Raw genomic sequence first — 72,089 nt, forward strand, 5'->3', positions numbered from 1 at the left:
AAAACAGCATAGTATTGGCACCAAAATAGACTGGTAGACCAATGGTATAGAATAGAGGACACAGAGTCTAACCCACATAAGTTATCTTATATTAGACAAAGGCACCAAAAACATACATTGGAGAAAAGATAGCCTCTTCAACAAATGGTGCTGGGAAAACTGGAAATCCTCATGTAACAAAATGAAATTAAACTTCTCTCACCATGCACAAGACTCAACTCAGAGTGGATCAAGGACCTAGGAATTAAACCAGAGACCTTGTGCCTAATGGAAGAAAAACTAGGCCCAAATATTCATCATGTTGGATTAGGCCCCAACTTTCCTTTTTTTTTTTTTAAAGAGAGAGAGGGAGAAGAGAGAGAGAGAGAGAGAATTTTTTATATATTTATTTTTCAGTTTTCTGTGGACACTATATTTTATTTTATGTGGTGCTGAGATCGAACCCAGCACCCCGCGCATGCCAGGCGAGAGCATTACTGCTTGAGCCACATCCCCAGCCCCCCATCTTTCTTAATAAGACTCCTATAGCCCAAGATTAAAACCAAGAATCAATAAATGGGATGGATTCAAACTAAAGAGCTTCTTCTTAGCAAAATAAACAATCATGAAGTGAAGAAAGCCTACAGAAGGGGAGCAAATCTTTACTACAAGCATATCAGATAGAGCACTAATCTCTAGGATATATAAAGCAATCAAAAACATTAACACCAAAAAAACAAATAACCCAATCAATAAATGGGCCAAGGAACTGAAGAGATACTTCTCAGAAGAGGATATAAAATCATTAAACAAACATGAAAAATGTTCAACATCTCTAGAAATTAGAGAAATGCAAATCAAAATTACTCTAAGATTTTATCTCACTCTAGTCAGAATGGCAGCTATCGAGAATACAAACAACAATATATGTAGGCGAGGGTGTGGGGGGAAAAGGCACAATCATACACTGCTGGTGGGACTGTAAATTGGTGCAGCCAATATGGAAAGCAGTATGGAGATTCCTTGGAAAACTTGTAATGGTACCACCATTTGACCCAGCTATCCCATTCCTCAGTTTATACCCAAAGAACTTAAAAACAGCATACTATAGGGACACAGCAATATCAATGTTTATAGCAGCACAATTCACAATAGCTAAATTGTGGAACCAACTTATATGCCCTTTAGTAGATGAATGATAAATAAAATATGGTATTTATACACAATAAAATTTTACTCAGCATTAAAAGAGAATAAAATCATGGCATTTGCAGGTAAATGAATGGCGTTGGAGAAGATAATGCTAAGTGAAGCAAGCCAACCCCCAAAAAACAAAGGCCGAATGTTTTCTTTGATATGAGGATGCTAAGTCATAATGGTGATGGGGGAGGAGCATAGGAGGAATGGAGAAACTTTAGATAGGACAAAGGGGAGGGAGGGGAAGGAAGGAGGCAAGGAGTTAGGAATGATGGTGGAATAAGTTAGACATCATTACCCTAAGTACCTGTATGAAGACAAAAATGGTGTTAAAATACTTTGTGTACAATTAGTGATCTGAAAAATTGTGATCTATATGTGTAATATGAAATAAATTGCATTCTGCCATCATGTATAACAAATTAGAATAAATAAATACTTTTTAAAAAGGAAGAAAGAAAGAAAGGGCAGGACAGCTCTTCCATCTTAAGTATCAAGCTTCCACACTGGAAAAAGAGAGAGCCTGAGTTTGCTTTATTTATATGGGGAAACATCAAAGGTTTTCCATAGAATGTTCTTTGCCAATTAAGGTAGGAGTGGGCTGTCCAGTTTCCAACAGGTTACGCCCAACTTCAGAGCTATGAGAGCGGTCTTCCTAGCACAGTCAAGGCAGAGGTCACATGCATTGCGCAATCCATTGAGTGGGAAGGGCCACAAAATAGTTTGCAATGCCAAACCTAAACTTTCCTGGCTCAAGACTGAGTATAGATGTTCATATAAGTTCAAATAATTTACGGGCAGTGTCCCACACTAGATGTTTTGCTTTTGAACTCCAAAATGTCTATTTTTTTCATAATATTTTTCTCTTTATTGAGATATTGTCATCAAATCTTCCTTTATGTTCTTAATCATGGGTTTCTTTAGTTATTTATATTAGAGATGCTTTAAAGTTTTAGCTAAATATAAAGGCAATTTCTGTTATCCAAATTTTCTTTTTTTAATTTATTCTTTATAGATATACATCATGACAGTAGACTGTATTTGACATGTTATACATACATGGAATATAACTTATTCTAATTAGGATCCCATTCTTGTGGTTGAACAAGATGTAGAGTTACACTAATCATGTGTTCATATATGAAGATAGGAAAGTTATAAGTGATTCATTCTATTGTTCTTCCTATTCCCATTCCCATTCCCTTCCTTCATTCCCCTTTGTCTAATCCAATGAACTGCTATTCTCCCTGCCATGCCCTTATTGTGTGTTAGCATCCATATATCAGAAAGAACATTCAGCCTTTTTTTCTGGAGACTGGCTTATTCATGTCTAGTCTCTAGTTTCAACCAATTATTGGCAAATGCCATAATTTCATTCTTTTTTATAGCTGAGTAATACTCCAATGTGTGTATATGTACCACATTTTCTTTATCCATTCATCTGTTGAAGGGCACCTAGGGTTTTTTCATAGCATAGCTATTGTAAAATTGAGCTGCTATAAACATTGATGTGGCTACTTCACTGTAGTATGCTGGGTATATACTGAGGGATGGGATAACTGAGTCAATTGGTAATTCCTGCCAAGTTTTCTGAGGAATCTCCATACTGCTTTCCGGAGTGGTGGCACTAATTTGCAGTCCCACCAGCAATGTATGAGTATACCTTTTCCCCCATGTCCTCAACACTTATTGCTTGCATTCTTGATAATTGCCATTTTGACTGGAGTAAGATGGAATTTCAGTGTAGTTTTTTAATTTGCATTTCTGTAATTGCTAGGGATGTTGAACATTTCTTAATAAATTTGTTGACCATTTGTATTTCTGCTTCTATGAAGTACCTGTTTAGTTCCTTTGCCCATTTATTGATTGGGATTTTTTTGGGGGTGGGGTGGGGGTTAAGATTGAGTTCTTTATATATTCTGGAGATTAATGCCATATCTGAGGTGCAGGTGGCAAAAAATTTTCTCCTATTCTGTAGGCTCTCTGTTCACATTCTTAATTGTTTCCTTTGCTGTGAAGAAGCTTTTTAGTTTGATACTATCACATTTATTGATTCTTGATTTTATTTCTTGCACTTTAGGAGTCTTGTTGAGGAAACTGGTTCCTTAGCCAACATGATGGAGAGTTGGGGCTACATTTTCTTCTTGTAGGCACTGTTACCTGAATTTTCTTTGTGTATGGTCACACATTCCTACTTCTTTGTATCTCATAATTTGCTGTTGTTTAAAATTGAATATTGTAGACTATGTATTATGGCAATGTGTCTATTGATCCCCCTGCCACATACACACACACACACACACACACACACACACACACCAGGGCATTGTGTTTGCCTGCTTGAGGAGTGACTTGTCTGGGCTATTGTAATGAAGTCTAATTCCCTTGCAAAGTGCAGCCTCTGATGTAGTTCCTCAGAATGGTGAAGCCCTGGGCATTTTCACAGTGAGCCAAGAATAGCAATGTTCCCAGCAAAACTCTCTTTTTCCCTAATCTCTTTATAAAACTGTCCCTTTTGGTTAGTCACTACTAATTTCAAGCTGATAGTTATTGTTTTACACAATGATCTGGAATATAAAATACACTACAATGATCCAATTAAGTTCAGTCTGCTTTTCAAAAATAGTCTTTGAGACCAGGTTTTCAGATTCTGATTCCAGTGATACCAGTCCATTGCAGATGGGGAACAGGTTCTTATTCCCCAGTGTTGAAGAATAAACACAAGAGATGCTGAGGCAAGCATAGAGAGAAAGTTTTATTAACAAAGTGATAGGGACAGAGTTTTCAAAGAGAAGTAGAACCTCAGAGCCAAGAGTCCATGAAAGGGGGTGCGACTTGCTTTTTTACAGAACCTCAGAACAGGAAGGAACAGAAGCTTGGAGGTTAATGGTTAGCAACCCAGAGTGCCTAGGAGCACAATCTAGAGGTTGACCATTATCAACCCATTGTTCTTTGTTAACCAGTCTTTATCCTCTCTCAACCATCATCCTTAATTACCTACACTGATTACTTGACTTTTGCCCCTCCTTCAGTTTTCTGAGGATTGTGACATATCCTGTCTACTTAGGCCTGGCTAGGCTGCAGGCAAATTGCTCTTTGGCAAAGAAAGTATGTGGGGGTCAGAACAGTGGGTCCATTATATAGAATTATTCTCTTAACTTTGTGTTCCACAATTTTCATCTATCTGACCCCTAATACCAGGACTATTCTTTCTAGAATGTTTTTGTCTAGCTTATTCTGGTAAACTTCTGGTATAACTTGTTTCCCTCATGGAACTACCAGCCTTCTTCATTGTCAATACCCCAAATCTCTATTGTTTCACTTTCCATATTATCTTTCATAGTCAATTCCCATGGAGACAGCTTCATAGCACGCTCGCTCACGCTTATGCACTCTCTCTCTCTCTCTCTCTCTCTCTCAACTTGCTTCTCCCTCTGGGAAAAAACTCTATGCTACAGCTCTGGAGCTAGAGATAGGAACAGTGGCCTAATTTTGTCACAGTTACACCCTGTTTGCACACAGACTGCTGGTCGAGGATGGAACTCTTTGGTATTCTTTGTATGCCACAAATGGGATTTAAACTTCTATCCTACAAGTATAGTGTGGCTAGGACTATCAGGGTCCCAGGAATTTTGACCTACTATTTCTAGAATGGAGCCTTTGCCTGATGAGTGGGTGCTATTTAGGAAAGGGGCCCTCTGACCTTTCACCTGCATTTGCCTGGAATACATCTTCTGTTCCTGGGTTTTTCTTTGTTCAAACATCAGTTTTTATTACCCATTCAATCTCATTACTTGCTATTGGTCTCTTCAGGTTTTATATATCTTCTTGGTTTAATTTTACTAGGTGGTAAATTTAAGATTTAAGATTTCCATTTCTTCAAAACTTTCTATTATATTGGCATATTAGTTTTCACAGTAGTCTCTAAAGATCCTCTGAATTTTATAGATGCTTGTGTGGTAATAGAATTTCAGCATCTCTTTGAGTTTCTGATGATCCAATGTTGAATCACAATTCTCCCTGTCACCAATCTGATTGAGAACTCTTGCTTCAAGCCATGGGGCAAACTGGAAAATGCAGTCTTTCTCTACTTCATCATCTTTGATTCCCCACTCTGATGTCTCTTATTTCCCTTCTTCAGCTTACTTTCAGTTACAGTTGGTCTTATATTTCCGGTTTCTTCAGGTAGAAGCTGAGGTCATTCATTAGAGATTTTTTTCTTTAAAAAAAAAAAAGTTCCTTTCATTCAGCAGTTACATAGTAACAACATACAAATTTGGATTGTTTTTATTTTAATTCAGTCCTAATTAGCTTCTAATTCCCCCTTTGATTTCTACTTTAACACATGGTATATTTAGATTATTTATTTTCCAAATGTTTGGATATTTTCCAGATACATATAGATATTAACTTATAATTTAATTATAATATGGTCAAATAATGTGTTTTGAATAACTTGAATCCTTTTAAATTTATGATATATTATATAGTGTCTTTTGGTAAATTTTGCATGTGCACTTGAACAGAATGTATATTTTTCTTTTGGAGAGTAAATGTACTTTATAAACATTAGGCACATTAGTGATGTTAAAAATTTTATGTACTTGCTGATTTTCTATTGGCATACAAAATACTGAGAAGGGAGTATGAGATCTTAAACTATAAATTTGTAACAATGTATAAAACTCTATATTTTTAAGCTCTCCTATTAGGTACATAAACATTTATGATTGTGGATATTGAATCAACAAAGTATTACTTAAGTCTTAATTGAGACAGTGAGCAAAATTTGAACATGGACTGTAGATTATGTTAGTATTGCATCTATTGCAGGTGTACTAACCTGAGAATAAACACAAGGAAACAAAGACAACTAAGAAATACACTATGAAGGAAAGATCAGTGGGGCTAACTCCTGACAGGGTCTACCAAGGTCACTGTAAAATTAATATTTATGGCCATAGGTTTCTCAATGTAGTTAAGAAGTTTCATTAATACCACAGGCACACTAAGATGAAGTCTGCCAGGTCATGACCCCAGCACCCTCATTAACATACAATTGAATTGCAGAGGAAGCTCCCCTTCCTCCAATATTATAGTCTCCAAGACAGAGAGATGACCAACTAGGGCCAAAAACTCCTGCAATCTATGTGAAGAGGGAGTAAACATCTGATTAGCGCAGACCACAGAAGGTAGACCACAAGGTAAACATAAGGCAACAATAAATTTGGAAGCAGTACTGTTTCCTTTGCCCTTCTCTGTCCACAGGCGACCCACTCTAGAAAGCGTTCTTTGCTTGAATCTTTTTTTATAACTAAATTCTCTTGACTTTTCGTGTCTGACTTTAGCTTTTATTAAGTTGGGATATAAGAACTGAAGTTTGGAGCTTCAGCTCTCCACTCTCCTGTGTCAGCTTAATGAGCTCAATTATTTTGAGACTCTTTTCAGAATTTCAGGTTGTGTATCTAGTCAATAGCACTTGGCAATTTCTCTAGGCTTCAGTCTGAAAATACATTTTTGTTAACTAAAGAAATATAAAGGCATTAATTATCTGGACTAAGATTTATTGGACTTTTACGAACTCAGGCCTGAAGAAATGAAAGTGTGGGTGTTCATGGAGTTTTTAGATTTAAAGCTACAATCCCTTTTCTTTCCCATATGCTTCCTTTATACCTGTCCTTATTTCTTCTGTCGTACATCACTACGGTACTGAGTTCCAACCACGTTACCTAAGTTGTCCATCAATATCACTTCGGGTGGTTTTCTGCCTTTAAGCCAATTTTAACCACTCAACTCCATGAATAACCAAAGGCTCAAGTCTCCAGAAAAGCCCAGCAGGAATCATCAGATCACTAGAGGGCGCCAAATCACTTAACTTCATCCAAATTAGTGTCAAAGCAGAGGCTTCCCGCGCCACCACCCCCCCCCACGCCCCAGGGTGCGCTCTGCGCATGTGCAATGCCCTTTCCTTTCTGTCTCGGCGGCTTTGTCTTACACCGCAGGGGGTTGAGGACTCCGGTGCTACAAGGTCCCCGCAGCGCAGCTGAGGGCGGGGCCTGGGCTCAGAGTGGCCTGGGATCGGAGGCAGATCCCTTGCAGGTGTGTCGAAGGCCTCTGTGGGCGGGTCGGGAGCCGGGAAGCTGGACTTTGCGATAGCCGGGTCAAAACCTGGAGGCTGCGGCCTGCGCCGAGAGCCTAGAGGGCCAGCGGGAGGGACTTGGCAGGGAAGCCTGCCTTTTGCACAGCCGACCTTCTCCAGAAGTTGTTGTCGCGACCTGTGAGGGGCAACCCAGGAGGGCCCACTCTGCGGGGAAAGCAGGCCGGGCCGCCCGGAGGGAGCGGCTCTGTGTGACGTGGAGCTTGACCCGCTGCGTCCAAGCGCGTCTGCGACCTGGCTGTAGCCAGTCTAGGCTCAGATCCAGTGTGTGCGGCTGGATGGGCGAGCTGATCTCAGGGTGATTCAATCATCTATAAAATGATGATGAAATCACCCTTGAGGGTCGTTTGCTGTCCTGAATAAGTCAGTAGATGCTAATAATAAGGAATTAATAAAGGTGAGCTGCTTTTATGAGCTGCTTTTATTACAAGGCATGCTGTTGTTTTCATTATTGGCTCCTTTAATCATTGGCAGTAACCACCTCCGTTTTAATAAATTATAGTATTACAGGTTCAGAGATATAAATTGGTTTACTCGGAATTAGGTAGGATTTAAACTCTCACTGTTTTTACTCTGTAGTTAATGCTCTTTCCTACATTAAAATCCAGTCTTAGTTTGTATTTAAGCAAGCAGTTGTACTTAAGCACCACCAGAGTATAGTTGTGAAGTGTATTGAACATCATCTCTCCATGTAGTGTTCTATTTCCAAAAATTCTTGGGATTCCTTTAGAACCCTTGGCTCAAAAAGTCAATTAAGACCCTTCCTACATCCTCCAACCTGATTGTTCTCAGCAAGCGCATAAATTGAAACCAGAGTTTGAGCTTTCAATTTTAAATTTCTCTAAGAAGTTGGAAATTCTATCAAGGCTAAAGGCTAGTTTCTAGAGGTGAAATGGTAGAGACAGACTTTAAAAAAAAAACAAAAAAAAAAACCCAACTGTGATTCTTCCATGCTTTTTATTATGTAGGTGATGTGATAATGCTTCTGATGGCTGGTGGTATCTGGGCTTATAATTATCGTCTTGTAAGCGCAGGGTGGCTGGAAGTTGTTTCTGCTGCTTATGAAAAGGACCACAGGATTGTGGCGTCTTTGCTACATCTATGAAGTGTCTGGGAATTTGGGAGCCAAAGTGCTATTTTAGAAGCTAGATTTATGTGTTAGCAGATTAGGGGCCATGTCAGTTTATCAAGGCTGAACTAAATTTTACCCTAGACCCAGCCTAAATTTGAGAGGTCAGTGAAATCCAGGGCACTATCTAGATTTGTGGTCCTGGGTAAAGAGTTTAAAAATCACATGAGAGGTTGTTCAAGATTACCTGATTTTTCCTTATATTAAAGGCAGCAGCATTGAAACTAAACCTAAGGTAGAACTGAAGTCTCCAGATTCACTGTATCAAAAGAAACTAATTTAAGGAGAAGAACTATCTCATTTTTGAAAACTCTGAAATAACTTTATAACTGTGGGATTTATAATATTAACAGGAAAAATTGTTATGACATGTAACCTAAACACCTTTTATATATCAATAAATATATCAATTCATCATCTGTAATGCTAGACATAGGGATCCATATTTGGATATATTATACTTCTTATTTAATCTGTTATTTATTATTTATGTTTTCAATTCTTTTGTGTTATTCAGTGAACATACACAGAATTTTCAAAGCAACCAATAAGAAAGAAATGTTTAGATTCACTCAAAAATGTCCCGGGTTCATCAAGATTATGTCAGAGTCATCAATGGACAGGTGGGTACTACTTCATCATGGTCCTTCCTATTCCTTCTCATGGGTCAAAGGGACATTTTTCCAGGGGTTTATATTTTACTAAAATATTGTATGGCAATTTCCCACAGGAGATTCCTGGATCTGTAACATATGGTCTCTTATGACTTTTCTCTTACAACTTTCCCTGCTCGGGCTTTATAGTTTCTACCCTTTCCCAAGAGCAGCAGAAAATGAACAAGTTCAAGGTGAGTCATTTATTTAGCCTTTGTTTCACTTTGTGTATGTGTGTTAAATGTGTGTATGTGTTTTTAAGAGAGCTCACGTATTTAACTAGAAAGGGAGCTATGTTACAGATCATCTTCAAGGAAAACACTGCTCTCAAAGTATGGTCTTAAGACCCCTGGGAACCCTAAGACCCTCTCAAGTGGTCTTTAAATTCAAAACTCTAGTGCTAAGATGCTAATTGCACTGCTGGTATGAAAGCAATGGTGATAGGTTCCTGCCTGTCTACTATTGGCACGAATTAAGATAAGAACACCTAATTTATAATCATTGTATTTCTCCAAGTAAAAACCTGCCATTTACTTAAGGATAACTTTAATAAAATAGTAAAAATTATTAATTTTATTAAATATTGACCCTCAAGTGCATATATTTTTAATATTCCATGTGATGAAATGGAAAGTTAAAATAATGTGCTTCTGCATCCTGAACAGTTAGTTGTCTGGTCTGGATAACAAGCCCTTGTGCAATTATTTGATTTGTGCACATGCTTTTCATGGAAGACCTTTATTACATGAAAGAACAAATGGCAAAAAAGCTATAGTTATTTACACTTGGGTATTTAACAAACATATTCTCAAAAGTGAATGAAGTTGGGCTGGGGTCGTAGCTCAGTGGTAGAGCGCTTACCTAGCATGTGCGAGGCACTGGGTTTGATCCTCAGCACCACATAAAAAAATAAATAAATAAAATAAAGGCATCGTTTCCAACTACAACTAAAATAAATAAATAAATAAATAAATAAGTAGATGAAGTGAGCCTGTCACTTCAAGGTATCTTTTTGCCAATATTAAAATTTGGGCTTTAAAGTAAAAATTAGATTTTTGTAGAACTTGTATCTTTATAATGAATTGGACAACTTTCTAATATTTAAAAGACTTCTGATAATATTGGTGCTGATACTAACATAATTTTTCAAATGTATAATAAAAATTTTCAAAAGTAGAATACATAAGTATGTATGTGTGTATATGTATGTATGTATATATATATATATATATATATATATATATATATATATATAGGGGTGGTGTTATTAGGGTGCTCTACCCCTGAGCTACATCTCCAGCTCACTAAGTTGCCCAGGCTGGTCTCTGGCCTCAAAATTGCAATCCTCTTACCTCAGCTGCCCAAGTAGCTGAGTTGCAGGCTTGCGCCACCGTGCCTAGAAACAATTGAGTAATATTTATGAAGCATATGCTCAGAGATAGAGTCAAGTAATTTGAGAGGACAGAGCAATACAAAGAAATAAAGGACACATAGTTTTTTAGATTTTAAGTTAATTAGACCATTCTAAAAAGTGGTATTTGTGGTAAATCCTCAATTAAATGAGATAGGGAACTATGTAGAAATCTAGTGGCAAAACATGTTAAATAGAGGAACAGCAAATACAGTCACTCTGAGGCATGTTCTAGAAACCATATCAGGATATTATAGCTACAGAGAAGTGACTTTGGAAGAGAATGGCAAGAAGTAACATCAAAGAAGTAGAAGAAGCTAGAAGATGTAGGACCTTGCGGACTGTAGAACTTTGAATGTTGTTTTTATTTGTTCATTTAAAATGTACAATATATATGTACAACTTAAGGAATATTAACATCAGCCCTGTTGGGCTTAAGAAATGAATATTACTGGTTACAACTGATGGTCTTGATCTCACCATTACCAGGAAAAATGAATACTGAATTCTGTTATCAGTTCATTGGTTTTTAAAAATTTACTTTAAATAAAACAACATAATTATCAATTACATCCAGCCCTCTGCTAAGCATTAGTATATTCTTCTCACATAATTCTCAGGTCACTTTTTGAAATGTTAATATTACCGTATCACAAACTTTTGGTATGGACTTTACCTGTTACCAATTGAAAATCACAATCTTTGGGCATCTTGCTAGAAACAAAGGAGAAAGTAAGTAGAAGGAAGCTAAGATTCAACCTATTCAACAGAACCAACTAAAAACTAGAGTAGGACCTACAGTTCTACTACAGCAAATCCTGAATATATTTTTATCTTTTATTTGAAATCCTCCTTATCCAAAATTCATTGGGGAGTACATGTGTTTTCCTATGATCTACAATTAATTGCTCAGTGGTCAGTCTGGGACAATAAAAACAGTTAATGAGCCTGTTTCCTGTGGGGGTTTTTCATTTGTTTGAGATAGGGTCTCACTATGTTGCCCAACCTTGTCTCAAATTCTTGAGCTCAGGTGATTCTCCTGCTTCAGCCTCCTTAAGTAGCTGGAACTATAGATCAGGGGTACCATGCCCAGCTCTGCTTTTTTTTTTTTTTTTTTTTTTTTAAGTGCAGTTGTCATTACCAACTCCTTGAAAATTTTATTTGTTGCGGGTTCTGGAACTGTTTGTCTATAGGCATTTGGGCCAGAGTAGATTTCTCTTTTTTTGTATTCCTTCTTGCATCTCTCAACTTTTATTGGTGCAACTCTCTGCTTTTGAAAAATCCTTTATATTTACTATTTTTACTTTGGAGGAGGGTTTGCTAGTGGAAAGTTCTGTTTTGTTTATTTGCACTGTGTATAGAATTCTTCGTTGGTAGTTCTTATCTTTGAAAACACTGAAAAGCATAAACAGTCTTGTGCTACTGATGCTGTTAAAAATATACCTGTCCCTTTGTCAGATCTTTAAAGCAAATTTGTCTGTTTTGGGCTAACTGCTTTCGAGATGTATTTTACCATTGTGTGTTTATGTGTGGATTTTTCTTTATCCTAATGAAATTTATTTGTACTTCTGTGGGTTTGAGGATTTGTGTTTTGAGTATTATACTTATTGACTTTAAGCTCTACTTTTTGTGTTATTGTATTTTTTGGTTAACCTGGAAATTATACTATGCCTGGTTAACCTATGTAATATCTTCAAATAACATACTGTTTATTCATAAACAGTGAAGTAAACTTTCAGTAGTATAATTCTGTTCCTATTCTTCCCATTCTTTGTGGCCTTTTTCTTTAGTTCATTTGTAATATATTTTTAACAAGTATTTACTTGTTATTTTTGCTTGAAACATTTACTAATATTTTAAAGAAATCCCCCAGAAATGAAAGTAGTTGTTTTCTGAAATATTCTAATCTTCTGAATTTTTGCCTTTGTTCATCTTTGGATTCTCAGTTTTCTGATTAATTTTGGAAACCTTGATTTCCTAGGTAAAGGGCTTGTTCTAATTGTTAGGGTGAGATCAGTCTATCTTTTGATATTCTACATTGTACTCAGAACCAATTTTTTAAATCCTTAGTATAAAGATACTAGCTCTAATCTGCTTTTCTGCTCTCTTTTCCATGGCTTTGAACTTTACAAATGTCTTGAAATTTCTAAGCAGAGGAATAGTGCTCATCTCAGTGGATTTTCCATTTTTCCAAGATCCTGATCCCTCAAATCCTGGTGACTATTATCCTTTCATGCTTTTATACAGCTATTTAGTATGTTTTGTCTTTATTTTTAGTTGTGGTTAAAGACACATAAAATTTACCATTTAACTTTTTCAAGTGTTTAGTTCAGTGGCATTATATACCTTCACATTGTTACTTAACAGTTACCAGTTACCACCATTTATCTCCATAACTTTTTTCATCTCACAACCCATTACATAACAGTTCTGTTCCCTCTTCTCCCAATCCCTGGCAACTAACTACTAAAGTTATTTTCTGTCTGTATGAATTTGACTACTGTAGGTATCTTGTATAAGTGAATCATACAGTATTTGTCTTTCTCTGACTGATTAATTTCACTTAGTGTAATGTCTTCAAGTTTCATCCATGTTGCAGCCTGTGTCAAAATTTCCTTCTTTTTAAAAGTGGAATAATATTAGATTGGTTATATAAACTACATTATGTTTTTCCATTCATACATTCATGGGCACTTGGTTTACTTTTTCCTCTTGGTTATTATAAATAATGCTGATTTGAACATAGATGAACAAATACTATTTGAGTCCCTGCTTTTATTTCTATAAGATATATACCCAGAAAGGGAATTTCTGGATAATTTTGTAGTTTTTTGAGGAGCTGTCATACTGTTTTCCATAGTGGCTACATCATTTTACATTCTAACCAAAAACACACAGGGTTCCAGTTTCTCTAATCTTTACCAACATTGTTATTTTGTTGTTTTTAAAGAATAGCTATCTTAGTGGGTATAAAATGATTTATACTTTTTGTTATGTTGTTATTTTTTAACTCACAGCAAAATATACTCTTTGAGGTTGTACATTTTATTGACTTTTGACACATTCATAAAAGCATGTAATCATCACCACACTCAAGCTACTGACAGTTCCACAACCTCAAAATTCCCTTATTCCCTCTTTATAGCCTTTTTATCCAAATTCCTAGCAATCACTGATCTATTCTGCATTCTTATAATTTTGCCTTTCCCTGACTATCGTATAAATTCAATTTATATTGAATTGATTTTTTAAAAGACTGACTTCTTTCATTCAGCATAATGCATTTGAGATTTGATCATATTGTAATATATCAATAGTTTGTTCTTTTTTGTTATTAAATGGGATTCAGTTGTATGGATATACATCATTTATAAATTTACTAGTTGAAAACTTGTTTCCATCTTTTTTGGGGGGCAATTGTGAACAGAGCTTTTTCAGATATTTGTGTGGTGAATTTTGTGTGAACATAGATTTTATTTTTCTTGGGTAAATATTAGGAGTGGGCTTTCTAGGTTATAGGTATTATCTTTAACTTTTTAAAAAATATTTATTTTCTAGCTTTAGGTGGACACAATATCTTTATTTTTTATTTTTATGTGGTGTTGAAGATCGAACCCAGCACCCCGTGCATGCCAGGCGAGCACACTACCACTTGAGCCGCATCCCCAGCCCAATTTAACTTTGTAAGAATTCCGTTTCCCAGAATAGATATACTATTTTGTATTCCTGCTGCAATGTATTAGAGATCCATTTGCTTCACATTACTTGTTAGCACTTAATATTGTCAGTTTTTTTAAGTCATGCTGATGGTTGAGTAGTAGTATCCCATTATGATTTTAATTTTCATTTCCCTAATGTTTAATGATATTGAATATATTTTGGTGGGTTTACATGTTGTTTCTATACGTTATTTTTATGAAGTATCTATTCAAATCTTTAGTTCATTTTTAAATTGGGTTTTTTCTTGTTGAGTTTTGAGAGCTTTTTATATGTTCTGGACATAAGTGACTTGTAAATTTTCAAACATTTTATCATTATCTATGGGTTTTCTCTTCATTTATTTAACAGTGTCATTGAAGAGCTAATTTTGATAAGCTCCATATTTTTTTCTTTTTTTAGTTTCTTTTGGTATTATGTCTAAAATATCTGCTTTAACCAAAAGTCACACAGCCTTTTTCTTTCTAAAAATTTTATAGTTTTACATGATTTTTAGGTGATATTTATATAAATTATTGGCTTGGTTTCATTTTTAGATACTTTCCTTTATACATGTATTTCTGTATGTTCCAGTACCATTTATTGAAAAGTAATATGTATGTATCTATGTGTGTTTGTAATCTATGCATAATCTTAATATATTGGCTCATATATATAGATAGCTCTGAAAATAATTACAGATACATGCATATAAGTGTGTCAGTATACATACATGTATTTCCTAACTGTGCTAAGAAGACCTAGGAGCAATGACACACAGTTGCAATGAGCATTCCTAGTGTCCACATCCATATTTTTATATCATTTTTCAATAAAAGAACTAGAACTTCTTGGATAATTGGTTGATTCTAGGACTGAAGCAAAGGAAATACAAAATAAGCCAAGGGAATTTTGTGCCATCAGAAAGTAAGGAAATGCTGTAACATAAAAGTAAACAAATGATTGGGGCATGTCAAATAGACACAAGAACCAATCTATAAGAGCTCCTCAGTGGCAAAGCTGAAGCAATTTGAGCAACAAAACAAGTATGCAGTATTATATTCTAACTAAAAACATTTTAAAAAACCAGGTCATGTTGATATAAGTAAATGAATAAATAGGTAAATAATGAGAAGAGACAAATATTCATGAAGAATCCCAAGTGGTATGTATAGATACTGTCCCTCTAGGAAATGGAGTTTATTACCATATGTTCTTCTTGCATATGGACTGGACTTTGATTTGCTTTCAAAAAATAGAATGTGAAAAATAAAAGTAGCTACTTTACAATGGAGAAAAATGGTAAACACTACCCTAACAAAGTAAGCCAAGTTAACGTCACTAGTAATATTATGAACCCCCTGTTATATTTTGATAAGGGCTCTCTATTATTCTTCCCCTAAACCTAAAATCTTAGTCTAATCATGAGACAACCTTTAGGCAAATCCAACTTGAGGGGCGTTCCATAAAACATTTGAGTAGTATTCTTCAAAACTGTCAAGGTCATAAAAATTAAGGAAAGGTCTAGGGACATAGCTCACCACGTGCAAGGCTGTGGGTTCAATTCCCAGAACTTCAAAAATAAATAATAATGTTTTTAAAAAATCAAGGAAGACTCAAGGAGACTTTTAAAACATCAAAATACTCTTTTATTGCATTGATCTTTGTGTTTATCCTTTTTTATTAGAGCAGTATCTTCCTTAATATAGCAGCGAGTCTTAAAATCAGATAGTGTGAATCCGCATAATTTGTTCTTTTGCAAAAGCTATTTTAATTCCATTACTTTTCCTTATAAATTTTAGAATCAGCTATTGACATCTACCAAAAAAAAAGCCTTCTCAGGTTTTGATTGGAATTACATTAAATATACAGATTATATTAAGAAGAGTTGGCATGGTTCAGAGTCAATTTATCACCCCATTTATTTAGGTCTTTGACCTCTTTCTTAGTTGTTTTGTAGTTTTTGGATATAGACCATGCTAAAAGTTTAGATTAACACTCAAGTATTGCATTTTTGTTGCTATTGTAAATAATATTGATTTCGCTTTTTTTATTTCTACTTGGTTTTTATTAGCACATAGAAATATAGATTTTTAAAAACAAATTTGGTCTGTGACTTTAATAAGCTTAATGATTAGTTCCAGAATTTGTTTTAAAGATTCTTGGATATAGTCCACATAAGTAAATGTCATCTGAAAACAGAAACAGTTTTATTTTTCCTCTTTGTAATCTGTATGCTTTTCTTTAGCCAGTGCTATCATTTCTAATATGATATTAAGTAAGAGTACTGAAATTAAACATTTTTTTCCTGTCATTAGGGGTAAAGAATTTAGTCATTCAGTAAGTGTTGTGCTAGCTACAAATTTTATATAAATGTCTTTTTTAGATTAAGGAAGTTCCCTTCTGCATTAGTTGGCTTCTGTCACTATAATAAATACCTTATAAAGAGAAAAGGGTTATTTGGGATCACACTTTTAGAGATTTCAGTCCATGATCAGTTGAACCTGTTGCATTTACACCTGTGTTGAAGCAGCACATCATGCCATGAGCACATGATTGAGCAAAACTGCTCTCATGGCCAGAAAGCTAAAGAAAGAGAAAGGGACCAGGGTCCCACAGTCACCTTCAAAGGGATAGTCCCAGTGACCCCAAAGACCTCCTACTAGACCCTGCTTCCTTAAGGTTCTACCCAATAGTAAGGCTCTGTTTCCAATGGAGTTACCCTAGGGAGCAAGTCTTTACTACATGTTCTTTGGAGGAAACTGAAAAGCAAATTATAATATCTTTTTCACCTAATTTGTTCAGAGGTTTAATCATGAATGATAATTATTTAAAAAATTTGTGAAAAGCTTTTTCTGTATCTGTTGAAATGATGATGATGATGATATTCTTCTTTTTTAATTTTTTCATGTTTATGACTTACATTGATATTTTTATTTTGAGCCAGAATTGCAACAGGATAAATCATCTGATCTTCAGTTTTGTAGATCTCTTTCTTTTGCCTGCTCAAATCTGATGTTGATCCTCTCAAGTGAAATTTTAATTTCAGTTATTCTATCTTTGAACTCTGTAACTTCTTTCCCTTTTTAAACATTTTTTATTGATATTCTTTACTTGTTTATACATAGTCTTGGTTTCCTTTAGTTCTTTGTCCACAATTTCCTATACTTCCTTGAGCATGCTTCAAAGAGTTGATTTAAAGTGTCTGTGTAGGCCAGGCGCAGGGGTGCACACCTGTAATCCCAGTGGCTTGGGAGGAGGCTGAGGCAGGAAGATTGCAAGTTCAAAGCCAGCTTCAGCAAAAGCGAGGTGCTAAGCAACTCAGTGAGACCCTTTCTCTAAATAAAGTACAAAATAGGGCTTGGGATGTGGCTCAGTAGTTGAGTGCCCCTGAGTTCAATCCCCAGTCATCCCCTGCAAAACAAAAACCAAAAAAACTCAACAACTTTGAGTTTATTTTCGAATAACAGTAAACAAAGTACTCACTTATTATTTTCAAATAGTTGCTGATATTTTAACCTAGAGAACAATTTCTTCTTTCCTACCCACCATAAAATTAACTTTTATTGTCACTTATCATGAAAAAGGAAGTTACTCAACAATCATGCATTAATAATATAAGAAGAAAGCAGAAAGTGTGAATTAACTTTTTCAATTGTTGTGAATTTCCCAAAACAAAAGCAAAATAGAAGTAAACTGTTAATACAAATCTTCAGTATTAAGTAATTTGGGACAGTAAAGAAACTTATAAACCAGAAATTAAAAACTCATGATAGAAATGGAAAAGCAAATAAATACAAAATGTAGGTTCATTAACTTTGGAAAAATATAGCAGAACAGAAACTCAAGGTTTCTGTTAAGTTACAACATGCTCAAGGAAGAAGAAGTGAATGAAGGTACAATAAATGACATGAAATAAATGAATGAACAAGAGATCAAAGTTAGGGCAGAAACAAAATGAATGAGAATCAGGAAGATTTGAGTAATAAAAGTAAAAGAAAGACAAAGTAGAGTCCCTAAGGTACAAAAACCAAATAACGAAAGAGAATAAAATTTTAAACTATAATTCAAGGGTGGGGGCTGGGGTTATGACTCAGCAGTAGAGCGTTTGCCTAGCATGTGTGAGGCCCTGGGTTCGATCCTCAGCACCACATTTTTAAAAAAATAAATAAGTAAGTAAAATAAAGATATTGTGTCCAACTACAACTAAAAAATAGTTAAAAAAACTATAATTCAAGGAACTTTCCAGAAAGAGAAGAACTGAATCTACTTATTGAAAAGACCCTCTGTGTGCCACAAAGCATTGATTCAGAATGGTAACCCCCATACTTATTTAAAAGTAATTAAAAAGTTCTCTGGTCTCAAGGGGGAAAAGTACAAATCACTTGCCAAGGAAGGAAAATAAAATTGACATAATTCTTAGTACCAACTTATATAAACATAAAATAATAGAAAGTGTTTTTAAGAAATTAAAAAAAAAAGTATGAATCAGGAATTTATGCCCAACCAAGTTATTGTTCAAGTGAAAATACATTTCAGATCCTATGGAATATAAATAAAGCATTTATCAGAAGAAATTTTATAGCCTTAAATTGTTTCTTTTAATACAAATGAAAGAAATTAGCATCCTAACTCTGGCCACCAAATCATAATAATCTGGGAGCTATCCTCTGTCTTCTTCCCAGTAGCTATTAATTACCAGTTAATTACAGTTACATTATATTATTTTGCCATACTACTGCTACTGCTGCTGCTACTTTATGTAAATGCCTATTGCTTATATCTGTCTCTTTGTGATGTGCCATTTGCTACTTCTGCTTTATAGTTTTCTTCTAAACTACTTATCTGCTATAACTCCAGCTCTTACATCTGTATCTTCAGTGGCTCCTATTGTCTGTATTTACATCTACAAAGTGAAGGAGTGAGCATCCCTAAGATGTATAAGATAGTCTACATACTGTGATATAGATATTGTTCTCCTATATAAATTTTTTTTAAATTAATTTTTATTGTTGGTTGTTCAAAACATTACATAGTTCTTGATATATCATATTTCACACTTTGATTCAAGTGGGATATGAACTCCCATTTTTACCCCGTATACAGATTGCAGAATCACATCAGTTGCACAACCATTGATTTACATATTGCCATTCTGGTGTCTGTTGTATTCTGCTGCCTTTCCTATCCTCTACTATCCCCCCTCCCCCCTCCCCTCCCCTCTTCTCTCTCTACCCCCTCTACTGTAACTCATTTCTCCCCCTTATATTTTTCCCCCTTTCCCCTCACTTCCTCTTGTATGTAATTTTGTATACCCCTGAGGGTCCCTTCCATTTACATGCAATTTCCCTTCTCTCTCCCTTTCCCTCCCACCTCTCATCCCTGTTTAATGTTAATCTTCTTCTCATGCTCTTCATCCCTACTCTGTTCTTAGTTACTCTCCTTATATCAAATTTGGCATTTGTTTTTAAGGGATTGGCTAGCTTCACTTAGCATAATCTGCTCTAATGCCATCCATTTCCCTCCAAATTCTATGATTTTGTCATTTTTTAATGTAGAGTAATACTCCATTGTGTATAAATGCCACATTTTTTTTTTATCCATTCGTCTATTGAAGGGCATCTAGGTTGGTTCCACAGTCTTGCTATTGTGAATTGTGCTGCTATGAACATGGATGTAGCAGTGTCCCTATACTGTGCTCTTTTTAGGTCTTTAGGGAATAGACTGAGTAGGGGAATAGCTGAATCAAATGGTGGTTCCATTCCGAGCTTTCCAAGAAATCTCCATACTGCTTTCCAAATTGGCCGCATCAATTTGCAGTCCCACCAGCAATGTACAAGAGTACCCTTTTCCCCACATAATGGCTGCCAATCTTACTGGAGTGAGATGGTATCTTAGGGTGGTTTTGATTTGCATTTCTCTGACTGCTAGAGATGGTGAGCATTTTTTCATGTACTTGTTGATTGATTGTATGTCCTCCTCTGAGAAATGTCTGTTCAGGTCCTTGGCCCATTTGTTGATTGGGTTATTTGTTATCTTATTGTCTAATTTTTTTAGTTCTTTGTATATTCTGGATATTAGGGCTCTGTCTGAAGTGTGAGGAGTAAAGATTTGTTCCCAGGACATAGGCTCCCTATTTACCTCTCTTATTGTTTCTTTTGCTGAGAAAAAACTTTTTAGTTTGAGTAAGTCCCATTTGTTGATTCTAGTTATTAACACTTGGGCTATAGGTGTCCTATTGAGGAATTTGGAGCCCGACCCCACAGTATGTAGATCATAGCCAACTTTTTCTTCTATCAGACGCCATGTCTCTGATTTGATATCAAGTTCCTTGATCCACTTTGAGTTAACTTTTGTGCATGGCAAGAGAAAGGGATTCAGTTTCATTTTGATGCATATGGATTTCCAGTTTTCCCAACACCATTTGTTGAAGATGCTATCCTTCCTCCATTGCATGCTTTTAGCCCCTTTATCAAATATAAGATAGTTGTAATTTTGTGGATTGGTTTCTGTGTCCTCTATTCTGTACCATTGGTCCACCCGCCTGTTTTGGTACCAATACCATGCTGTTTTTGTTACTATTGCTCTGTAGTATAGTTTCAAGTCTGGTATCGCTATACCGCCTGATTCACACTTCCTGCTTAGCATTGTTTTTGCTATTCTGGGTCTTTTATTTTTTCCATATGAATTTCATGATTGCTTTCTCTATTTCTACAAGAAATGCAATTGGGATTTTGATTGGCATTGCATTAAACCTATAGAGAACTTTTGGTAATATCGCCATTTTGATGATGTTAGTTCTACCTCTCCATGAACAGGGTATATTTTTCCATCTTCTAAGATCTTCTTCTATTTCTCTCTTTAGGGTTCTGTAGTTTTCATTGTATAAGTCTTTCACCTCTTTTGTTAGGTTGATTCCCAAGTATTTTATTTTTTTTGAGGATATTGTGAATGGGGTGGTTGTCCTCATTTCCATTTCAGAGGATTTGTCGCTGATATACAGGAATGCCTTTGATTTATGCGTGTTGATTTTATATCCTGCCACTTTGCTGAATTCATTTATTAGCTCTAATAGTTTCTTTGTAGACCCTTTTGGGTCTGCTAGGTATAGAATCATGTCATCTGCAAACAGTGATAATTTGAGTTCTTCTTTTCCTATTTTTATGCCTTTAATTTCTTTCGTCTGTCTAATTGCTCTGGCCAGTGATTCGAGAACTATGTTGAACAGAAGTGGTGAGAGAGGGCATCCCTGTCTTGTTCCAGATTTTAGAGGGAATGCCTTCAGTTTTTCTCCATTCAGAATGATGCTAGCCTGAGGCTTAGCATAGATTGCTTTTACAATATTGAGGTATGTTCCTGTTATCCCTAGTTTTTCTAGAGTTTTGAACATAAAGGGATGCTGTACTTTGTCGAATGCTTTTTCCGCATCTATCGAGATGATCATATGGTTCTTATTTTTAAGCCTATTGATGTGGTGAATAACATTTATTGATTTCCGTATATTGAACCAACCTTGCGTCCCAGGGATAAATCCTACCTGATCATGGTGCACAATTTTTTTGATATGTTTTTGTATCCAGTTCGCCAGAAGTTTATTGAGGATTTTTGCATCTAGGTTCATTAGAGATATTGGTCTGTAGTTTTCTTTCTTTGAAGTGTCTTTGTCTGGTTTAGGAATCAGGGTGATGTTGGCCTCATAGAATGAATTTGGAAGTTCTCCTTCTTTTTCTATTTCCTGAAATAGCTTGAAAAGTATTGGTATTAGTTCCTCTTTAAAGATTTTGTAAAACTCTGCTGTATACCCATCCGGTCCTGGGCTTTTCTTAGTTGGTAGTCTTTTGATGGTTTCTTCTATTTCCTCAATTGATATTGGTCTGTTTAGGTTGTCAATATCCTCCTGACTCAATCTGGGCAGATCATATGACTTAAGAAATTTATCGATGCCTTCACTATCTTCTATTTTTTTGGAGTATAAGGATTCAAAATAATTTCTGATAATCTTCTGTATTTCTGAAGTGTCTGTTGTGATATTGCCTTTTTCATCCCGTATGCTAGTAATTTGAGTTCTCTCTCTTCTTCTCTTCGTTAGCGTGGCTAAGGGTCTGTCGATTTTATTTATTTTTTCAAAGAACCAACTTTTAGTTTTGTCAATTTTTTCAATTGTTTCTTTTGTTTTGATTTCATTAATTTCAGCTCTGATTTTAATTATTTCTTGCCTTCTACTTCTTTTGCTGTTGTTTTGCTCTTCTTTTTCTAGGATTTTGAGTTGAAGTATTAGATCATTTATTTGTTGGTTTTTTCTTTTTTTAAGGAATGAACTCCAAGCAATAAATTTTCCTCTTAGAACTGCTTTCAATGTGTCCCATAGATTCCAATATGTTGTGTCTGTGTTTTCATTTATCTCTAAGAATTTTTTAATTTCCTCCTTGATGTCTTCTATAACCCATTGATCATTCAGTAACCTATTGTTCATTCTCCAAGTGATGCATGATTTTTCCTTACTTCTTTTATCATTGATTTTCAATTTCATTCCATTATGATCAGATAAGATGCATGGTATTATCTCTACTCCTTTATATTGTCTAAGAGTTGCCTGTGACATAATATATGATCTATTTTTGAGAAGGATCCATGTGCTGCTGAGAAAAAAGTGTAACTGCTTGGTCTTGGGTGGTATATTCTATATATGTCAATTAAGTCTAGGTTATTAATTATGTTATTGAGTTCTATAGTTTCCTTATTCAACTTTTGTTTGGAAGATCTGTCCAGTGGTGAGAGAGGTGTTTTGAAGTCTCCCATGATTATTGTATGGTGGTCTATTAGACTCTTGAACTTGAGAAGAGTTTGTTTGATGAACAAAGCTGCACCATTGTTTGGAGCATATATATTTATGATTGTTATGTCTTGTTGGTGTATGGTTCCCTTGAGCAGTATGTAGTGTCCCTGTTTATCCCTTTTGATTAACTTTGGCTTGAAATCTATTTTATTTGATATGAGTATGGACACTCCTGCTTGTTTCCGAAGTCCATATGAGTGATATGATTTCTCCCAACCTTTCACCTTCAGTCTATGTATGTCTTTTCCTATCAAATATGTCTCCTGAAGGCAACATATTGTTGGGTCTTGTTTTGTGATCCATTCTACTAGCCTGTGTCTCTTAATTGGTGAGTTTAAGCCATTAACATTTAGGGTTATTATTGAGATATGGGTTGTTCTTCCAGCCATATTTGTTTATTTATGTTACTAAACATGGTTTGTTTTCCTCTTTGATTATCCCCCCCCCCTTTACTATACTACCTCCCGCTGTTGGTTTTCATTGATATTTTCCATTTCCTCTTCCTGTAATATTTTGCCGAGGATGTTTTGAAGAGATGGTTTTCTAGCTGCAAATTCTTTTAACTTTTGTTTATCATGGAAGGTTTTAATTTCATCTTCCATCCTGAAGCTTAATTTCGCTGGATACACAATTCTTGGTTGGAACCCATTTTCTTTCAGTGTTTGAAATATGTTATTCCAGGATCTTCTAGCTTTCAGAGTCTGTGTTGAAAGATCAGCTGTTATCCTGATTGGTTTACCCCTAAATGTAATCTGCTTCCTTTCTCTTGTAGCTTTGAAAATTCTCTCCTTATTCTGTATGTTGGGCATCTTCATTATAATGTGTCTAGGTGTGGATCTCTTATGATTTTGCACATTCGGCGTCCTGTAGGCTTCTAGGATTTGGGATTCTGTCTCATTCTTCAAGTCTGGGAAGTTTTCTCGTATTATTTCATTGAATAGGTTGCTCATTCCTTTGGTTTGGACTTCTATACCTTCCTGTATCCCAATGACTCTTAAGTTTGGTCTCTTTATGTTATCCCATATTTCTTGAATGTTCTGCTCATGGTTTCTTAACAGCTTTGCTGAGCTGTCTATGTTCTTCTCCAGTTGAAATACTTTGTCTTCATTGTCTGATGTTCTATCTTCTAAGTGTTCTACTCTGCTGGTAGTATTCTCAATTGAGTTTTTAAGTTGGTTTATTGCTTTCTGCATTTCCAGGATTTCTGTTTGTTTGTTTTTTATAACCTCTATCTCCCTGTATAATTGATCTTTTGCTTCTTGGATTTGTTTATGTAATTCATTGTCAAAGTGGTCGAAGTGGTCTTTCATTGTCTGATTTTGCTGTCTAATGTCTTCCTTGAGACTCCAGATCATCTGAAGCATGTATATCCTGAATTCTTTATCTGACATTCCATCTGCTGCAGATATTACCTCTTCTAAAGTTGAGTTGACCTGCATTTCTTGTGGTCCTTTCTTTCCTTGTCTTTTCATACTGATCGCGTTTCTTTCTGCTTGGTGAAACTGTTGTGTTATTGATTTTTCCCCCTATATATTTATATTGCTCTTGTATAGTTGCAAAGTCTCCCTCGCAGGCTTTGAAGGTGGTTCTGCCCCTCCTCCAATTGGGGCAATGTGCCTACCACGCCGGCAGGCCGCTGGGCCTATACTTTCAGTGGGCCTGTTCTTTCGGTGGTCACAGGTCCGCCTACCTTGCAGGCGTGAGCAGTGGCTCTGCCCCTCCGCTGGCCGCTAGGCCTGATCTGCTGGTGAGTCGCAGGTCTGCCTACCTAGCAGGCGCTGGTGGCGGCTCTGCCCCTCCCCCAACCGTGGCGGGGTGATGTGTCTGGCCTGCCGCTGGGCCTGTTTTGTCAGTGGTCACGGTTCCGCCTACCTTGCAGGCGCGTGGGGCAGCTGTGCCCCTCTGCAGGTTGCTGGGCCTGACCTGCCGGTGGGTCGCAGGTCTGCCTACCTTGCAGGCTCGGGGGGTGGCTCTGCCGCTTTGCGGATTGCTGTGCCTGTTCTGCTGGTGGGTCGCGGGTCCGCCTACCTTGCAGGCACCCGGCGGCTCTGCCCCTCCCCCAACCGGGGCAACGTGTCTGGTGGGCCACTGGGCCTGTTTTGTCGGTGGTCACGGTTCCGCCTACCTTGCACGCGCGTGGAGCAGCTGTGTCCCTCCGAGAGTTGCTGGGCCTGACCTGCCGGTGGGTGGCAGGTTCACCTACCTTGCAGGCGCGGGGGTGGCTCTGCCGCTCTGCGGATTGCTGTGCCTGTTCTCCTCCTATATAAATTTTATTCCTTAAATTCCTTAAATTTAAGACTTGTTAACCTATTTTAATAGGTGTAATATATTAATAAGCAATCTATTAAATATATGAAAAATATATTCTATGGGTCAAAAGACATAATTTCTTTATGTTCTGTCACTTGAATTTATAACATAATTAATCTTCATCCTATAACCTATTCTCCTATTATACTGTGTTTTTTTGTAGTTTAACTTTCATCATTTCTCATGCCCCATGCTTTTTCCAATCATGTATTGTTTATTCTTAAAATGTACATAAGTCAGGTTGACCATCTAAAATAATCCAACATGACAATACAAAATGCAAATAACTTTCCCTATTTGTAACCATCTTGTATCTTGTATCATATTTGACAGTGCACCCACTACACATATTGCCTTTAAGTATTTACATCTTTGCCTCATGTCAAAATATCAGTTTTTTGATATCAGAAAGAATTACTTTTATTCATCTTTGGTACCTCCAGGAGAGTTACAGGCAGAGTAGGAGCTCAGTAAATGTGTATTGAACATATATCTGTGTATAAAATACTGTATATAGTTAGCAGTATAACTATCCAGAGTAAATTCTACAGTCAACACAAAGCTAGTTTAATATGTTTTTTTTCCTCCTCAGTGCTAGGGATTAAACCTAGAGTTTCATGCAAGCAAAGCAAATGCTTTACCACTGAGTCATATCCCCAGCCCTTACTGTATCTTTTCAATGGTACTCTTTTCTGGTCACTTCAGATTTAATTGAAATATTGTTCCAGGGACCAGTGACATTTAAGGATGTTACTGTGGAATTCACCAGGGAGGAGTGGAAATTACTGACTCCTGCTCAGAGGACCCTGTACAAGGATGTCATGCTGGAGAACTACAATCACCTGGTCTCTGTGGGTGAGAAAAACTTCCCCATAAATGTTTTATTCAGCTTTTTCACTGCTGTGACTAAAAGGACCTAACCAGAATAACTATAGAGGATAAAAGGTTTATTTAGGGCTCATGGTTTCAGAGGTCTTAGTCCATAGAAGCTGGCTGCATTCCTTGGGGCTCTAGGTGAGGCTGAATATCATGGTGGAAGAGTGTGGCAGAAGGAATAGTGTGGTGATCAGAAAGCAGAGAGAGAGAGAGGCCTCCACTTTCTATATACAAACATATACTTCATAGCCATGCCCTCAATAAACCACTTCCTCCAGCCACATTCTATCTGCCTCCAGTTACCACTCAGTAAATCCCATCAGGGATTAATTCACTGATTAGATTAAGGCTATAACCCAATAATTTCTTCTCCAGACCTTCTTGTATAGTCTCATATGTGAACTTTTGGGGGAGACTTCACATCGAAACTATAACAATGTATAAATCCCAGTCGTTTATATTTCTTCTCTCAGTTTCTGGAACATATAAGATCCTTATGGGATTGAATGATATTATCTTTGTTTCAGAGGTCAAACTTAATCCATTTTGGGTACCAGAATAAGTGTTCCTACATCTCCAGTGAAAGAATCTAAAATTTGACAACTTCATTGTTTTCCTGAAATTGTATTTTTCTTATCCATACAAACTTCAAGCAATTTGTATCATTTTCTTTACTTTTTTAATTGATAGGTTATCGTGTGAGTAAGCCAAATCTGGTCTTCAAATTGAAGCAAGGAAAAGAGCCATGGGTATTGGAAGTAGAATTTCCACGTCGGCGTTGTCCTGGTAACTTAGAAATTATATTCCATTATTAGTCAGGTGGTTGATGCTTCTTGATTTTTGAAATACTTCTCAGGAATTTCTCTAAATTCCGTAGACTTCTGGAAATGATTGAGAACACTTTATCTGTACATGTAATAAACCTAAATCATACCTCAAATTTCTGTTCTCACCACTTAAATTCCTCATTTGCTAAATATTTTAAAATAGATTTTACTTCTATTTTCTATATTTTCAGAATTGAAACCATATCTAACCTTAACTGAGATTTTTGTCTTTTCTCTAGAATACAGTAACTTCCTCCCTGCACATTATAATATGTGATTATAATCTTAGAAAGTGTTCACAAATATGAGCTATATTTTTTCAAAGAAAACAAAAAAACTGAAAAATGTATTTTTAGCACCAGTTGCAACAGTTTTAACTTCCTCATCTCTCTTTAAACTCTGAACTCAAATTATAAATCATTATGTTGTTCATCATTTTCTTTCATGTGGGGTTGCCCTTCACACAAAGTGTTGATTATTACTAAAATCTTCAGTACCTTATTTGGGGTATTATAACACCAAGAGAATCCCATCCTGCTTCTTAAATCTTTTTCATTATCTTCTGACTGATGTATTGCTTGGTACGTATTAGTTGCTCACAAGGTATTTGTTGAAAGAATGAAATATGATTTATAAGAAACCGACAATCTCTGTTCTCTGCTGTATGCTCTTTTCACTAACTACTGTGAGGACTTATCCACTCTTAAGAATAAATCATGAATTTTTGTGCTGAGAACTCCTAAAGCTGACAGAATCTCTGTTCTATTTTTATTCTGGTTTCATATTTTACCTTCTTACAAGATAGTTCCACTGATCCTACTCCTTAAGGTCAAAATCAAATTATTAATTTAAATTCTCAAGGCCATTGTATAATGCAGCAGACTTCTATTGCCACTAGCCTGTCATGGTAAACTAATACTGACTCACTATTAGAGCATACATTTATGTTAATTTTCTGTCAAGAACAAGTCTGGCCCTCGCTTGCCTACTGCGACTTATTTCTCCTTGTAGCTCCCAATCACATGTTAATTTCCACTTTACCATTCTCTTACATGTTTTATATACATAGGCTCTTATTTTATACATATTCAAGTTAACTTTGCACAACTCAGTATCAAATAACTTTTCCCACAAGTGCCATGAAATTACAACCCCAAGCCTCTGCTCATAATCTTTTATTTTTTAAATATGAATAAATATGAAGAATGGTTCTAGGATGATGTTGAGTAACCTAATATTTAGGGAAATTAGAAGCAGAAATGAAGGAGCCAAGATTATGAAAGCAGAATTCAAAACTCAAGTTGAATCTTATCTTTGGAAATGCAGGATTTTGATGGCTAGGATAAGTTCAGAACTGAAAATCCATGATGCTACAAGGAAATTCATCCTGTTGCAGGATGGCATGCCTCTGCTTTTTAAAAAGTCCTTCTTTTTGGATGTCTATGTTCCTGGATCTTCCTGTCCTAGTGAAAATTAAGCTAATTTTATTGCTAATGAAAGCTTAAACTTCTAACCATGAGAACATTGATGATCTGAGAAATTCACTTTAGCATTGATAGCTATATTATTATGGATAGACAAGAGAGAAATAAAGTGTAAGTTTATAGTCTGTTAACTACAATATTTCTCCTGATCTGCACTTTCACTTTTCTTTCAGTTCCCCACAGTCATCTGCCGTCTGAAAATATTAAACAGAAAATTCCAGAAATAAACAATTCATAGTTTTAAAATATATGTCATTCTGAGTACTGTGATGAAATCTAGTGTAGTTCCACTCTGTCTGGCCCAGATATGAAACAACTCTATCTAGCATATCTGTACTGTAACATGTTACCTGATTAGTCGCTCAACAGCCATCTCAGTCGTCAGATAGACTGTTGAGGGATCATAGCACTTATGTTAAGTAACCCTTATTTTATTTTATAATGGCCCCAAAGTTCAAGAGTAGTGATGCTGGCAATGAAAATATGCCAAAATAAAACCTTAAAGTGCTTCTTCTAAGTAGAAAGGTAAAAGTTGTATCTATCATAGGTATGTATGTATGTATGTATAGAAAAAACTATATATATATATATATATATATAGAGAGAGAGAGAGAGAGAGAGAGAGAGAGAGAGAGAACGAGCCGAGCGAGAGCGAGCGCATTCAGTACTATCTGTGATTTCAGGCATTACTGGAGTTTTGGAATATATCCCCTCCAGGTAAGGAGGGACTCTTGAACTAGGAATCCTAACACAGTAATATAAATTTAAATTTGAGGGGATAAAGACTTATGCTTCTGGGGATTTTCTTTCTTTCTTTTTTTTTTTGCACTGAGGATTGAGCCCAGGAGTACTTTGCCACTGAGCTACATCCCAGCCCTTTTTTATTTTGAGACAGATTGTTGCTAAGGTTCTAAGGCTGGCTTCAAACTTTAAATCTCCTGCCTCAGCCTCCTGAGTTGCTACAATTACAAGCATGAGCTAGTGCACCTGGATAGAATATGTTATGCTCCTCCATCAAATGTTAGCTCCTCCATCAAATTTTATCTTCTTTCTGATAATTCCAGTAAACACAATTATCCACCAATTTTTCTTACTCAAATTACTGTGGTGGATTGTCTTTAATGAACTCACAGCGTTCTCTGTGATTCCCACTTCTTGTTCAGGATGATTTTAAAAATCTTTTGTTCTCTGTTCCATATTCTTTGGTTTTTGTCTTAACTTTTACATCCAAGTTTTTAAGGTCATATTTGTTTTAAATGTGCCAAAGGTACTTTGGTTTGTAATCATGTTCTTCCCACTGTCTATGACTGAAGTTTTTAATGTTTGTTCTGTATTTTTCTAAAACAAAGGAATAGAATAAATTTCTATTTGAGAGTTCTTTCATTTTGATAGATTGACCTGAAACATAGAATCAACCCTACAATCATAATAATGTATTAAAATCTTGATTCCTTTGTAGAAGAACTATGGAATGACCATGGGGCAAAGTACCAGAAAAGTCAAGCTGGAAATTCAAGGCAAGTCAAGAGAAGTATTGTAAGAAAGTCTTGATGGGGGTACTAGAAATGAGATAGCACTAGTTAATACTAAATGTGAGAAAATACTGGAGTGAATTTTAAAGAAAGTAATTCAAATGGAAATGTCCTTTTTCACAGGAGAACTTACTAAAGATCAAGTTATTCAAACTTTGAAGTCATCTTCTTTGTTCTGAATTATACAAAAATCGAGGTTTTATTACACAAAGTAGAGTGCAGTCAGTTAAGAAACCTTATGTATGTTATGCAAGTTCAGTCTATGAAATGTTAAAGCACAGTGTAGGTCAGAGAATGTTTATAGTGGAGAAACCCTATGAAGCTAAAGAATATGGGAACATCTCTAGAAGTCAGTCCTCAGAGCAACTTAGAAAATACATAGCACAAAAAAAAGCATTAAAAGTCCTATTATTAATGAATTTGGAACTTTCTATTTAGGAACAGAGAACTCACAAAACATCAGAAAACTCATAACCAGGAGGAAACTTATGAATGTAACCAATGCGGAAAATCCTTCTGCCAAAAGTCTGCCCTCATAGTGCATCGACATACACATTACAAGAACAAATCCTATGAATGTGAAAAATGTGGGAAATCTTTCTCTATAAATGAAGACCTCATAAAACATCAGAAAATTCACACCAGAGATAAAACCTATGAATGTAAAGAATGTAAGAAAATTTTCTACCACCTATCATCTCTTAGTAGACATCTGAGAACCCATGCAGGGGAGAAACCCTATGAATGTAATCAGTGTGAAAAATCTTTCTATCAGAAACCACACCTCACAGAACATCAGAAAACACACACAGGGGAGAAACCCTTTGAGTGTACTGAATGTGGGAAGTTCTTCTATGTGAAGGCATACCTCATGGTACATCAGAAAACACATACAGGGGAAAAACCTTTTGAGTGTAAGGAATGTGGGAAAAACTTTTCTCAGAAGTCACACCTCACAGTACATCAAAGAACACACACAGGAGAGAAACCATATAAATGTAAGGAATGTGGGAAATTCTTTTCTAGAAATTCACACCTCAAAACTCATCAGAGGACTCACACAGGAGAAAAACCTTATGAATGTAAGGAATGTGGTAAATGCTTCTACCAGAAGTCAGCCCTCACAGTACATCAGCGAACTCATACAGGGGAAAAACCCTTTGAATGTAATAAATGTGGTAAAAACTTTTACTATAAATCAGACCTCACTAAACATCAAAGAAAACACACAGGAGAGAAACCCTATGAATGCACAGAATGTGGTAAATCATTCTCTGTGAATTCAGTCCTCAGATTACATCAAAGGACTCATACAGGAGAGAAACCCTATGAATGCAAGGAATGTGGGAAATCTTTTTCTCAGAAGTCACATTTTACCATACATCAGAGAAAGCACACAGGGGAGAAACCCTATGAGTGTCAGGAGTGTGGGGACACCTTTATCCAGAAGTCACAACTCAATGCACATCAGAAGACACATACACGGAAGGGAAAAGCTGACAAATAATATGAGTTGAGAATTTCTGTCTAAATTTATCCTTCAATGTTATCAGATAATTTACACAAGAGAAACCTCATGAGTATCATCAATGAGGGAAAAATTTCAGCCACAATCTTTGCTCATAGAATATCAGCAAATGCATGGAGAGAAATTCTATAAATTTATTAGGGAGAAATTTTTACCACCCAGTAGACTATTAAATATCAGACAATACAGATGGCAAAACTCTACAAACTATAAAATATGAAGAAAAAATATTTATTTCAGAAGTTGTATTTTATTTTACATCATCACATAAGAGAAATCCTATAAGTAAATAAATGTCAAGATGTTTTTTAACAGAACAGTCAGCACTTTACATCCAAAGCTAACATGTATAAGAAACTCCTATGAATATCCTGAGTATTCATAAGTCTTTTTCACACAAGTTGCACTTATTAGAGAACTCAAGGGAGATAACTGCAAAGTTTGTAACAGGTATAGAAGCCTTTATTAAACAATGGATATTTCAATGAATGTCATGTCATTGATAATTTGAATAATATTTCTATAAATATTTGAGAGATTTTCAACAAAATTTCAAGTAATTTCTACTGATGGAAGCAGGCAAAAATGAATATTCCAAGGGATTTGATTTTCTTTTTAAATAAACCTGCAAATGTCCACAGATGTGAAGCTTTTTAAAAAGCAAACATAAATTGAGTAATCAGACAACATCATTAAACACACATGAAGGGTCTTTTAGTATGTGGGACTTTTGTGTGCATGTGATTGTGCTACAAAACATAACTTGTAGAAGTTGGACATGCAAGTAGAACCCATCCGTAATTGTACATAGAAAAACATGTAACCTTAGTTCAATAACTGTTACGTGTAGGAGGACGTGTCACATTATCTGAGCTGAGCAGTGATTCTTGTTGATACGATATGTATTGTAGTGTAATACTCTGTATTTTTCTTAGTGCATCTTTTTCTACCATTTCCTGGCACTTATAACAATTATATAGCCATTGTTACTGAACTAACACTTTAAAATGAAGCTGAAATGTTCTTGTAAAATGTTCAGCTGTCTTATGGTCAGCCAAATTTTGGAGTAGGGGCACATTTATTTTTAGCAAAAGTCTGAGCTGCCTTTAAAGCAGCTGACAACACTAACGTGTATTATACTCTATATAATAGAAATAAATAGTGCTATGTAAGAAATATAATTATCTTACTGTTGGTGTTTTAGCAGAGTGTATGTAATTATCTGTGCTTGTATTTTGTATGAGAGTCTTAAATGTTCTCCGAAACCTTTTTTTCACTAGTAGAAGCAACATGGCATAACAGTTAAGAGTGAGGACTCTAGGCTACTAGCCTAGGCCTAGATTCCAGCAAAGGGGTCATGTCACTCACCTCCCTGTGCCTCAGTTTCTTTTATGTAAGAGTAGTGATAGTAACATCTTAATATTGCTTTGAGGTTGAAGTGAGTTAATATTTTAAAGCACTTAGAATAGTGTCTGAGACACAAGAACTATATATTAGATATTATAGTAATTATAATGTGTATTTCTTGAATTATCCTATAAAAAATAATGTTGGCAACCCAACACTCATCTCCCACCTTATTGCTTCCAGTGCCTTGGTTTGGTTTGGTTGTTTGTTTTCCCAGTGATTCTGAAAGAGATCCTGATTAGGCTAGGCCAGTGGTTGGCAAACCACAGCCCATCTGCCAGATCTGGGCCACTGCCCATTTTTGTGCAAGCTGATAAAAGTTTTTTATTATTATTATTATTAAATGGCTGAAGAAACTTACAGAATATTTTGGGACACATGCAAATTATATGATATTCAAATTTCAGTGTCCATAGAGCACTTTGAGAACACAAATACAAATAAAAACCCATTTCTTTATGTTTTTCCTTGCCTGTGGTTGCCTTCACCAGTAGAGTTTAGTAGTTGTGACAGACCATATGGCCCACAGAACCTAAGACATTTACTACTTGGCACTTTACAAAATAAGTTTTCTGTTATGTAGAGCTGAAAACATTGCAGCCAATGTAAATGTATACTTTTATACATGAAATGTGATTCAGAAATGATGTAAACAGCAATTTGTGGGTGGATGTTTTTGTGCATTATATTTATTTTATGCATTATATTTATATGTTTAAAAACCTAAGCTTAGAAGTATTTTTTTCAAAAAAATGTGTTTTTTACTTTCTGTATTGACATAAAATCAAAACAAATTTACTGATGGAGTGTAAGAAACATATATGAAATAAACTTTGCCTAAATTGAATTGTATTGTTAATTGATCCTTTCCTACAGTATTTCTTTATTTTCTTCCAAGTCAATGAACAGTTTTCCCCATGTTGTTTTATAGTTTGCTCACTATCCCATCACAAGTTACCATCTCTGTGTTATATTTGACATAACCTAATGACAGAAATTTGTAATACCTAACTCTAATAGCTGTGTTATTAGTAACCTATAAAATTATTACTTGTATTTACTATATAAATGATTATTAACTTAAGGTAGTTCAGCTTAGATTTTTTTTTTACTTTATGATGGTATGAATGCAATACACATTCAGTAGAAATCATACTTCAAGTTTTAAATTTTTATCTTCTCTCAGGCTATTAACATGAGGTATAATATTCCTTCCTATCACTAAGCAGCAGAAGCAAATCAACAGCAATCAGTCAGCCACACGGTCACAGGATAAAAAAAAAAAATGTGTTGGTAAGCTATAGTATTCAGTAGGTTAGGTATTTTAAATTCATTTTTGACTTGATATTTTCAACTTAAAATGGGCTCTTGGGATATAACCCCAATGTAAGTCAAGCAGCATCTGTAACTGCCAGTTGCTGCTCTAATCTAAATGCCACTAGCACCTTACTTCCCCTTCCTAATATAGATGACTTTTTGATGTTGAACTTCTTAAGCATACATCACTCTAATTTGTCTGATGAACACTTAATATGGTATTTAGTGATTGCTTATATTTTAAGAAGGACATACTTTGTACTTACTGCTATAACTTTTGTACACTATGGTAAAATATTATCAATATCTCTTTCTACTCAAACCATCTATGAGAGGTTTAGGCACGGGCATGCATTTAGGGTTATTCTTTATTGCAACCTATTGTAAAAGAAAAGACATTTTCTAAATCCCTCAAGCTTCTCCACCAAAAAATAAGTTAATTAGTACTTTCTTGGGATAACTATGGCAAATCTGTTATTAAGAATAAAGTCTGTACTGATAAGAACACTTAAAAATAGACTATAGCTGATGAGAATATGATATTTCTATTCTACAAATTCAATCCTGAGACTATTTCTTGGCCAGTCTCAAATCACAAATTATTAACCACCAAAATTGATAAGAGAACTGATGAGACATTGATAGCAGTTAATCCAATACAATCTCTCACTAGTACATGTGTTCATGAAGGTTAACCATTCTGCAACATCTCCACTTCTCTCAGAGCCAACCAACAAAAACTTTCATTCAGACCATGCCTTTTTTTTTTTAACTTAGGATTGAACCCAGGGGCACTTTTATCACTAAACTTTATCCCCACACCTTTTTATTTTTTTTATTTTAAGACAGATTCTAGGTTGGTGAGGGCCTCACTAAGTTTCTAAGGCTGACTTGAGCTTGCAATGCTCCTGCTTCAGACCATGCTTTTAAAGTGAGCAAGTAAGTCAAGCCTCAGTCCAGTGAATGTATTTTTATGACTGATTAGTCCCTCAACATTATTGCTTCTGAAAACCCCGCCAATCCATGAATCCCCTTGTTCCCTAAATCCCATATCATTTTATGCTTTGTTTTACTGTGATATACAAGTACATCCCATTGGTCTACAACTTGCTTTGGCTTCAGAGAATGTGGCAGAAGTGCCAGACCTACCCTTTAAGAAGGTCTGTGGCAACTTCTACTCTCTGTCTTGAAGCTAAATATCATGCAAAAAGTTGAACAAGTCTGAGGCCATGCTCTGAAGAAACTCAAGCTACCCATGGTAAACTCTGTGGTACCAAGAATGCAGTGATGTTTTCTCAGCAGCCCCACCACCACCACACCCAACCCCACCACTGGCTTAATGAAGCTGGTCAAATGAAAAACCAGCCAACATCAGATGAAATGGAATCGTAACCAATCTACACAGAAAAATAAGAAATAATTAGTCATGAACTTTTGAGTGTTTTAGTTTGTTTAGGGGAGGAGAGAATTTATTTACAAAAGACTTTCAAAGGGAGAGGGAGAGTTTTTCAGTTGGAATCCTCTGACCATAAGCTCCATAAGTGCTCAGAAAGTCAGGCAGAAAGGGTTTCTTTTTTAATAGGGAAGAACAAGGCTAGAGAAAGTAAGATTTGGGGGACCATTATAGTTCAGATGATGACTGTCCCCACAAAGTACATGTGGTCCCCAGAGTGAGGGGACTGGGAGGCTGTGGAAGCTTTAAGAGGTGAGGCCTAGTGGGAAATCACTGGGGGTGTGCCCCCCGGAAGGGATTGTGAGATGCTGGCCCTTTCTTCTTCTTTTGCTTCCTGGCCAGGAGGGGACAGATTTTTGCTCTTGTCTGAATTGAAACAGGAAACAATAAATAAACCTTTTTTTTTTTTGTTTCAGAGACTGAATGGTTACTCTCTTTCACTATAGTTATGCAGTATATGTTGCCCTCAGGGAGTTTGCCACTATATATGACAATTATTTAACCTGATTTATAAAAAGGACTTATCCAAATATATTCTTCTGCCCCAAAGAAAGACAAGCAATGTTGATTAGAGTGTCATTCTTAATTAATACTGTATGGTATCACCCCAATCTATATCAAAACTTGAAACTTACAAAGCAAAGAATAAACCCAAGTTAATAGGGAAATTGTCCATTTTTGTAAATAGAGATATTATTCAAGAGATTGAACAAGTGGCCAGATCTTGTAAAGTTCAGACATGGCTTAGGGCATTCTTACACATTTAGACAGTTACTTCAAAGCATAAAGTGTTTTTAAAATTTTATGTAAATTCTGTTTGGATTAAACATGCCCTTGATAAAGAACTAGTATTTGATTGAAAAGTGTTTAATTTTGTTTCCATCAAAAACTAACATTATTTTTGGATGTTCTGGATAGCCTGATCTCCCAGACTGAACTCTGTTAGCTATCAACAACTCAATTTACCTAAAATATATAAAAATAAGATTTAGTGTTGCTATCCTATCTCACTTTTTTTTGTCAGAAGACTGGCATCAACTTTTCAGAAACTGCCTGCATGTTTCATCCTAGTGTTTTCCTTAAGGAGTTTAAGATTGGCCAAACCTCCCCCAAATAGAGACTGGGACTGCTGTTCCTAGTCTCTAGGGGAGTGTGATGTTGTTTTATCCCTGCTTTTCCTTGAGGCAAAATGTTTATGCACAAACTGCCATTCCCAAAACCCCTGGATGGGTGTCCTCATTGCCACCACTCCAATTCCTAGCAAGCACTGGGTCAAGGAGGTGTAAGGTACTAAGCTACAGCTGACTCATATTTAAAAAACAATATAGTATTTCATATTAACAGAAAAATACAGAATAACATGATCATCTATCTTGTCTACAAATAAGATTACAAAACTAAAGCCCACATGTACCTTTGCAAAATTATTCCCCAACCTACAGCCCTTTTCACTCTCAACAGCTGTTCTAAACTTGATGTTCATTGGTCCTCTCTATTTATACTTTCACTTTATATGCATACATCTGTAAATACATGTTTTACTTAGCAATTTTTTACGTCAATGCTAACTTGTACACTCCTTTGAAACTAGCCTTTTTAATTCAATTTTAGTTTGAAAATTTATCCATACTGATCTGTGTAGCTCAAGTTTTAACTGTTGTATAATATTGTACTTTATACTACTAAAATAGTCTTTTCAGTTATTGAACATTTAAATTTTTCCAGTTTTTATAAGTAGTGAAATAAGTAAAATAATTTCCCTATTTTAGTGAAGTATAATTTTTGCTCATGTCTTCTGCAGTTAAGAATTCCCTTACAGAGCATTTTAAACATTAATATACACTTAACATAGTTTAAGAAAAAACTCATTACATCAAGACTGAACACAACTACACAAACTTTTGCAAATTGTATTGAGTGCCATCAGGGAACTATTTTAGGCACTAAGAAAATCATAATGAATTAAAAAAAAAAAAAAAACAACTTTATTCTAATGATGCTGGTGGAGGTGGGGAAGGCAGAGGTGTAAGATCTAATCAATATTAAAAGAAAAAAACATACAGGTAAGTTGTCCAGGGCTATTATTTTAAAAAAAGAGAAAGATGTATATAGAGAAAGGATTCTATTTTAAAGGGTGGCAAAATAAAGTCTCACTAAAAAAATTACATTTCCGTAAATAACTGACGAAGAATGAGAAGGCAAATTTTGTGGGTATGTGTTAAAATATATGATATGTGAATATGTGGTTTATATGTAGATAATATTTATGTAACCAAATGTACTTATATATTTATATATGTATTCGTAGTTGAACAATGTATATATATATATATCAAATTGAAACAGTGTTTTGTTGAACAATACTTTTCTACCCATCATGTACTTTTTTTTTTTACAATATTTTAATTTTTATTTTATTTTTTTTATTGGTTGTTCAAAACATTACAAAGCTCATGACATATCATCTTCCATACATTTGATTCAAATGGGTCATGAACTCCCATTTTTACCCCAAATACAAGTTGCAGAATCACATCGGTTACACATCCACATTTTTACCCATTTTTACATAATACCATATTAATGACTGTTGTATTCTGCTACCCTTCCTATCCCCCACTATCCCCCCCTCCCCTTCCCTCTCATCTTCCCTCTCTACCCCATCTGCTGCTGTTTAATTCTCTCCCTTGTTTTTTTTTTTTTTTCCCTTTCCCCTCACAAACTCTTATATGAAATTCTGTGTAACATTGAGGGTCTCCTTCCATTTCCATACAGTTTCCCTTCTCTCTCCCTCTCTCCCAGCCCACTCGTCTCTGTTAAATGTTAATCTTTTCCTCATGCTCTTCTTCCCTGTTCTGATATTAGTTGCTCTCTTTATATCAAAGAAGATATTTGGCATTTGTTTTTTAAGGATTGGCTAGCTTCACTTAGCATTATCTGCTCTAATGCCATCCATTTCCCTGCAAAATCCATGATTTTGTCATTTTTTAGTGCTGCGTAATACTCCATTGTGTATAGATGCCACAGTTTTTTAATCCATTCATCTATTGAAGGGCATCTAGGTTGATTCCAAAGTCTAGCTATTGTGAATTGTGCTGCTATGATCATTGATGTGGCAGTATCCCTATAGTATGCTCTTTTAAGGTCCTCAGGGAATAGTCCGAGGAGGGCGATAGCTGGGTCAAATGGTGATTCCATTCCCAGCTTTCCCAGGAATCTCCATACTGCTTTCCAAATTGGCTGCACCAATTTGCAGTCCCACCAGCAATGTACAAGTGTACCCTTTTCCCCACATCCTCGCCAGCAATTATTGTTACTTGACTTCATAATGGCTGTCAATCTTACTGGAGTGAGATGGTATCTTAGGGTAGTTTTGATTTGCATTTCTCTGACTGCTAGAGATGGTGAGCATTTTTTCATATACTTATTGATTGATTGTATGTCCTCCTCTGAGAAGTGTCTGTTCAGGTCCTTGGCCCACTTGTTGATAGGGTTGTTTGTTATCATATTGTTTAATTTTTTGAGTTCTTTGTATATTCTGGATATTAGGGCTCTATCTGAAGTGTGAGGAGTAAAAATTTGTTCCCAGGATGTAGGTTCCCTGTTTACCTCTCTTATTGTTTCTCTTGCTGAGAAAAAACTTTTTAGTTTAAGTAAGTCCCATTTGTTTATTCTTGTATTTAACTCTTGGGCTATGGGCGTCCTATTAAGGAATTTGGAGCCCGACCCCACAATATGTAGATTGGAGCCAACTTTTTCTTCTATCAGGTGCAGGGTCTCTGGTTTGATATCTAGCTCCTTGATCCATTTTGAATTAACTTTTGTGCATGGCGAGAGAAAGGGGTTCAGCTTCATTTTATTGCAAATGGATTTCCAGTTTTCCCAGCACCATTTGTTGAAGATGCTATCCTTTCTCCATTGCATGCTTTTAGCGCCTTTATCAAATATAAGAAAGTTGTAATTTTGAGGATTGGTCTCTGTGTCCTCTATTCTGTACCATTGGTCCACCCGCCTGTTTTGGTACCAGTACCATGCTGTTTTTGTTACTATTGCTCTGTAATATAGTTTGAAATCTGGTATCGCTATACCGCCTGATTCACACTTCCTGCTTAGAATTGCTTTTGCTATTCTGGGTCTTTTGTTTTTCCATATGAATTTCATGATAGCTCTATCTATTTCTACAAGAAACGCCATTGGGATTTTGATTGGCATTGCGTTGAACCTGTAGAGAACTTTGGGTAATATTGCCATTTTGATTATGTTGGTTCTGCCTATCCATGAACAGGGTACATTTTTCCATCTTCTAAGATCTTCTTCTATCTCTCTCTTTAGGGTTCTGTAGTTTTCATTGTATGAATCTTTCACCTCTTTTGTTAGGTTGATTCCCAAGTATTTTATTTTTTTTGAGGATATTGTGAATGGGGTGGTTTTCCTCATTTCCATTTCAGAAGTTTTATTGTTGATATACAGGAATGCCTTTGATTTATGCGTGTTGATTTTATATCCTGCCACTTTGCTGAATTCATTTATTAGTTCTAGTAGTTTTTTTGTATACCCTTTTGGGACTTCTAGGTATAGGATCATATCGTCCATAAATAGTGATATTTTAAGTTCTTCTTTTCCTATTTTTATGCCTTTAATTTCTTTTGTCTGTCTAATTGCTCTGGCTAGTATTTCAAGGACTAAATTAAATAGAAGTGGTGAGAGAGGGCATCCCTGTCTTGTTCCAGATTTTAGCGGGAATGCCTTCAGTTTTTCTCCATTTAGGATGATGCTAGCCTGAGGCTTAGCATATATAGCTTTTACAATGTTGAGGTAAGTTCCTGTTATCCCCAGTTTTTCTAGTGTTTTGAACATAAAAGGATGCTGTACTTTGTCGAATGCTTTTTCTGCATCTATTGAGACGATCATATGGTTCTTATCTTTAAGTCTATTGATGTGGTGAATAATATTTATTGATTTCCGTATATTGAACCAACCTTGCATCCCAGGGATGAATCCTACTTGATCATGGTGTACAATTTTTTTGATATGCTTTTGTAGTTGATTTGCCAGGATTTTATTGAGGATTTTTGCATCTATGTTCATTAGAGATATTGGTCTGTAGTTTTCTTTCTTTGAAATGTTTTTGTCTGGTTTTAGGATCAGGGTGATGTTGGCCTCATAGAATGAATTTGGAAGAGCTCCTTCTTTTTCTATTTCTTGAAATAGCTTGAAAAGTATTGGTATTACTTCTTCTTTGAAGGTTTTGTAAAACTCCGCTGTATACCCATCCAGTCCAGGGCTTTTCTTGGTTGGTAGTCTTTTGATGGCTTCTTCTATTTCTTCCTTTGTTATTGGTTGTTTAGATTGTGTGTGTCTTCCTGACTCAATCTGGACAGCTCATATGACTTAAGAAATTTATCGATGTCTTCACTGTCTTCTATTTTATTAGAGAATAGAGTTTCAAAATACTTTCTAATTATCTTCTGTATTTCTGTAGTGTCTGTTGTGATATTGCCTTTTTCATCTCGTATGCTAGTAATTTGAGTTCTCTCTCTTCTTCTCTTCGTTAGCTTGGCTAAGGGTCTGTCAATCTTATTTATTCTTTCAAAGAACCAACTTTTAGTTTTATCATTTTTTCAATGTTTTTTTTTTGTTTCAATTTCGTTGATTTCTGCTCTGATTTTAATTATTTCTTGTCTTCTGCTAGGTTTGCTGTTGTTTTGCTCTTCCTTTTCTAGGGTTTTGAGATGTAGTGTGAGTTCGTTTATTTGTTGGTTTTTTCTTTTTTTGAGGAATGAACTCCAGGAAATGAATTTCCCTCTTAAAACTGCTTTCATTGTGTCCCATAGATTCTGGTATGTTGTGTCTGTATTGTCGTTTAACTCTAAGAATTTTTTGATTTCCTCCTTTATGTCTTCTGTAACCCATTGATCATTCAGTAACATATTATTTATTTTCCATGTGATGCAGGATTTTTCCTTCCTTCTTTTATCATTGATTTCCAGCTTCATTCCATTATGATCAGATATGGTGCATGGTATTATCTCCACACCTTTATATTTACTAAGAGTTGCCCTATGGCATAATATATGATCTATCTTTGAGTAAGATCCATGTGCTGCTGAGAAGAATGTGTATCCACTTGATGATGGTTGATATATTCTATATATGTCGGTTAAGTCTAGGTTATTGATTACGTTATTAAGTTTTATAGTTTCTTTGTTCAGCTTTTGTCTAGAGGATCTGTCCAATGGCGAGAGTGGTGTGTTGAAGTCCCCCATAATTATTGTGTTGTGGTCTATTTGACTCTTGAACTTGAGGAGAGTTTGTTTTATGAAGGTTGCAGCACCATTGTTTGGTGCATACAAATTGATAATTGTTATGTCTTGATGGTGGATGGTTCCTTTTAACAGGATATAGTGTCCTTCTTTATCCCTTTTGATTAACTTAGGTTTGAAGTTGATTTTATTCGATATGAGTATGGCCACTCCTGCTTGTTTCCGAGGGCCATGTGAGTGGTATGATTTTTCCCAACCTTTCACCTTCAGCCTGTGTATGTCATTTCCTATCATATGAGTCTCCTGAAGGCAGCATATTGTTGGGTTTGTTTTTTTTTGATCCAGGTTACTAGCCTGTGTCTCTTGATTGGTGAGTTTAGACCATTAACATTTAAGGTTACAATTGAAATATGATTTGTACTTCCAGTCATGTTTAATTATTTATTTATTTTAGTTTGGCTAGTTTTTACTTTTTGGTTGTTTTCCTCCCTCTTTACTGAGATACCTCCCGCTGTTGGTTTGGGGCACTAGTTTTCCATTCCTCTTCTTGTAGAATTTTGCCCAAAATGCTTTGCAGTGCTGGTTTTCTGGCAGCGAATTCTTTTAGCTTTTGTTTATCGTGGAAGATTTTAATTTCATTGTCAAATCTGAAGCTTAATTTTGCTGGATACAATATTCTTGGTTGGAATCCACTATTTTTCAGAGTTTGAAATACGTTGTTCCAGGATCTTCTCGCTTTCAAAGTCTGTGATGAAAAATCAGTCGTTAACCTAATAGGTTTACCCCTGAATGTAATCTGCCTCCTTTCTCTCGTAGCTTTTAATAATCTCTCCTTGTCCTGTATGTTAGCTATCTTCATAATTATGTGTCTTGGAGTTGGTCTATTATGGTTTTGGATGTTTGGGGTCCTATGTAGGCTTCCAGGATTTGGCAATCCATTCCATCTTTCATCTCTGGGAAGTTTTCTAGGATTATTTCATTTAATAAGTTATCCATTCCTTTGGACCGAATCTCTGTGCCTTCTTTTATCCCAATGACTCTCAGATTTGGTTTTTTGATGAGATCCCATATCTCTTGGATAGATTGCTCGTGAGATTTAAGCATCCTTTCTGTGTTGACTATATTCTTTTCAAGTTGATAAACTTTGTCTTCATTATCGGATGTTCTGACTTCTACTTGATCTAGTCTATTTGTAATATTCTCGTTAGCGCTTTTAATCTGATTTATGGTTTCTTGCATTTCTAGGATTATTGTTTGATTTTTTAAAAAATTTCTATCTCCTGGTAAAGCTCGTTCTTTGCAGATTGAATTTGTGTGTTTAGTTCCTTTACAAAATATACTTTCAATGCTTGTACTTGCTGTCTCATGTCTTCTCTAATATTCCGTTCCATCTGAGTTAGGTGTGCCTTGATTTCTTTCCCTGTCCATGTTTCTGATGCTTCTAGGTCCTCCTGTATATTTAAGTTGTCCTGCATTGTTTGTAATCCTTTTTTCCCTTGTTTTTTCATGTTGTTCACGTTGCTTTCCAGCTCTGTTTGACTGCTTTGTAACTGCTTTCTCCTATACTTTGTTTTGGCTTTGTTTATCACTGTTATCTCTCCTTTGTGGTGGGAGATTATGCCTATAGATATTGGGCTTTATTGTTCTTTAGAGCTGATTCATTCAGTTTGTAAAGGGCTTCCGAATTTTGTATGCATATAGTGGTTTGTTTTTTGTTTTAAGGACTTTAGGTTAGATGCTATGCAGGTACAGGGGTTAGTATGTCTAGGCTACTTTAGATGATTGCTCTACTGAAGGGGGGTACTAGCTGTCGTTTGGATCGGGGTGTTGGTAGTAGCTAGGTATTTAGGAGCACTATAGATGGCCTCAAAACATTCACCTATTTGCATTTAGACTGTTACACGAAATGGAGGACATAATGCTTGGGATGAAAGTTGGTGGGTAGGGGAAGGAAGGTGCTCTTGAAAAGAAAGAAGGAGAGGGAGATAGATAGCATAGAGGAGAATGGAAGGAACCATAAAACTTGGAAGGGGAGAGAAAGAGGGAAAAGGGAGAGAGAAAAGAAAAAAATAAATAAAATGAAATAAGAAATAAAATTAAGTCTTAGAGATCCATTATCTTCTCTTCCCGTAGGCAAAACAGTGCCCTCCAGGCTGAGATTTGCCCTCAATGTGTTAACAGCAATCCCTGTAAGGCGGCTCCAGGGAGTCTCTCAATCCTGTTGGTCCATAGCCGTTTCACTTCTACAGCCCCTCCTCCCCTTCCTCCTGCCAGCCATCCAGGTCCTGCTCACTGGAGGCAGTTCCCCAAGGATTTGGTTACACTTTCAGTCCCACAGAGTGCTCTATTTCCCTAACGACTGAGCACTCTCTCTGTCATTCATCTAAGCCCCAGTGCTGTGGAGCTGTGGTCTGGGAATCAATAGTTTAATTTTTCCGGACCCCTTTGGTGGGCACACCTTCGGAATCTGGCGGCTAAGACCATTGGTGTCGCTGCTGGTGGTAATGGGAGTTGGGGGTCGAGGATCCCCTTTGCTTCCCTCAGCCCCTACAATCAAGACCACTCCGCTGGCGGTAGGAGGAGTTGGGGGGCTGGAGTGTCCTCTGTTTCCCTCCGCTCCTACCGTCAAGCCCTCTCGTTTGGCGGTTGGGGGTGGGGAGTCTTCTCTGCTTCCCTCTGCCCCTACAGTCACACCCATGTCACTGGCAGTAGGGGGAGTTGGGGGTTGAGAGTCTTTTGGCCCTTACTGGTGGCATCCACGGAGAGATTATGAAGTTTCCCGGTTGTTTGTATCTGGCGTGGGTGGGAACCACACACCTGCTAAAGTAGATTCCGCTGAGAAGGAATCTCTTTGGCCCAACTTTGGTGACTTCCCCTCTCTGCTATGGTGGGCCCCTGGCTCCTTGCCGGAGTGTCTGAAGGGAGGGGTGGAACTGGCTTGTCTCTGGTCTGACACAATCTCTGATTTTAGATCCCAGTTCGCTATTTCATAGTGGCTTGGTTAGATTCCCTTCATGTCGTCTCAGGGGGGGAGCCGTTTGCTGGGTGGGCGGGGCCTTTAGCAGAGCTGGAAGGGCGCGGTCCGTCTGTCGGGCCAGGCGGGGACCCTTCTCACTGAGCAGGGCTTCTGGGGGCCGCTTGCAGAGCCGGGCTGCGTCCGCGTGGCTAAGAGCCAGGCGGGCGAGGTGGCTGTTGGCAGAGCGAGGGCGGGGCCGCCAGGGAAGCCGGGATGGCGGGGGCTGTCTGCCAGGCAGGCGGGGACCCTTCTCGCAGAGCAAGGCTGCCGGGGGCCCCTTGTAGAGCCGGGCAGCTGCGGTTGCGTGGCTAAGAGCCAGGCGGGAGGGGTGACTGTTCGCAGAGCGAGGGCGGGGCCGCCAGGGGAGCTGGGATGGCGGGGGCAGTCTGTAGGCCGGGAGGGGACCCCTCTCGCAGAGCAGTGCCGCCGGGGCCGCTTGTAGAGCCGCGTGGCTAAGAGCTAGGCGGGCGAGGTGGCCGTTCGCAGAGCGAGATCGGGGACACCAGGGGCGCCGGGATGATGGGAGCTGTCTGCCGGCCGGTCGGGGACCCCTCTGCCACGCCGCTCCTCCGGGCCGCCCGCCGGTGGCCGTGGGATTGTTCCTCTGCACCCGCGTTGCCGGCCAAGTTTCACTTGTCTGGGGCAAACTGTCACCTCTTATAAACTTACTAGTTCCAGGCAGATCTCCTTTCAACGGAATTTCGCTAGAAGATCCTCAGTAGGTAGCATGTAGCTGTTTTAATGGGTGTTTCTGATCCCGTTAATGTGGAGATATTAAAAGTGCTGCTTCCTCGCCAACCGCCATGTTGGATCCTCCCCCATCATGTACTTTGTATTTTCTAATCAACTCTATTCAATTCTGTTTTTATTAGTTCATTAGAAATATTTATAATATTGGGGTTCATTCTGACATAATTATGCAACATAGAACATAATTTGTTCTAATTAAGTCCCTAGTACTTTCCCTTTCCCTCCCCTCCTCTTTCTTCCTATTTCCTTTCCTCTACTCGAGTGAGCTTCTATTTATTTATAGTTTTTTAATTAGTGCATTATGGATATACATAAAGGCGAAATTCATTATGATATATTCATATATGAACATAGAAGAGTTTTGGTTAGATTCATTCCATGTTCTTCCCTTTTCCCATCCCTTCTCCTTCCCCCTCAATCCACTTCCTCTACTCCACTAGGTCTCTCTTCTTTTAATGGGATTGTCCCCCCCTCCTTTTTTTCTTTATTTTTTCCCCTTATTTTGGTTTACCCTCCACATATGAGAGAAAACATTCCACCTTTGAACTTTCTGGGTCTGACTTATTTCACTTAACATGATGTTATTCAATTCCATTCATTTACCTGCAAATGCTAGAATTTCATTCTTCTTTATGGTTTAGTAAAACTCCATTGTATACATACACAACGTTTTCTTTAGCCATTCATCTATTGATAGGCACCTAGGCTGGTTCCATAGCTTGGTTATTATAAATTGTGCTGTTATAAGCATCGATGTGCCTGTGTCCCTACAGGATGCTGATTTTTGATCTTTTGGATATATACAGAAGAGTTGGGTAGCTGGGTCATATGGTGGTTCCACTCCTAGTTTTCTGAGGAATCTCCATTCTGCTTTCCAGAGTGGTTATACTAATTTACAGTTCCACCAACAATGTATGAGTGTACCTCCCATACCCCCACATATTTTATTAATAATTGGCATTCTGAGGAGTGAGAAAAAATCTTAGTGTTATTTTGATTTGCATTTCCCTGATTTCTAGAGATGTTAAACATTTTTTTCATATATTTATTGGCCATTTGTATTTCTTCTTTTGTCCACTTATTAACTGAGGATTTTTTGGTGTTAAGTTTCTTGAGTTATTTAAATATTCTGGATATTAATTTTCTGAGGAATAGGAGGCAAAGATCTTCTCTCATTCTGTAGCCTCTCTTCATGCTCTTAATTGTTTCCATTGTTGTACAGAAGCTTTTTAATTTGATGACATCCCACTTATTGATTCCTGATTTTATATTAGGAGTATTATTAAAGAAGTCAATGCCTAGGCCAATATATTGGAATGTTGAGCCTATATTTTCTTCCATGAGTTGCAGAATTTATGTTCTAATTCCTAGGTCTTTGATCCACTTTGACTTGACTTGTGCAGGATGAGAGATAGGGATCTAATCTCATTCTTCTGCATAAGGTATCCAGTTTTCCCACCAGCATTTGCTTAAAAAGTTATCTTTTCTCCAGCATATATTTTTGGCACCTTCAGTATGTGGGTTTGTCTCTATGTCTTCTATCCTATTCCATTGGTTTTCATGTCTGTTTTTATGCCAGTACCTTGCTGTTTTTGTTCTTATAGCTCTGCAGTATAATTTGAGTTCTGGTATTGTGATGCATCCAGCATCACATCACTGTTCTTGTTTAGGATTGCTTTGGCTATCCCAGTCTATTATTCATCCAAATGAATTTTAGAACTGTGAAAAATGCCATTGGTGTTCTGATGAGGATTGCAATAATCAATTATATTCTAATGAATTCTAAAATATTTTACCCTTTTTTGTTTATATCCACAGATAAAACTTGGACAGATAATGAGTTTCTCTAGGCAGTTTTTTTCCTATTTTTTAAAACCTTAATCCATTCTATGTATTGCAATTTTCTTTGTACAACGATAAAAACATAAATATGTATGTCAGACATTCAATAACTTTTTAGCACTTACCAGGCACTATTCTTGGTATTAAGGTATAGAGCAGTAAGCAAAAGAAATGTTCATGTCCTTGTAGTTGAAAACAGGAGGAAAAATATTTTTTAACCAATTGTAATAATAATTTTATTTTAGTTTGTTACTTTAAAAATTTTATTGGTTCTTTTTTTTTTTTTTGGTTATGGTATATTGTGGTAAGTTCTAGGAAGAAAACTTAGGAATGAAAGGTAGGGAATTGATATGATAGGGAAGATCACATTGTATTTGGTCAAGGAAATTCTCACTTGTGTGACTTGAGGAAAAAGCCTGAAGGACATAGGATGTAAAGGAAAGAACCAAGTTGGTATCATAGCAAAATCATTAAAGGCATAAGAAAAAATATAATATATAACAACTGAAAAATAATAAATATACCACAAGTTTTTCTGGGAAAAATGCCCTTATACCTTATAATATATTCTTATTTTATATTCTATTCCAGCCTTGTATGTAAAAACATTTTCCCAAATCCACTTCCTAAATGTCACTATCTATAAGCAAGTACCATCCCCCAGGTGTAAAGCCAAAGCTCCAGTGGTTAAAAAGAGGAATGGAATTGGAGGGTCAGAGGGTTGGTACTCTCAAAAGTGACTGCCCAGCTTTGTGCAATGGCAGTATCATAGGCAATGAGGTTAATCTTAGGTACAATTATTGCTCATTGAAAAAAAAAAGTGACTGCCCAGTGTTTCAATGGAAGAAATAGACATGTAATCAAAACAGCTGCACACCCTGCATAAAATATAATGTAGAGACACTGGCCCAGGCATGATAGAATTAAGAAATTGTATTGCAATAAGGCAAGACAGGATTCTTTCAAAATAGATCAGGCTATGATATAAGATGCCCCGCTACTCGGCTACTCGGGCCCTATAAGATGACAGACCAGTAGATTTTACTAGATAATAGGGAAACCACAATGGAGAGTCGCAGTGCATATTCCTAGCCTTCTGTGGCTAAAAAACTTGTTCTTTAGCAAAGAGTTTGTCTCCATTTAAAACAGCTCTTAGAATATTATAGTATCTGACCAGGACAAGAAACCACTGTACAAATGAAGCTGCCCTCATGCACTGGGTATTTTTACATCCAGCCCTATAGTAAATCTTGTAGATAGAACCATGATATGGTTTGAATAAGTGTTAATGCCTTGGTCCCTAGCCTGTGGCAATATTAGGAGGGTAGAGCCTTTGAGAGGGTCCCCTTAAAGACATCTGTGGGACTCCTGTCTCTATTTCCTCCCTTCCCTCCCTCTCTCTCTCTCTCTCCCCACCCCCACCCCCATGAGGGTGAGCAGCTTGCTCCACTGTGTGTTTCTTGCCATAGATATCCTGCCTTGCCACAGAACCAAAAGCAATGGGGCCAACCAATCAGGAGCTGAAACCTCAAAAATAGTGAGCTGAAATAAACTGTTCCTATTTTTAACTTGATTATCTCAGGTATTGTGTTTCAGTAATGGAAACCTGACTAGCCACAAACAGCAATTTGTCATAAGATAAAAATGGGACATTCTGGAACACATTATGTTAAGCAAAACAAAAATCATAGGATCTCATTTATATGTGGAATCTAAAAAGGTTGAATTCACAGAAGTAGAGAAAAGAACGTTTGTTACTGGAGGCTAGAGTTATAGGAAGATTACAGAGATGTTGGTCAAAGTATTCAACAGTTCAGTTAGATAGAAGGGAGTTCAAGAGATCTGTTATATAACATGATAATTATAGTTAATAACAATATATTATATTCTTGAAAAGTGATGAAAGTAGATTTTAAGTAGTCACCACAAAATGATATATATGTGAGACACTACATGTTAATTACCTAATTTAGCCATTCCACAAGGAATATATACATTTGAAACATGTTATTAAAATATGTACAAATTTTGTCAATTGAAAAAAATGTTTAAAAAGTTAAGAAATTATTTCCACTTATGTTGGTAAGAACAGGGCTAACATATTAAGCATAAAAATACTGGTGCATGTCTGTAATCCCAGCTATTTGCGGGGCTGAGGCATAAGGATCACAATTTCAAGGCTAGCCTCCACAACTGAGCAAGACTCCATCTCAAAAATTTAAAAGGAGCCGGGTTTGGAGGCACACACCTGTAATCTCAGGGACTCAGGAGAGTTCTAATCCAGCCTTAGCAATTTAGCAAGGCCTTAAGAAACTCAGTGAGACCCTGTCTCTAATAAAATATTTTTTAAAATGGCTGGAGATGTGTCTGGGTGGTTAAGTGCCCCTGAGTTCAATCCCTGGTACAAAAAATAAAATAAAATAAAAGGACTATAAATGGAGCTCAATGGTGATAAAGTACCCTTGGGTTCAGTTCCCAGTATTCCCCCCCACCACTGAAAAAAGACAAGCCAAAAATAAACGACTAAAACTAAAAAAAAGGAAATGAGTAAAGGATATGATTAGGAAATACAACAGAAGATATTCATAGAAAAGTAAGTTAAGGAAAAATGTTCAGTGCAAAGAATTGTAAACTCAAGCAACCATAACATAACTTTGCCACTAACCAGTTTAGCAAATAATGAGGAAAAAAGTTATACTTGATATTATCAAGCCCTTGGATAAATGCATGTTTGTACTGCTGATAGGAATATAAATAGGCACAATCTCCCTGATGGCAACATGTCATGAAAACAGTTCTGATCCTTTGACTCACTTTGTAAAGTATTTTTCCAAAGAAATTCTTGTAGAAGAAGACAAAGATGTATGTGGTATTAATATAATAGTAATGATTGAAAATAGGTAAAAATAACAAGTTATGTAAAATATATGATGGAATATTATATAGTCACTAATAATTATGTTTAAAATTGTATTTAAACATGAAAAAATAGTAAAAATTAATCTAATTATGTATTTATTTGTGTCTATGTGAAACACTTATACATGAAAAAAAAACAGGTAGAAAAGAAAATGAAGTGTCAACAGAGAAGGAAGGAATGGAGGGAGGAAATGATATATTTCCACAGGACACAAGTGAATTATACCCAGAGGTGGCCCAGATCCAAGTATTACCTACTACTGTTGCTACTCTCACACCTAATACATTAGCCTTGTGAGCATTTCTTGTGAACAGCTGACCAGGAAGGGAAAAACACTAGGCCTAGTTTATGAGTAGATGGCTCAATAGGATAGAAATGAGAAGAGCCAACCTATCATAAGTTGGAATATATTATAAAGTTCCTATAATTAAAATAATGGGATATAGGTATATAAATAGAAATATAAAAGGAAATTCCAGAAATTTAGGCTCAAAGTCATCTAGAATTTAACAAGTGATAAAGGTAGTATTATAAAGTAGGGGAAAGAAATTTTCATTAAGAGATGATAAGATAACTGAATAGATAGATGAAAAAAATAAAAGAGAATCCATTCCCATTTATATATCAAAAAAATTCCAATGGACTAGTCAATGTTAAATGTAAAAAGAGTTAAAAATACTAGAAAAACAAAGTATGAATTTTCCCATAACTTAATATTCCTCACCATGATTAAAACTTCAGATACACTAAAAGAAAATATTGACAAATCTATCCACATAAAATTTAAAAATTAACAACAAAACAACTCTGCATTATTAAGTAAACTAAAAATAAATTCACAATCAAAATTAAAAGATTAAACTGGGAATAAGTTATTTGCTATTTTCTTAACAAAGAAAAGACTTACATTCCTATTGGAAGAGTTCTTACAAATATAGTCACCACTCAACGTCCATGAGAGATTGGTTCTGGGATCCCCCACAGATGCCAGAATACACAAATGTTCAACTACCTTATATATAATGTATTTTCATTAAATCTATGCATATCTTTTTGTATATTTAAAGTCATCCCTGGATTGCCTATAATACTTAAGGCAATGTAAATACTACATAAATATTTGTTATACTATTTATACTATTAATTTAGGGAATTAATAGTATAAATAGTATAACAAATATTTATGTAGTATTTACATAAATATTTATGTAATAAATAAATAAATAAATAAATAAAAGAAAAGCATGTACAGTGGCAATTCTTTCCAAATATTTTCAATCCACAATTGTTTGAATTGATGAATGCAAAATCCATTGAATATAAAAAGCTAACTGTATGGAGGTGTAAGGAAACCAAAAACCCTACAGAACTATGGGTATGAATTTTGTACAGAAAATTCATTGGAAGAGAAATCCAAATGACACTAAAGTTTATGCAATCAAAATTGCTCTTTAAAATAAAAAGAAAAAATATAAGTAAATATAACATCAAATCATTTCACTATCAGACTGGCAAAAATCCAAAAGTATAATAATATATATAATTAGTTTGTTTTTGCTATAGACAAAAATGCATTTTTACATCCTGCTGATGAGAATCAAAATATCAACCACTATTTAGTAAAATTACATATGAATTTACCATTTGACTCAGAAAATCTCACTTCTAGGAATCCACCTACCACAAGGACACATAGGTCAAAAAATGAAAAGACCTAAGCACAAGTCTACAGTACATTTTATATTTGCAAAAGACTGGAAACAAATAAAATGTTGATTAATAAACTGGTGTAATGTATTGTGGTATACACACACAGAGAGCTTGGCATCTTAAGAAAAAAAAGCAGAGAAATTGCTCTACATACTACTAAAGGGAAGCTCCAGACTATATTATTAAGTAACAAAAGAAAATACGATAAAATCAAGTATTCTATAATATATAATAGTATTATATATTATATAATAGCTTTCATATAAAAAAGGAAAATACACACACCTATGGATTTCTAATAATATATTAAAATAATGATAAACTATAAGTAATACACTTCCTTGGTTTTCCCGCTCGCCCCACTACTCGAGGCCGGACCAGGCCAGCCTGTCAACCTGCGGGATCTGGTACTGTCTTCCAGATCGCACCCAAGAATCTGAAAAGCAAAAATCTACACTAAATTGCACAAACACCAGAGGACCAGTCCAGGGCTATGCACAGTGAGCCACCAATGTGCAGACTCTATTTTCTATAAGCATGATCCACGACACTGGGGACTATTCCTTCATTAGCAGTTCAGGGGGTGTGGCCCAGGGCTATAATGTATACTCTCAGTAGCCCTGAATTTTTCCAGTGTTCCAGAAAAAATGGCCATGTACACAATCAGAGTATTATTTGAACACCAGACTACCAAAGGGAGTAAAGATACAAAGCTGTGTGAATTATGAATATGAACAAGGGACTAGGGGGTGTAATTTAATAGGAGGAAGGTTGCTTAGCATGCTTGAGACCCTGGGTTTGGTCCCCAGTACACAACTTGGGCCCTCGGGGGCACACACATGCACACAATGTGTATGTATAAATTGTTAGACTAGGACACAAAGAAAAGACCACTGACTCCAATTAAAATCAAATTAAAGCAATCTTATTATTTCCACCAGCTGGGCTGCCTATCCCAACAAAAAACCCAGGAAGGAGACAGCAATGCAGCTTTCTTGCTGCCCAACTTTATAGCCCAGAAAGTGGGGGTTACAGATAACAAACTCTGAGGAGCTTAACACAAATGGTAGTTTATATTTTTGCTGGCCCCAACATCAGAATTTATGAAGGTCATTAGAGCCTCAAAGAGAGTCGTTATCTGGCTAGTGAGGCCAATTTTTATGAGGCATCACTAAAGTTTCAGAGAGGGCTGCTATCTGTTCCCGGAAAGCCAGGCATGAATGAGTTAAGGCACAGGGCAGGCATTCCAAGCAAGTTCAGAATTTGCAGTAATTTATAGTAAAGCCAAAATTAGCTTTTTATGTCTTTGTGGAGAGATGGCTCCCAATTTTAAAAGGCAATCAGGTTGAGCTTATCAAAATATATATACACACGTATAGAGAAGTTAAATTATACTGGGAAGTTAAAATGCTAGCAAATAAAAACACTTAAAAGTGAGTAGTAAAAAATTGGGGAAAAAATAAGAAAGTTGACTCTTAAAATGACAAAATAAATCCTGATTTGGGCAAAAGAAAGTTTATTCAAAAAGTTTTTTTGCGTGTGTGTGATAAGAAATACACTCTTATCTCAGGATCTGAAAGCATCTCAAAAATTAAAGGATTTTTTTTTAACATGGAGGGATAAGAATGGTTAGTAACTTTTGAGAGGCAAATGGGCAAGCAAATGGGGAAAGTGAGAAAACAGCCTGATGGGGTTAGTCTGACAGGATATGATGCCTCCTAAGGTCAGCCATTCTGCATTTGAGTATTCACTCAGAATTTCAGAAGCCTGCCAAGAGGAGAGAAGCTTAAAATTCGGTCAATCTCAATGGGTAAATAATGAGCAACTGTGAAGATTTGACCATAAATCAAGCAGTAATATATGCAAATTTTAGATAAATCAGAAATACTAGTGAAGGAACAAAATAAACACAAGTGCCTCACATACTCCCCTCCCACAGAAAACCAAGATTAAATGTTAGATACAATTCTTCTGATATTTTTACAACAATAAGATCATTAGAACCAAAAAAAGATAAAGTAATTTATCTCTTTGCACCAAACAACACATAGTGAACATTATCACTTAGTATTGTTTTATAACATCGTCTTCATTATAGGCCAATAATAATACAATAGAGAATGGAATCTCATTTTTAACAGGGAAACAAAACATAAGCAACACAGAAAACACTAGGGAGGTGAGAGAATCTGATTTCCCAAGTGATCACATTGTAATATTCAAAATATCCAGCATCAACAAAAGTTTCATGGCATATAAAGAAACAACTATATGGATCAAAGAAAAAATTGACAAAAACCATCTCTGATAAACATGATGTTGAACTTACGAGGCAAATATTTTAACTAAATTAAATATGCTAAAGCGTTAAAGGTAGAATGATGGATGGTCAAATAGACACTATAAATAATAAATTCATAAAAAGTTCTGAGGCTGAAAAGTACAACAGCTTCCCAAAGGTAATATCTCCAACTACACAATACCGTGAGGTGTTAGAATCTCAAAATGTAAATTTTGGACACACACAAATAGTCAGTCTATAGAAACATATATCTGATGAAAAATTGGCATCAATAATTCATAAAAAACCCCTACAAATAAATAATTAAAAGACCCAATTAAAAATGGACAGAATTTGAGTGCTTATTTCCCAAAATAATGTGAACAGACAGTAAATAAGTAAATTAAAAGGTACTCAACATTACTATTCATCAAGGAAATGCAAATTTAAAATATAGTAAGATACTGCTATATACCCACTAGAATGCCTAAAATGAAAGATCAAGTTTTGAAGATATGGCACAGTTAGAACTCTCATAAATTACTAGTTGTATGACACTTTTGGGAAAATTATTGGGCAGTTTCTAATATAGTTAAACACATACCTCCTATCTGACTCAGCAATTCCACTCATATGTGGGTGTGTGTGTATGTATAAAACAAAAATATGTGACACAAAAATATTTTCACAAAAATTTTTAGCAAATAATCAAATCTAAGAAGAATAGGTCATGAGAACACCTGAAATATGAGTGGTCTGGGATTTGTGATTTCTGTATTAAGTGAGAAAAGACTTATTAATTTGGAACCTTTCCATAATGTGAGAAGTAAATTGTTGGGACCTCAGTTGATGTCAGAGAATTGGAGAAGCAGGGCTGGAGAAGATCTATGTATTTTGTATCAAAAAGAAGAAAAAAATATCTTATTCAGTATCAGAAGTGTTGTAAAAGCAACTCAGGAACACTATTCCAGGATTTGAAAAAATAGTAAGCATCAAGTCATGCAAAGACAAAGATGAATCTTTGTCTTTGTGTAAGTAGCCAATATGAATGGTTAAGATTCCATTTTTCTGACACTCTGGAAGAAAGCAAAAATATGCAAATATTCCCAGACAGAGATCTGACAGTTCATCACACAATGGGCCAAGTAAATCAAGAAAGACAAAATATTGAGGCAGGGAAGGAAAATTTATTTGCAAAACCAGTTGGTCAAGAAAGTGAAGTGTTAATGTCCAAAGTCTATCCTGCCAGGATGCTGATTTAGGAGTTGATTACATAGGCAGTTGATGGGTACTCCCAGACTGTGGACATTTCTCACAGGAGTGATATGTGATCACAGACTGGTGGGTGCCTTATTAGAGTGAAAGTGTCAAATGACACATGCCTGATTTTAATTGCTTAATTATAAGATTCTTGTCAGTTTTGCAAATATCAAAAACAAAGTTCATGTTTTCTCAGGCTATTCTTGTTAGTTTTCCCACATACAGATTCTGACATATTACACAATGGATAGGTTAGAGAGGGTAGCTGCCCTGAGACCTTCTCGCTAATCACTAAACTCATGACAGTGAAAGAAAACATACTTCACCTTATTATTGTGGAAGATAGGGGTCAGGTGAGGTTAAGTAGGTAGTTGGGCACAAGAATTGGTCTCAATGCTTGTTTTCAGAAACAGTAAGCTTTAGCCCTTGACCCCCCGCAGACTTCATGAATGAAGGTTTGAGATGTGAGAAACCACTAGGGAGTTTTGAATTAAAGAGACAAGACTCTAATTACCTTTAAACCAAGCTCCAGGATGGCTCCTTGTGGGAGGCCATCCTCGCACGTGATTTGAGTTGCCTCCCTGGCTGGGAGAGAGGAGCTTAGGCACAGCTGTGTCAGAGCTTTCCCCCACCCTTCTCAGGTCTGAGGGCTTGTCCGTGCAGAGGTGTGTCTGACCACTACCCTGAAGACCCAATCATCGCCCCTGACCTTGGAATGCTGCCCCCCTTAATCTTCATTGGATAGGATTTTTTTTTTCCCAGAATTTTTTGTTCCCCAATTAAAGTCTACTCCCTGGCGTGTTCTCTCTCTCTTGCTAGCCTCTTCAGTAAACCTCACTATCACAATAGGTGGCTGGAGGCTGGAACTAGGAGGAGAGCTTGTTTTAAAGCCGATGCGAGAGTAAAAGTTTATAAATGAGCTGGGTCGATATCAGAACACAAACGAATAAACTCTGAAACCATTTCCTTCTTTCTATGGGGTCTGAGAACATCTTGACAATATTTGTTTGCATTTTCAAATGCTAGCTGTTTAACAATAAATTCACATGTACCTGGGTCTCCAATAGATGGGTTTGCGGTCTGATAGAGCCAGGCGACAAAATCAGAATAGAGTTCATTGGCACCCTAGGCACCCAGAGGGAATGGCTGGCGGCAAATTGTCTTAAGCAATCTCTGTATAAATGGCAGATTAGGACCGTAAACATTGTAAGGGTCCGGCGAAGCGTCGGAGGAAGAGACCACCAAGAGACTAACTTTATGCAATATGCAAGAGGAGTTTATTGGATCAGCGCGCTGAGTCCCCAGGCTGGCTCACACAAAGAGGAAGAGCAGCCCAGGGCCCGGAGCAGAGGTTAAGCTGAGCTTAAGTACACCTTTTGGAGAGGGGGGGGGGGGGCTTTGCATACATCAGAACAAATCAACAGGAGATGCGGGAAAATTAAACAACAACTCTGAGTCATGATTAGCACATTTACTGGCGGGAACAGATTGGACGGGGGTGATTGGTTACTTTTAAGTGGGGGGGAATATTTAAACTGATTGGTTCTGGGCCCGTGGTGCCTAGTGCCAGGCGACTCAAAGTCCCAAGTTATCAGACCACCAGAGGAGTCCGTGAGAATGTTTACTGGGGCAGCTCCAGTATTGTCCTAACAGCTACAGAAATCAAAGGCTCTGGGGTAGCCAAGGAATTTAGCAATAATAAACATATCAATGGTCTCTTACTTTACAACCCAAGCCTTGCAGTTTAGAAACTTCACAATGTCTGATCTTTTACACTTTTACTCAGGCTCTGGGCTTAGAATCAGCTTAAAAATTTCACCTTTACAACATCATAAGCATTTTTAAATTTTTTAATAGTTTTAAATGGAATTACCGCATGGATGCAAACACGCTGGTCTTGATCATTAACCTGCTCAAAAACTGGAGAAAGTTGAAAGTCACTTAAATCTTCCCAGTTTCTGGTGCCTTTCTAACTTCCCGCTGGAATGGAGTAAGGAAGGTCATCACCAGTTCAGAATACCTGTTAAAATTTGTCCTTCTAACAGGGAGCGGCTGAATTTGAATGGCCGGAGCAGGCCCCATTAAGCATAATTTGTTAAAATTCCTGGTAAGGGCTGGGGTTGTGGCTTAGCGGTAGAGCGCTCGTTTCTCATGTGCAAGACCCTGGGTTCAATCCTCAGCACCACATACAAAAATAAACAAGTGAAATAAAGGTGTTGTGTCCAACTACAACTAAAAAATAAATATTAAAAAAAATTCCCTGGTAATTCCTGACTTGTCTGTGGGCCTTTCCCTGTCGCCATCTTGACTCTGACCTTCAAAGCCTCATGGAGGAGGAGGAGGACTTTCTGTCTCTCTATGAATTTCCTCTGGATTCCCCCCCCCACCCCCCAGCAGGTCTCCTATCTATGTCCTATCTATGGTTCTCCCCTGGATTACTCCGATCTGGTTCAGGCAAAGCTAAGTTTTTTACTTTAGGCCTTGCCCTGAGGTTTTTTGCTTGAAAAGATTTTTTGTTTGTTTGTTTTTAGTCTGCTTAAAGGAAAAAAGGTTTCCTTAGCCTCAGGCAACTTTTCCATTTGAATAGACTTAATGGCTCTCTGAATATCTTTCAATATCTTCAGAGGGCCAAGGACTTTGGCCCAGGTAATCAAAAAGACAGATCTCTAATGCAGTCCAAACCTTTTGAATATTGTCAATATTTCCAGGTAATTCATTAGAAAGGCAAACTTTATGTAATTTTCTTCCGAATTTTTCCCATGTATGTAAATCTGGTGAATCTTGGTCACAAAACAAAGGACAAAATTCACCAACAATTTTTAAAAATTGTAGCAGCTGGGTCCTTTTGACCTGCTTTCCCTTCTGATTAATTATTGTCTTGAAAATGGTCAAATACATGTCCTTATGGGTAGAAGTTGAATTTCCCATTATAATTCTTTTAACGGCCCTTAGCTCCAAAAACTGCCTGGTACCTTCGTGACCCTAAAAATTGTCACAAATTCTGCATTTCTATAGCACACTTTCTAACTCAACCTAAAGATTTGACTTATGTGCCTCACTTCAGGGCACCACTTAAAGCCCACAACCTGCACTGGCTTCATGAATGAAGGTTTGAGATGTGAGAAACCACTAGGGAGTTTTGAATTAAAGAGACAAGACTCTAATTACATTGAAACCAGCTGCAGGAGAGCTCCTCTTAGCTCCAGCCTCTAGCCACCCATTGTGTAGCGAGGTTTACTGAAGAGGCTAGCAAGAGAGCCAGAGAGAACATGCCAGGGAGTGGACTTTTATTGGAGAACAAAAAATTCTGGGGAAAATCCCATCCAGTGAAGATTAAGGGGGGCAGCATCCCAAGGTCAGGGGTGATGATTGGGTCTTCAAGGTAGTGGTCAGACACGCCTCTGCACTGCCAAGCCCTCAGACCTGGAGAAGGGTGGGGAAAGCTCTGATACAGCTATGCCTAAGCGCATGTCTCCCAGCCAGGGAGGTAACTCAAATCACATTCGAAGATGGCCTCCCACAGTAAGCATATTAGCAGGATAATTTTTAGGGCAGCACAGCTATTCTTTATGACATGTAATGGTAAATTTAGGACACGATGCATTTGTCAAAAGACATATAACTTTATAGCACAAAGTAAACTTTAATGTAAGCATTTTAAAAAACCATTTGGTTAGTCAGAGACCTTAGAATAGAAATCGGAACTAAAATAATCTTAGTGCATTGTAAATATACAAAACAACATAACTAAAATGAAGTAGAAGTGCGGACTTTAGTCATCACAGAGATGATGATTTTTTTTTTTTTGGTGATATTGTGATTGAATCCAGGATCTCACACTTGCTAGGCCAGTGCTCTATCACTGACCTACATTCCCCTGTACTCTAGTTGAAAAAGTGGTTTACCAAGGGAGTGCTAGTTAACAGTTCTGAAACCACTATACATGCATACTGGAACTGAACAACTAAAAGGATAGTGGATAGGAGAACCAGATTTCTCAGTTTGGGTGAGACTTTACACACATGCAAGAGAAAGGGATGACCTACCTTCCCCTGTACTCTAGTTGACAAAGTGGTTTACCAAGGGAGTGCTAGTTAACAGTTCTGAAACCACTGTACGTGCATACTGGAACTGAACAACTAAAAGGATAGTGGATAGGAGAACCAGATTTCTCAGTTTGGGTGAGACTTTACACACATGCAAGGGAAAGGGATTAAAATGATCAATGGCATAACTGATTATAGCAGAAAGAATCATTATTAACTCATGCTTAGCTTCATATAAAGTACTGCAGAGTGTTATATATAGAAATATTTATAGATATGTTTATATACAAGGGTTAGTGTGTGTAATTATATATATATATATATATATATTTTTTTTTTTTTTTTTCTTGTCAACTGAGAGGGTCTTGAAGAAATAACATATAAGAATCAACAAGCACAGCTAGCACTCCATTCTTACTTTCTATACCATTATCTAATAAAGGAAACCAGAGCTCCTTGGATAATTGGCTGACTCCAGGACTGGGGCAGGAAATATACAAGAAGAGTATGAAGCATCTTAAAGTGCCAGAAAGCAAGAAAGTATTCAAACAGAATACTTCTAAAAGAGGCTTTTGCATTCCACTTCAGACTTGAGAATGTGAGGAACTCTGAGGACCTGCTCCCCAGGGAAAGCAATGAAACTTCAAAAGCAACTGCTGAAAGTCTATAAAAATCATCCTAGGTGCATGCAGCAAATGAAACACTTATTCAAGAAAATCTACTAAAATTCAGTAAGAACAGTAAGAGTCTGTGATACCTAAACAAAGATCCTCACCTTCATTCCCATCTGAACAATTACAGCCAAGAATATGTAACTTTCTCTATTTTCACTTATAAGTCTATCTTCCCAGAAAAGGCAATAGGTGGACGTTTCTATCTTGCTCCAAATTACTTTCTGCCAAGTCTAAGTTCTTGGTGAGTACAGCTAAGAGGGAGCTAATTATTTCTTTTCAGCCACCACTAATGGGTGAGAGCCTCTATATTGGCATGGTGACCTTGAAAATACTTTGACCCCAATCTCTGAGGAAGGATTTATGTATAGAGAAGAAAGCTGAAGAAGGCTAAAAAAGCAAATATTCATCTAACTAATCAGGGCTGCCATTCAGGGAGAAGGGGACTGTGGTCATGGCTCCAAAGTCATGGCTCAGAGAATTTGTCATGGGAATAAGCAGGTTATAGAACAGAGAACTCCAAGTCTCTCCTCAAATAAATTAATTTACAATAGAGTATGGGAAAATTCATGCTTAAGCACTCTCAAAAACAGTAGTGATTTTGGAATTGATGTCAACAAGGTGGTGGAATAAGAAGTTCCAGACCCTTATGTTAGACCAGGACGCAAGAAAAGACCACTGACTCCAATTAAAATCAAATTAAAGCAAGCTTATTATTTCGACCAGCAGGGCTGCCTCTCCCTCCCAAAACGGCGGGAACAAGACAGCACCCCAGCTTTCCTGCAGCCCAGCTTTATAGCCCAGAAAGTTACACAAAGGGGGGTTACAGATAACAGAACTCTGACAAGCATCACACTAATGGTAGTTTACATTTTTTGCTGGCCCCAACATCAGAATTTATGAGGACCATTAGAGCCTCAGAGAGGGTCGTTGTCTGGCCAGGGAAGGCCAAGATTTGTGAGGCATCACTAAAGTTTCAGAGAGGGCTGCTATCTGGTCAGAGAGCAGGGCATGGGTGAGTTCAAGGCACAGGCAGGCATTCCAAGCAGGTTCAGAATTTGCAGTAATTTATAGTAAAGCCGAAATTATCTTTTCTTGTCTTTGTGGTGAGATGCCCAATTTTAAGAAAAGATCAGGTTGGGTCTATCACCTTATTCCCTCAAGATGAAACTACATATGTGAGATCTCTAGATGTTGCATCACCCAAGTAAGCACACAAACAAGAAAAGGGACTGCATCAAAAATGATAGGGGAGCATGCCATATTTTGCTTAGTCACACTGGACCCCTAACAGTGTAGTATAGTACAATTAGGGAATTTCTTTTTTTCCCAATTCCTGGATTGTCTCTCAGAATGAAAAAAACAAACAAACAAACAAAACCCCATGAAACTTCTATTCACTGCTCTATACTGTCTGAGGACTTCCCAAGAAACTGATCTCCATCTCACATGTTCCAAGGTATTGATGGAATGGTAACATAGTTTGTATACCAAATTGGAGTTTGCTAAAAACACAGGCAAGTTCATTAGAGCAGCAAGGAGGAAATGATGGACAAAAAACCTACAGATGTACAGAAAAAAATTAATGAAATGCCAGTGATAAGACTTTTCCTATCTGTAATTACATTAAATGTAAATGAATTAAAGTTCCTAATCAAAAGTATAGGTTGGTTGAGAGGATTTTCCCATGTTTTTATTGATACACTATAATTGTACATAATGATGGAATTCGTTTTGCATATGGATACATGCACATGATATAATAATATAATTTGTTCAGTATTATTCCCTAGTATTTGAGCTTTCCCTCTCCTCTTCACTCCCCTTGGTCCCTTTCATCTGCTATATTGGTCTCCTTTCAATTTTCTTGATATCCCTTCACCTTTTTTGAATTTTTTCCTCTCTAGTTTCCACATATGAGAGAAAATATACAACTCTTGACTTTCTGAATTTGGCTTATTTCATTTAACACATAACATAATTTTTCCGCAAATTACATAATTTCATTCTTCTTTAACACTGAATAAATTTCCATTGTGTATGTATGCCATATTTTCTTTATCCATTCATCCATTCAGAGATCCTTGGGTGGGTTTCATAATTTGTGACTTTGCTGCTAAAAACATAGGTATGCATGTATTGCTATAGTATGCTGACTTTAATTCTTTAAGATAAACAGCAAGGAGCGGTATAACTGGGTCATATGATGCTTCCATGCCTACTCTTCTGAGAAAACTCCATACTGATTTCCATAGTGGCTGTAATAATTTACAATCATACCAACAGTGTAGAAGAGTTCCTTTATCCCCACTTCCTCTCCAGCATTTATTATTATTTGTATTCTTGATGGCTACCATTCTAATCAGAGTGAGATATAATCACATTGTAGTTTTGACTTGCATTTCCCTAATTGCTAAAGATGTTGAACGTTTCTTCATGTTAGTTGACCATTCTATATCTTCTTTTGAAAAGTGTCTGTTTAGTTAATTTTCCCATTTATTAATTTGATTTGTTTGCTTTCTTGTGATGTTAAGTGGTTTGTTCTGAATTCTTTATATATTCTAAATGTTAATTTTATGTCTAAAGAGTACCTAGCAAAGATTTTCTCCCATTCTGTAAGTTCTCACTTCATCTTCTTAATTGTTTTCTTTGTTGTGCATAAGTTTTTTTAATTTGATAGCATCCTATTTATTAATTGTTTATATAATTACCTGAGCTATTGAGGAAGTTCCTCTATTGAGGAAGTCTTTACCTGCATCTATATGTTGGAGTGTTAACCCTGCATTTTCTTCTAGAAGATGTCAAGTCTCTAGGACAATTCCTAAGTCTTTGATCCAATTTGAGTTGACTTTAGTACAGGGTGAGAGATAGGGATCCAGTTTCATTCTTCTACGTATGGATTATTGGAATAACTTTCGGTTTACAGCTAGCTGCTACGAGGAACTTGGAGTGCTTGAAAAATCTACACTCATTCAGGCCTGACAAGAACACCTGCAGGATTGGGTGCTCTGCTCTAGCAAGCCATTAGTGAAACCACATCCTCAGAACTTGTGGTTAGCATTGCCAAACTACCAGGCCAGGAAACTGAGAGTCAGAAGCTTGGGGCATCAAACCCCTGACTCAGAAGGCCCCCATCCCTAGGGACAAAGACCCTTCTAGACTGCTTTCCACCATGACAGCAATATTTAGAGCTTCCTTATAGTGTGGTTACATTAGGCATAAAATGATTGGCTTATAGATATTAACTACATTTAACCACACCAGTGACCAGAACAACCACAATTCTGACATCATTTGTTTAAAATGCTGTTTTTCCTCCAATGTATGTTTTTGGGTCCTGTGTCAAAGATCAGATGACTGTATCTGTGTGGATTTGTCTCTGTGTCCTCTATTCTATTTCATTGGTATATATGTCTGTTTTTAAGCCAGTACCACATAAATTTGAAGTATAATTTTAAGTTGGATATCATGATGTCCCCAACATTGCTTTTTTTTTGTTTAGAATTTGTCTATTCAGGGTGTTTTATTATTTTCTTTCATTGTTCTTCCCCACCCCTTTGGGGATTGAAATCAGAGGAACTTTACCATTGAGATACATCACCAATCCTTCTTATTTTTTATTTTGAGATGGGATCTTGCTAAGTAGCTAACATTCTTGCTAAGTTACTGAGGCTGGCCCTGAATTTGTGATTCTCCTACCTCAGCTTCCTGAAGTGCTGGACTTATACACATCTGTCACCACACAAGGGTGCATCTTTTATTCTTCCAAAGGAATTTTATATATGTTTTTTCTAGTTCTATGAAGAACGTAATGGATGTTTTGATGAGAATTGTATTGAGTATGTATATTGTTTTTGGTAATATGGCAATATTACCAAATATCTGACTCTCCATGAACATGAGAAGTCTTTCCATCTTTTAGTGTCTTCTTTAATTTCTTTCTCCAGTGTTCTATCATTTTCATTGTGGAGTTCTTTCATATCCTTGGTTAGATTTATTCCTAGGTATTTTATTTATTTTTTAGGCTATTGTGAATGGGATAGTTTTCTTGTTTTTTTTTCTCACCAGATTCATTATTGGTGTATAGGAAAACTATTGATTTTTTATGTTGATTTTGTAAATTGCTCTTGTGCTGAGTCTGTTTATTAGTTCTATCAGTCTTCTGGTGGATTTTTTGGGAGCCTTTTAGGATTGTATAATCTACAAATAGCAATAATTTGACTTCTTGCTTCTCTATTTTTACCCTTTTTTATTTCATTCTCTTGCTTAATTGCTCTAGCTAAAATTTCTAAATAGAAATGGTAAGAATGGGCATTCTTGTCTTGTTCTGGATTTTAAATGAAATGCTTTAAGTTTTTACCCATTCATTATAATATTAGCTTTGAATTTGTCATATGTAGCCTTATGAAGTTGGAGTAAGTTTCTTGTATCCCTAGTTTCTTCCATGTTTTTATCATGAGTGGGTGATGGATTTTGTTGAAGATTTTCTAAACATGTATTGAGATGACTATGTGATTTTTGCCTTTAATTCCATTTATGTGGTAAATTACATTTATTGATTTGTCTATCTTAGGCAAAACTGGAATGGAACCAACTTGATCATGATGCACCATCATTTTAGTATGGTGTTGAATATGATTTGTTAATATTTTATTAAGAATATTTTGCATCTAAGTTCATTAAGAATATTGATCTGTAGTCCCCTGCCCCTTGGAATGTCCTTATCTAGTTTTGGCATCAGGGTGACAATGGCTTTATAGAATGAACTTGGAAGTGTTCCACCTTTTTCTCTTTTTTGAAATACTTTGAGGAGCAATGCCACTTGTTTTTCTTTAAATGTCTGTTAGAATTCAGCTGATAATCTATTTGGTCCTGGGCCTTTCTTTGTTGGAAGGATTTTCATTAATTCTCTATCTCATTTCTTGTTATTTAATGGTTGAGGTTTTCTATGACCGCTTGATTCAATTTTGGCAGGTCATCTCTGTTAGAAATCTATTCATTTCTTCTAGGTTTTCCAACTTATTGGAAGATACATTTTCAAAATAATCCCAAATGATCCTCTGGATTTCTGTGATGTCTCTGGTAATTTCTCTTTTTATTTCTAATTTTAATAATTTGGTTATTTGGGTGAAGAGTTTGTCAATTTTGTTTAATCAACTATTCATTTCATTGAATCTTTGAATTGTTTTTAAATTATCTATTTCATTGATTCTGGTCATGATCTTAATTATTTCCTTCTACTTGTTTTGTAATTGGTTTGTTCTTTCTTTATTAGAGGACTTTGAGAAGAACCATTAGGTTGTTTGAAATGTTCTAATTTTCCTATATAGGCATTCATAGCTATAAACTTTTCTCTCAGAACAACTTTCAGAGTGTCTTAGAGGTAGTGGTATGTTCTGTCACTATACTCATTTGATTCTAAGAGTTTTTAAATTTCTACCCTGATTTCTTCTATCATACATTAATAATTTAAAAATGCATTGTTCAATCTCCATGTGTTTATAGAGTTTCTGTATTTGGTGTGTGTGTGTGTGTGTGTGTGTGTTGATTTCCAGTGCCATTCCATTATGAACAGATAAAATGTAAAGAATAATATAAATTTTGTGATTATTAAGAATTGCTGGGCTGGGGTTGTGTCTCAAGCGGTAGCATGCTCACCTGGCATGCATACGGCCTGGGTTCGATCCTCAGCACCACATACAAACAAAGATGTGTGTCTGCCAAAAACTAAAAAATAAATATTGAAATTCTCTCTCTCTCTCTCTCTCTCTCTCTCTCCTCTCCCCCCCCCCTCTCTCTCTCTTAAAAAAAAAAAAAAAAAAGAATTGCTTTGTGGCCAGGTTCCAGTAGCATCTGAGAAAAAAGTGAATCAGCTCATGAGATATTCTATACATATCTCTTATGTCTACTTGATTTGTGATATTTTTTAGGTCTAAAGAGTCTTGACTCAGTTTAACTAAGTCTGGGCAACATATCTGTTGGTGAAAGAAGTGTGTTGAAATAATGCAGTATTATTGTACTAAGGTCTATCTGAGGCTTTCTGTTGAGTAGTACCTGTTTTATGTAATTATATACACTGATATCTGGGGCATAAATATCTTGTATCATTATATCTTTTTGTTGGATTGTTTCTTTAACCAGTTCAAAGTTACTTTCTTCATTTCTTCTGATTGATTTTGTCTTTATGTCTGCTTTGTTGGATATGAGAGTAGCTATTCCTGATTGTTTTCAGGGTCCATTTGTATGAAATATTATTTTTATCCTTTAATTTTCATCACCTTGTGCCATATTTTGATATCTTTGCCTATAAGGTGAGACTCTTATCAACATATTTGAGTCTTGTTTTTTTTAATTGATTCTATCATCCTATGTCTTTTAATTGGGGAGTGGGGACCACTTACATTCAGTGTTATGATAGAGAGATTTATAAATTCCTACCATTTTGATTGATTTCTGATATTTAATTTGGTTATGGTTCTCATTGTTTAGCCACTCTTCAAATAAGATTTGTCTATTTTTCAGTTCTGGAGTTTGTTTTATTTTAATATTTTTCTTTGCTTTTTGCAGTATTTTTAAAGTATTTTCTGTAATGCTAGCTTATGGCTCTTTTAGTTTCTGCTTATCTTAAAGGGTTTTCTAAATTTCTTCTTAAAATCTATAGGATAGTTTTGCTGGATACAGCAATCTGGGTAAATAGTTATCCTCACTCAGTGTTTATAAAACATCATCAGAAGACCTTTAGATTGTAGTGTTTGTGCTGAGAAATCAAAAGTAATTCTGATTGGTTAGCCTGTAATTAGTAAACTAATATTTATCTTGAGACTTTTGAAATGCTATTCTTGTTCTGTATGCTAGGTATTTTAATTATAATGTGTCATGGAGAGGTTCTTTTTTTTTTTTTAATCTTGCCTTATTGGGGGTTTGAATTCCTTCTATATATAGATATCCATCTCATTCCCAAGTTATGAAAAAAAATTATTATGAAGAAGTTATCCATGCCATTCATATTCATCTCATAGCCCTCTCCAATTCCAATGATTGTTAAATTTGAATTCTTCATGTTGTCCCAGAGATTTTTCATATTCTCATGGTTATTTATTTGGTTTTCTTTAATACTGTCTTAATGTTCAAGGCTAGCGGCTTTGACTTCCAACTCTGACACTCTGTTTTCCTCTATAAGAGAGACATTCCACTAAACATTTGATTTATTATACTTTTCATTTATAAGATTACTGTTTGGTTCTTTTTCACCATCTTTATCTCCTTATTGAATTTTTCACTCATGTCTTGTTTTTCTATGTTCTTTTTAAATTAATGATCATTTAAAATAATTCTTTATCTGGTATTTCATCTAATTCGGTATCTTTAAAGTCAGTTTTTGGTGAATTCTGAACCTTAGCAGGTGTCTTGTTGCCTTAGTTTTTCATATTTCTTATATTCTTCTGTTGGGTTTTGTGAACCTGTTGGGATGGATTTCGCTTCCACTTTTATGTGGACTTTTTCAGGGTATAGCCTTCTGTTAGCAAAGAATTCTGGAATATCAGATTGTTGTGATTTTTTCAATGTATTTCCAAGTGAGTTTTGTAGAATGGTTTCCCTGCTATTTCTTTAGTGAAAATTAATGTGCTTTGATACAGTTTTATTGTGTCAGAGCTAGAGGATTCCACTTTCCCTGTAAGCCTCACAGAGTAGGGTTCTTCTTGTAGATCTTGCAGTTGTGTTCTATATAGCAGGTCATGCAGTACATTCTCAGTGATTGATCTTCTTCACTTAACAACTCTATGTATTATAAGAGGGCATGGAATCAATCTAGATTGAGACCCTTCATGTACATGGTGTTCATGTCTATCTGCTAATTCTCTTGTTTTTGCCGTAGGAATGGATGTTCATGTGTGGGATGGGGTGGGTGCCCACAGCTATTTCTACTTGAACCCTGATTATTGGTTATGGGTTTTTGTCTTTCTTACTCCATATATTAAAATATTACTGAAGTTTGAATGTGGTTAGTTTGAGCAAGGTGTGCTGTCTCTTGGCTAGGTTTTTGGATATAGCTAAGCAGAGGAGTCTCTACCCTGTGAGACTACTTCCAGTAGATTCCTAGCACCTCACAGAAAAGGGGAAGCAAACAATAGCAGTGAACAATAAACAGCATTGAAATAAATGCTCAGTTCCTACTATGACATCTACAACACTATAACACAAAAACTGGAATGGCAGGATCAGCAATTGTCAATGGTAATAACAATAAATAGCTGTGAATTAGATCTGGCATTAAAGTAAATAGTAGGTGTTAATTATGTCATCCACAGCACTAATAAACACAATACTAATGGTTGGAGCAGGAAATGTACAAACCAAATAGTTCTAAAAGAAGGTAAAATACAGTTCATTAAGAAAAAACAAATTGTGATAAGAAGGTAAAAGAAAGTTTAGGATGTTCAAAACATGAACATAAGAGATGTAAAATTATGGCTATAAATAAGAAGAAAAATACATAAAGGGAACAAAATAATTTAATAGGGAAAGAAAGAATGAGAAATTTGCTATCAGAGGGAAAGAGAGAAAAGAGAAACAAAGAAGAAAGAGAAACAAAAGCAAAAATAAGAAACCTATCCCTCAAAAGATAAAAACCAAGAAATCTCCAAACTTTTAAAAAATGATTAAAATAAGAAAAACCATCTCATTCACAATAACATAAAAAATACTTGAGAATTAATCTAGCCAAGGATAAAAGAGTTCTACAATTAAAATTACAGAACACTGAAGAAAGAAACTGAAGAACTTAGAAGATGGATAGACATCTCATGTTCTTGGATAGGCGAATTAATATTATCAAAATAGCCATATATCATGGCAATATACAGATTCAGTGCAATCCCCATCAAAATACCAATGACATTTTTGGCAGAATTAGAAAGAACAACACTTTAATTCGTTTGTAAGAATAAGAGACCCAGAATAGCCAAAGCAATACTAATCAAGAAAAGGAAAGCAGGAGGCATCACAATACCTGATCTGAAATTATACTACAGGAACAAAAAACAATATGGTATTGGCATCAAAATAGACATGAAGACAAATGGAATCTACTAGAAGACATAGAGACAAATCCACATACCTATAGTCATCTGATAGTTGACAAAGTTGCCAAAAATATATTTTGGAGAAAAGACAGCTTTTTAAACAAATAGTGCTGGGAAAACTGAATAATATGATAGGTAGAAAAATGAAACTAGACCCGTATCTCTCACCCTGAACAAAATTCAAATAGAAATGGATCAAAGACAATAATTAGAGAAACCTTGAAACAGCTAGTAGAAAACATAGGATCGATGTGAGAAGCCATCCATGAAATGTATGAGAAGCTTCTTCAGCATTGGAGCCAGTGATTTGATACTGGGAAATTACTGACCATGGCAGTCCTATGGGGATGGATCACTCAAATGCAAGTGAACTTCCCCTCAGCTTTGCTAAGAGGTCTCATGCAGAAACAAAGATGGGTGTGACCCGTTAGAAACAGAGTAGCCTATTTGCCCCTACCTCTATCCTGTTTTGGTGAAGAACTTTCTGTAGAAAGTCTTCGATGTGTTCCAATATAAATAAAGCAAATGCAGGTTCCTTTCTTTGTTAGAAGCTGGACCCATTTGGTAAGCTTTGCGGGTCGTCTCTGCCCAATCTTTGAAACTACTTTCTGTATTCTGTGGTTATTTCATCGTACTATTTTTCTTAGCTTTTATTTCTCAGCAAACCATTCCACCAAATGGAAAATCATTCCCTCCCCCATAATGGACAAGGGGGATAAGTCAACACTCTATCATATAGATGCTGGTACTGACTTTCTTAACAAAACCCTCAAAACACAAGAAATAAAACCAAGAATCAATAAGTTGGATGCCATCAAACTAAAAAGCTTCTTCACAGCAAAGGAAATTATTAAGAGCATGAAGAAAGAGCCTACAGAATGGGGGGAAATCTTGGCCAGCTACTCCTCCAATACAGGATTAATATCCAGAATATACAAATAACTCAAAAAAACTTAACTCCAAAACCACAAATAACCCAATCAATAAATAGAACTAAATCAATAAATAAAAGAACTAAACAGAACCTTCTCAAAAGAAGAAATGCAAAAGACCAACAAATACATGAAAAACAATATGAAAAAAAATGTTCAACATCTCTAACAATCAGGGAAATGCAAATCAAACCTACAGTAAGATTTTATCTCACTCCAGTCAGATTAGTCAAGAATACAAACAATAATAAATGCTCATGAGGTTGTGGGGAGAAAGGAATACTGATACATTGTTGGTGCGACAGCAGACTAGTACAACCATTCTTGAAAGCAGTATGGAGATTCCTCAAAAAACTAATGGAACCACCATATGACCTTGCTTTCCCATTCCTGGGTCTTTTCTCAAAAAATGTAAAATCAACATACTACAGTGACACATCAATGTTTATAGCAGCACAATTCGCAATAGCTTAAATTATAGAATCAACCAGGGTGTTCAACAGTAGATAAATGGATTAAGAAATTGTGATGTGTGTGTACAGATAAATGGATTAGATAAATGGATTATGAAATTGTGATATATATGTGTGCGTGTACACACACATAATGGAATTTTACTCAGCTGTGAAAAAAAATTGCCATTTGCCGATAAATGGATGCAAATGGAGAATATCATACTATGTGAAATAAGCCAAACTCAGAAACTCAAAGGTCAAATGTTTTCTCTCATATACAGAAGCTATAGTAAAATAAAGGAAAAGGGAAGGAAAGGATAGGATATGATAAAGAGAAGATCAGTAATATAGAAGGAGATTGAGAGACAATTGGAAGGATGGGAAAGGGGAGGCAATGCAAAAAGTGTTCTTTAAAAAGTCATGGTATGTGCATATATTAGAACCAATCAAATATAAACAAATAGATGAGCAAAAAGAAGTGTAATACAGGAAGGAGAATGGGGGAGGGGAGGGAGAACAGGAGAAAAGAGCAGGAAAGAAAAGAAGGGAGGAATTTTACTGAAGTCAAATTCCATGCATATATGAATTTGTTAGGATGATACAAATTACAAAGTACAACTATAAAGCTCTAATAAAACTAACTAAATAAAATGTTACATGTTTTTTAAAAAATGGGGAAACCCCAAATGAGTGTGTGTTTATATATTCATGAACTGATTAGCACAGCAAAACCACCACCAAAAAAAAAAAAAAAAGAAAGAAAGAAAAAATTCTCAATAAAAAATGAAAGTGTTTTCTCTGCTGAGGTGGTCCAAACTGTCAACAAGGGTGGATGTCCATTGCCTATACCAGATGCCCTTCTGTTTCTTCTAGAGCTGTGTACTGTTGGAAATAGGGAGGTGTTGTAAGAAATGAAACATGTGCTTGGAAGTGGGTGGGCAAGGCACACCTTACTTCTGTCAGAAGGGCATGCTACATAACCTGGCTAGCAAGATGTACCTGGGTGGGTAGTCCACCTGCTTCTATCCCTAACACAGCACTCCCCAGTATGCCTGCCCCAATTTTAAA

General features: G+C 36.2%; 1 protein-coding gene across 3 annotated transcripts; it reads left to right on the forward strand.

Moving 5' to 3' along the window:
- Window positions 1-7,141: 7,141 nt before the first annotated feature.
- On the forward strand, window positions 7,142-33,869 carry Znf25 (zinc finger protein 25). 3 transcript variants are annotated; one of them, XM_076834952.1, is made up of 7 exons: window positions 7,142-7,275; window positions 8,980-9,085; window positions 9,193-9,309; window positions 26,097-26,223; window positions 26,935-27,030; window positions 30,015-30,072; window positions 30,526-33,869. In XM_076834952.1, exons 3-7 carry the CDS (start codon window positions 9,295-9,297, stop codon window positions 31,592-31,594), a joined length of 1,365 nt encoding a protein of 454 aa, XP_076691067.1. In that variant the 5' UTR covers window positions 7,142-7,275; window positions 8,980-9,085; window positions 9,193-9,294; the 3' UTR covers window positions 31,595-33,869. The 3 variants fall into 3 exon arrangements, with proteins under 3 accessions (XP_076691067.1, XP_076691065.1, XP_076691066.1); XM_076834950.1 differs by lacking the exon at window positions 9,193-9,309; XM_076834951.1 differs by lacking the exons at window positions 7,142-7,275; window positions 9,193-9,309 and adding an exon at window positions 7,561-7,730.
- The last annotated feature ends 38,220 nt before the right edge of the window (window positions 33,870-72,089 follow it).

The sequence above is a fragment of the Callospermophilus lateralis genome, chromosome 15, assembly GCF_048772815.1.
Source record: "Callospermophilus lateralis isolate mCalLat2 chromosome 15, mCalLat2.hap1, whole genome shotgun sequence".
Classification (NCBI taxonomy): domain Eukaryota; kingdom Metazoa; phylum Chordata; class Mammalia; order Rodentia; family Sciuridae; genus Callospermophilus; species Callospermophilus lateralis.

Bases quoted from the DNA above. Each gene is read 5' to 3' on its own strand.
- Znf25 (XM_076834950.1), top strand. From the start codon at position 9,041: ATGTCCCGGGTTCATCAAGATTATGTCAGAGTCATCAATGGACAG. The intron at 27,031-30,014 runs GTAACTTAGAAA...ATTCCTTTGTAG, and splicing joins TCCACGTCGGCGTTGTCCTG to AAGAACTATGGAATGACCAT. The intron at 30,073-30,525 runs GCAAGTCAAGAG...CTTTCTATTTAG, and splicing joins AGTCAAGCTGGAAATTCAAG to GAACAGAGAACTCACAAAAC.